We start from the raw sequence: 72089 nt of genomic DNA on the forward strand, positions 1-72089 counted from the left end.
AATGTTATTTCTGCTAATGCATAATTATTAGTGCTTGCTAAAAGGATTAACAACACTTAGCTGACCACGATTGTTGAGGAGTAATCCAGTGAAGAGATGAGATGAGTATTGGGAAGGAATGTGTTAGGATGAATTCGGTAGCACTGTGTTGTTTCTGATTTTGCTTCTTGTCTGTTCACTTTTGGGTCATGAGCATGTAGAGTAACATTACATTTCAGAAGCAATGTATATCAAATCTATGTAATAGTTTTTCATCTATATTATTAATAAAACATAAAGAAAATACCTCACTAGATAAGTATACATTCTTGCTGCTAAGATTTCTTTATTCATTTTTATCTATGAGAGCTTTTATGTGTAAAGTAAAATATGTTTTAAATCTATGGTTACTACAAAGTAGCTATTGATAATATTTTAAGCTACTTTGTCTAAGTTGTGTTCATATTAACGTCCACATTATGTCTTAGGCCCTGTCCCTCATGGCACATTTGATCTCATACCATTGGTAGAAATGAGGCACAATGAAAACAAAAACAGTTTTGCCCAATGCTTTCATTTCAGCAGATGAAGTCCACTCTTGACTTGATTCTAGCATTCCATGATTTGGATTAAAACAGAATAAATTGGATGTTTTAAAATCAAGTAGCTTTCGTATTGGCTGCCCTCTGCCCAACTTTGATTTAGCTTCATTTTATATTCTTTAATTAGTTACCTGATAGTGTTATTACAAAAATTTAAAGTTATGTACTTTATGCTATAGTGAGATTAGGATATCACATAGCTTGAGGCAAACCCCGAGCCTTCTGTGCTTCCTGGACTATTTACCTCATGTTAAGTGGCCCAAACATTCGGTGTGGACTTTCTTACCACAGAAGTCTGGGTTGATTGCACCCAAAGCCCCTCTTATAAAAGAGCTGAAGTGGTAGATAAGGCTCTGGATTAGGGCTTACAAACCCAAGTATACCTGGGTGCCAGTTACATGTCAGTGGCAGTGACTGATATTTATTCTCTCTCCTTAAGCTAAGTATTCCATGTAGGAAGGTCTCTGTGGTAAGAGACTGCCTGAAGCCCTGTGTTTCAGAAACATGCATGCAGATTTGAGACAATTTGGTCTTTAAGTCTTCGATCAAGTTTTTCACTCAGGAGAATGTTAGTGTTCTGAGTCACTCCAGCACTAGTGCAATAGCTTAAACTTTCAGTAGCTTTTGACGTGAGTGAGTCTGCCATTTCTAAGGAGTGGAGATTTTTATCTTGAGTGGTAATTGCTTGGGTTGCCACACTGGCCAAAGGAGCTGCTCCCTTACAGACACTGCTGCTTCAGTGTACATTGACCTTAAGTAGATTTGGACACTAGCAGTATCCTTGATCCTTGCTCTCAAATGCCCTCCCACAAAATGTTCATCTTGTGCTTTAAATGTTTAGGGGAGGGGCACCAGGAAATTCCTTTATACAACACATTCATTTACTATATGTTTTTAATTACAAATTCAAACATAGCCATATGCATAGGCATAGGGGGGATTCTGAATGAATACTGCAGCCAGTTAGTTTTTTACTAGTTGACAAGGAAATTAGTACATTTATAGGGATTTGTGAATTTAAACATTGATGATTACTTCAAACATTAGGGTTTTGCAAATGGGAAGCCTTGTTGCTCAATTTACTAATTTATTTTGTGATCTGTGACTAAACTGAGTGAAAATGCAAATAGTACAAGGCCCTTTCCATTTTATCACGGGATCAGTTTACTGATGGGAGGATCAGTAAACACACAACACTCCTCATTCCTAAGTAGTTGGACATTATAAGCAGCTAAAGTGAATACTCTAGGACCATTGCAGTGATTCACATAGGGAGATTTAAGTGAAATCTAGTTATTTATTTTAGGTTTAAAATGAAGAGACTCCAGCTTAGATTTTATTGGCCATTGTGACAGTACAAACAGGTCTGTTACCCATCATATGTGATAATAAACTGCATTACTAGGAGGTGGCACATTTATGCAAGAAAGGAACGCATTTGGGAAAGGTTGAGTGAATAATGCTGCAAGCTTTTAAAGACTCTGTTAAATGTTTTTGTCAACTTCTGGCTCTTAAAAATTGAAAATCAGATTTTGATGCTTTTACTTCTTTTGCATTTTGTAAGGATCAAATTGTTTCCTTCAATATTCATGATATTAAAAAATAATTCACTAAAACGCATTTCTTTCACATGTATATATTAGTATTTTCAATGAAGTCAGGTCATCAAGGGAATACAGAAGCTTACTGTGGTACAGTATATTGCAATGTCTGTGCAGAAACAGTGAGGGTCAAATAAAATTCTAATATTCTTTAACCCGCCTTTAACATGAGATTTTCTCTGAAATCTGGTACAGGGGTATGAAATTTCCAGTAGCCTCACACAGATTGAAATACCTTTAAAGATAAAGGATAGGAAATATGTTCCCAAAGGGATTAAAAGCCCAGAACCATCATGTCAACACTTCATAATATGAAATGAACTGATGTAGCATCATGGTTGGTGGGTAGAGCATAATGCCTTCCAAATGTATCTTCTTTAGTTATTAGAATTAGACCAAGTGGTATAGCTCATTTGTGAAATAGATCACAGTCTAAGTCATAGGAAGTTGACTCAGGCAGGTTTAAAATCTCTTAACCAAAACCTCTGGGAAAGGTATATTTCTGTATTGAGAAATTGTGTTTTAGAAAGGTAATAGGTGCACATACTCCAGGTTGTACCATATCTCTAGCTGGATCTGGGCAGAATGCTACAATCAAACAGTCATGCATTTGCACTGCAGAGTATGAATATTCACAGAATTGGATACCTAAAACTTCAAAGAATCTTCCTGAAATTAGTTCAGGTCTGGTTTTACTGCCACAAGTTATGAAAAGCTGCTTAAAGCTTTTTGTGTTTAAAGCTGCAGATTGGAGATTGCCGGACAGCATCTCTCTACTTGATCACCCATTACCTTTGCTGACATAGTTTCTAAGTTTTATTTCTTTGGGATCAAAATGTGTTATTATAATCAACAAACAAGGAAGGATAAATATGGCACAAGACATGCCAATAAACTCAATTTTATTTAATAGTGCTGAGAATGAAACCAAAGGCTTTAGGCATTCTCTACAAGGACTTTACCAATGAACTGTAATCCTGGCCCCAGATCCATTTTTTTTCAAATATTTTATATATTTTTATTTATTTGAGAGAGAAAAAGGAACATAGAGAGATAGAATGGGCACACCAGGGCCTCCAGCTGATGAAAATGAACTCCAGATGCATGCACCACCTTATGCATCTGGCTTATGTGGGTACTGGGGAATTGAACTTGGTTCCTTTGGCTTTGCAGGCAAGTACCTTAACCACTAAGCCCTAGCCCCCATTTTTTTAAAAAGTAAAACATCATGAAGTACATGCTGATCCCAAAGTCAAATATAGTGCTAGGTTTGGAGGGGATGTTGTAGGAAAGAATTCTAGTATCTTTCCTGGTGGAATATATACACATGAGACTGTCAATCTTTTCCAGCCTCTTCTTCCCAACACACACACACACACACACACACTTGCAAAATAATATTATCAACTATGTAAATAGTTGCTCTGTTGAATTTCCAAAGAATACCCACTCTTAGTCAGCAGTGCACATAGGTTTCAAATCACCTGCCACATCCTATTGATTGGCAGAGGCTGATTCTGGTTCTGTATTGAGACTTTTGAGATAAGTCTGAGAGTAACTGCAAGTATCTCCTCATTGATTGCCAACACATACCATGTGGTGGAGACAACAGACATACCATATATTTGCTATTGTTACAAATTTAGCAATTCAGTGTCCAAGGGTTTATCTGAAGAGGGATATTACCTTCTTGAAGCTTTCATATAGTTATTGTGATTATAAATCTTATTACTTAATTAAGTCCATGTCATTGTAAAACATAATCCTGTGAAAGTTAGTTATTTTGGGAATTACAACCCATGGTTATAATTTAAAGACTCACCCCACAGTACTGTTTTGAAAAATTCCAATGCTCCAATTTTATGGGAGTAGGCAAGAAAGAAATTTAGAGTAATAAACTAGACTATAATTGTATTGATTTGTATTTGAGACTCTCTTCAGCATAACTTTTTATTTTCCCATTTTCTTGTGTTTTATTATGAATTATATAATTGTAATGATGCTATTTAAATGTGAAAATAACTCACTTGTCTGTAGTTTCTCTAAATGAAACTTTCTTTGGTTCTTTTATTTATTTATTTGTTTGTTTTGGGACTCCTGTTTGCTCTTGGTATAGTATAACAAGAAGGCAGTTTATAATCATCTTGTTTGGTTTCTTAGTCCAATTTATAAAATGTATAATTTTGATGAACACAAGGTGTGGGAAAACATCACATACTCATACAATTGTTAGGAGATTCACACATGAGGAAGATACTCATTAATAGCAAAATGAGGCTTTCCTCTGTCTTGTTCTCCTCAAGTCTTCTGAACATACACACACACACACACACACACACACACACACACACACACACACACACAGTATTCTTTGGAGTTTGACCTTTCCACAAGAATTGGGCTTTGAAACAAGCTTTCTCTAGTTCTGCATGTCTAGAGATCTTATTTAAGAGATTATTGTCTTTAAAATCTATTATCTACTTTTAGAGCAAAAAAAAATCTTCTGGTTTTGTAAATCATATCAGATTTATTGTGCCTTTCGTAAATTCAGTGGTGGAGCAAGTTTATATCATTAATAAATACTGAGCTGAATATTTTTAAATGAATTCTGAAGAGTTCAAAGTTCCCTGCTGTATATATGAGAGGTTAGGCCATCACATTTAAAATAAGACAAAATGGGATGATAGACGAGCTGCAGGCATCTTTTATTTCCATGTCTTGGGGAAGCAGCAGCAGGGATCAAACAGTTTAACTATGACAGTGCCCTTCTAACCTTCCTTGTACCTCCTTGGGCATCAGAATGGACAATCCATGAGACCTGAAAATGTGTTCATCCAACTTCTTTGAACATCAAACTGGGCGATCATGTCTGTACTCAGGGGAAGCTGATTCATAGTTGGTCACAAAATGGCATTGCATGCAACCAAATGAAATGGATTATAAAATTTGATTGGTATAGAAAATTGAAGTTAAAATGTCCCCTCATGCATTTAATACTGACCTGCAAAATAGTGATCAAATAGTGTAGAATTATCATTTACTTTTTCCAAAAACATGAAATATTGACTTATACACAGAGGAGTTTTGTGATATGAAAATAAAAATACCAATTTTTACATAGCTATGTCTTAACAAATGGATTTCATAATAAATTAAGACATATTTATTTTTGACATATTAAGTATATACTATTTTTAACTTATCCCAAGTAATTTTATAAGACTCAGAAATGCATATAAAAAATACTAAATAAGTGATGAAGAAATAAAAGTAAAATACATATAAGGATGAGGGATGTGGTCCAATGATGGAGCACCTCTTTAACATGCACAACTGACTCAATTAAGTCCTAAAATAATATGCTTTAAGATGTTTCCAACTTTGAATCTATTGGGAATTCATTCAAAAAATAACATTGGATTATATTAAACATATGTGTTTGTGTGTAATGTATGTATTTGTGTGTAAAAGTGTAGGTGTACACATGCTGTGCCATGTGTGTGGACTTTAGAAGACAACCTGCAGTGCTGGTCTTCACCTTCCACTTTGACACATTAAACATTAGAGATGTATGCTACAAGTGCAACTTTAAGTGAGTATGGGCTTCTAAACTTGGGTTCTCATGCAGCACAACAAGTGCTTTAGCCCCTGAGCCATCTCTCTGGCCTTATAAATGACTTTTAGGAATAAATTAAACAACTCAAAGTTTTAGATTCAAGCATTCATTTGCATTTTTAGCCCGAGAGTATCTAAAAGCAAGTTCATAAGTTTCTATAATTTGAGTGAATAATGTAATCTGTTGGGCATAGTATCTAGCTATACTTTCTTTTTTTAAATGATTTTTTTTGTTGTTGTTGTTTATTTATTTGAAAGCAATCGACAGAGAGGGAGAGAGCAAGAATGGGCGTGCCAGGGCCTCCAGCCGCTGCAAACGAACTCCAGACACATGCGCCCCCTTGTGCATCTGGCTAACGTGGGTCCTGGAGAATCGAGCCTCAAACCGAGGTCCTTAGGCTTCACAGGCAAGCGCTTAACCGCTAAGCCATCTCTCCAACCCTAGCTATACTTTCTTGCATTGAGGTTTGTATGTTTTCATTAAGGATATTGACTGTTTCTGATGGGTTTGATGACAATGATAACTGCACTTTCACCATTTTTATGCAGCTCTCAAATTAGAATACACTTTGTATCTACTAACACATTTCAGTGTGTCAAAAGTCTGTAGTAGTCTGTTGCAGTCAGGTTCACATTGCTGGCAGAAATTACCTAACCAAAAGCAGCTTATGGGGAAAAGGTGTTTATTTTGGCTTACAGACTTGAAAGGATGCTCCATGATGGCAGGGAGAATGATGGCATTAGCAGAGAATGGACATCACCCCCTGGCCAACATAAGGTGGACAATAGCAACAGGCAAGTATGCCAAACATTGGCATGGGGAAACAAGCTATAGAACCCATAAGCCTGCCCCAACAATACACCACCTCCAGGAGGCTTAAATCCCCAAATCTTCATTAGCTAGGAACCTAACATTCAGAACACATTTATGGGGGGGGGTCACCTGAGTCAAACCACCACATTTGGCCCCTGGCCCCCATAAACTGATAACCATCCATGATGTAAAATGCAGTGCATTCAGTCTAACTTTAAAAGTCCCCATATGTATGTATGTATGTGTGTGTATATGTGTGTGTGTGTGTGTGTGTGTGTGTATCATCAATCCTAATGATGTTCAAACATCCCCATAGTACAAGGTCTTTTAAGTGAGCCATAACACCAAAAAAATCCTCCCAAAACCCATAATGGCACAACATAAACACCCACACTAACAAAGATTGCATTGGCACAGCAAAGAAATATTTAGCCAATACAAGATTTAAAACAACCAGAGAAAACATCAAATTCTGCAGCTTCAATTCCAACAACTCTAGTCAGTGACAAATCTCGACATCCAATAATTCTAACCAGCAACAAATCTCTGGTATTCCGATTCTGTCCCTCCAGCTAGGATACTCACAGTCCTAGGAAACTTCATCTGGGGCCAGCAGCTCTTCTTGGCAGCCATATCATGGTCCTGGCATCTCCACTGGGTCTCCACTGTAAACCATGGTTCATCCTCATGGCTCCATTGGCTCTCCATGCAGGCATCCAGCAAACCTGTTTCCACTGCCCATGGCCATTTCCAAAACACAAGACAGTGTTGCAAACTCAATGACCCTTTATTTCCTGCATTTCTTATAACCCTCAATACCACGTAGGGTGCCAATTTGTTAATACAGGGAGAAAATAAATCCGACTTTTAAGAACAGTACATTCCTTGAGCACTCAGGCCCCTTCAAAAGAGTCTACATGCTTCCTGTTGCCCCAGTGCAGGTCTGCTGGCCTAATCTCAAAGGTTGTAACCTCTCAAACAATTGCGGGTGAACAGGCAGCAGCTTAGGCCCAAAGATTTTATTTTTCTGTGCCATATCCCTTTGCATATACCAGTCCATTTCTATACAATGCAACATTGCACAAGTTCTCAGGACATCAGCATAACAGCTAACATCTCACACAAGCTGCTTCTAGCCCAGTCCAGGCAAAGCTCTTTTTCCCCATCATAGTCCATAGTTCTTACTGCATTCAGGTCTTTCACCTCTGACCAGAATAGTCCATCAAGCTGTACTTACAGCACTACAAGGTGTCTCTTAGGCCAAGATTTCAAACTCATCCACATTCCTCTTGAAAATCAGCTCCAAAAGGCCAAAGCTACATAGTCAGGTGCCTATTAGCAAATGACACCACTCCTCTGTTCCAACTATATGGTTGCAGTCTGTTTCACATTGCTGCAGTAATCACCTGTCCAAGATCAGCTTTTAGGAAAAAAAAGGTTTATTTTGGCTTACAGTCCCAAGGGGATGCTCCAGGATGTCAGGGAAAATGATGACATGAGCAGAGGGTGGACATCAATCCCTGGCCAACATAAGGTGGACAATAGCAACAGGTGAGTGTGCCAAACACTGGCAAGGAGAAAGCAGGCTATAACACCCATAAGCCAGCCCCCAACAATATTCCACCTCCAGGAGGCTTTAATTCACAAATCTCCATCAGCTGGGAACGTAGCATTGAGACCACCTATGTTTATGGGGGACACCTGAATCAAACCACCACATAGTCTCAAAGTATATCAAAAACTAGTCTAGAGGGCTGGAGGGATGGTTTAGCGGTTAAGCGCTTGCCTGTGAAGCCTAAGGACCCCGGTTCAAGGCTCGGTTCCCCAGGTCCCACGTTAGCCAGATGCACAAGGTGGTGCACGCATTTGGAGTTCGTTTGCAGTGGCTGGAAGCCCTGGCGCGCCCATTCTCTCTCTCTCCCTTTATCTGTCTTTCTCTCTGTGTCTGTCGCTCTCAAATAAATAAACAAAAATTAAAAAAAAAAAAAAACTAGTCTAGAAAGTGCCCATGCCAGCCTTAATATTGTAGCTACACATTCTAACCACAGGGAATACAATTGGCCAAGGAACCCAGTTGCTGTGATCTGAATTCCACTTCTGAATTTATACCAACGCCATGCCTTCTACATGCTTTAACCAGTCATTATACTTGGTCACAGTAAGACAGGACTGTTATTAAAACTTTTAGATCTCCTCTTACATGAGAACTTCTCTAGGCTTGCAGAGCCTTCTCTAGCCCAGCAGGCTAGGAATCTTCTACACTGTTCTCCTTCCCTCACATTCAGACTATGCTGTGGTATGAGGGCTATTCCAGGTACCCCCTTGATATTGCTTCTTAGCGGACACAAAAGGGCATAGTATTTTCAATTTATTCTTTTTCTCTTTAGGACTTCTATTTGTTGACCTCATTTTTGTTAACTCCGACAGATAGTTATGTTCTCAAGAAATGGTTAATCAATTCACAGATGAATGGAAGGCTTTTGAAACTAAGTAAGTTTGATAAGTATTGAAACCCAGCCATTATGTACAGTACCTATGTACACTGCTGACTGAAAAAAGTAGACCAAAGGGATGTAAGCACAATACTTTCTTTCAAGAACCTTACTCTCTCAGTTGACCAGGAAAAAACAAACAAACAAACACAAAACTAAGTAGCAAATAATTAATTCCAATGTGCAAACTGATTTGAGACAAGGAACCAAGAGCACTAACAGCTAACCGGAACACTTGCATGAGGTTAATATAGCAAGATTTCACAGTGTTCTCAGCAAAATGAAACCCTCCTCTTACCTTACTCACTTGCTTCACCATGGTTGTTGACTTCCAGTGAGCAGTGTTGATCACCAGCTCCCTGATTATAATGCAACCTCTTTTATTACTGTCTGCCATTGTTTGTTTACTGATTGACAGGTTTAGTATCTCTCAGGAAGAAGGTTGTTGCCAATGCATATTCTCAAACCTAACCCTAGACTTAGAATTGTTTTCTTTAAGGAATGACTCATATGTAAATTAGAGTTGGAGAAGGAATGGCAAGAACTCCAATGCTTAGAGTATTGACTGCTGTATCTCAAGGACACAAGTGGAACTTAGAGGCCCGTAGTCATCAGGAATCTCAACTGACTAGGTAGACTGTCAAACAAGCACTGCCTTCTAAAGGTGACAGATTAACACTTCATTATTAACTCTTAAATGTTATATTTATTTGTTTCCTCTGCCTTCTGTAATTTCTTTTTTAATTTTTTATGTTTCATGCTTTTTAATTATTTGAGAATGAGAGAGATAAGGGAGGGAAGGAGGGAGAGAGAGAGAGAGCGACACAGAGAGAGAATGGGTGCACCAGGGCCTTTAGCCATTAAGAAAAACCTCCAGACACATGCACCACCTTGTGCATCTGGCTTTACATGGGTCCTGGGGAATCAAATCTGGGTCCTTTGCTTTGTTGGCAAGTACCTTAACTACTAAGCCATCTCTCTAGTCCCTCCTCTGTAATTTCTGAAAGATTAAAAGTGGCTTATGAGGTTTATATACTACTTTAAAGAAAATAACAAAATGACAGAAAGATAGCAAAATGATATTGTGGCAATAAAACATGAGCAGGAGTCACTAGAAGGAAAGTACATAAAAATCAGTGAAGAGCGGGGTAGTGATTTCACAGGGAGATAGCTGAGGACAGTGTCCATTATTCTAGTCAGTGCCACCTCTGTGATATCTATGCCAAGAAACCTTCCTAAATTCACTACCAGAAAACCCTTGTCTCAATTGAATAGCTGCTATGCTTTCTTTTTTATGGAAATAAAGCTTACATAAATCACCATGCTTTACCCTGTTCCTCATGTCACAAAGAACAAAGCCAAATTTTAAGGCTAATTATGGAAACTTCTTTAACTTCCACTACTGAAATATTTTCTTCTTCTTTCTTTGAATATTTTAAATTACTTAATATTATTTTATGTCTGATTTGTATTATAAGAAAGTTAAGTTCCTTTTGGACTTCTTTTATTAAATAATAATTATTATATCAATATATAATCAATGCATTTTGTCTCCCTTTTGAGTAATGTTGAAAAGAATGGACAGTACTTTTATGTACCACTAAGAAAAATATGTTACTCATTCACCCACACTCTGATCCATCTGGTTGGGGACATGAGGCATTCCCAGGCAAAACTGAATTTTGATGGTAGACATAAAATTAAATGATAATATTATTGAATGTTGTACCCAAAGAAAATACAGAGCAACTGTGAAGTTGAACAGGCCCAGAGGAAATCACAACATTGTATATTGTTCACCTCTAGACTAGCTCTCTGTTTGCAGTGTCCAAAGTCTGTGGCTGTCAGACCCACACAGAGAAGTGATGAGCCTCCATTTTCACTGTAGAAATGGGCACATCCAGAAAGGACTGGCTCTTGAAAACGTATTTCTCTTATAGGAAGGTGCACTCTTGCGTACAGCCACAGCCATGAAAGAATGAAAGTAGTCTACCTAGAGGTGCATTCTCATTGTTCTCAAATGCCACACAATACCACTAACATTCTACCCATGTAAGCCTCTAGTCTTGACTAAATACAGAAAGTATTAGCAAAAGCATATCTTAACTGGTCTTGCATATTTTCTCTTTGCATGAATAAAGTGTTTGTGGTAAAATTTGATGTGTGGGAAGGGAATAAGTGATGAATAAGTGTGAAGGTTTTGGAGGAAAAAGAGGGAAAGAAATGAAGGAGTGGGGATGTGAAAGCAAAACTATGAGAAATCACAGTTCTGAGTGTTTGCTGACCCTCTAGCTGGGATGATGAGTAATTTTGTTAATTAATTAGTTAACTTAAGTAAGTTTATTTTAAAAGTAGAATTCTACTAACATGAAGATATACGCACTTGCCATATAATCATGCACCTTCTTCATTCTGTGATACAAGGTCTGGAAGTCAGCCTTAAGTTTAGATTTTCTTTCATTTAGCTAGTTGTATTGGCATTAATGTAATTGAAACTATCATTTAAAATATGTAAAAAAATTAGTTTTGTTGTCCAAAGCATTTTTAAACAAATTTAATTTAAAAAGAAGGTACAGTAAAACTTTATGGTCACATGAGTGATCTGCATGGTTTTGTCTGAATACGTTTAATATGTTTGTAGAAAGTTTTGAACATTTTGGCTTTATTTGGTTATTTATTTAGTTATTTATTTGTTTATTTATTTTTGAGGCAGGGTTTCACTATAGTTCAGGCTGACCTGGAATTCACTGTGTACTTTCAGGGTGGCCTCAAACTCATGGCAATCCTCCTACCTCTGCATCCCAAGTGCTGGAATTAAAGGCATATGCCACTATGCCCGGCTTCAATTTGACTTTATTCTTGCAAGTATTATATTGTGATAATTTTTCTTAAGTGTGAAACTTTAATTAAATTTGGAAATATTTTACTAAAGTTCCAGCTTAGACATTGTTCTTACATATCCTATAAGCCGAGTCTTTGTAGAAGTTTTACCACTATTATTACTTTTGTTGTTCAATAGAATTCATTCTGTAATTGATGGCCATCATCCTGTAATTTCTTACCTTGAATATTTACAGTTTTTGTTATTTTCTGTGGTATTTACAGCCCACTCTGTCATTGAATTTTTCAAAATAATGGGGTGAAATGGGATAATCTTTGATGAAATTCTGTTTGACTAGTGGTCATCAGTTTAGACCATATGACAGAGATGGCTGTAGCATTTAAAACTCCACCTGTCTATCTATGCTTCATTCAGATAACTTCAGAATCGCTTAGGTTCAGGCCCAGGTATTATATGTTTTAAACCATTCCAGTTGAATCCAAAATGCAGACAGGAGCAAGAACCTCAAAACAGGGCAGGAAATCACATCTGTATGGAGCCAATAAATTTAGCCCAAATAGATTTTATAGCTCCTCACCTCAGACTTCATGCACATTTGTTATATTCCTATAGTTCCCCCTAAGTCAATTTCAGTCCAATGATATTTTGATGTAGTAGAGAAGATGGGGAAATATTTGTGGCACATTCATTAGCTTATTAGAATATGCTGAATTCCAACTTTTAATCTTTTCACAGATTTAGTTGATTCTGTCTGAAGTTAATCACAAGTGTTTTTAACAAACAGCAGAGTATTTCTCATATTTACATATGTGAATCTATAGGGCAGACATATATTCCTAAAATGTGCATATGGATAGGTATATTCTCCTTGAGCCTAGAAAAAAATAGCTAGTCTAGGTTCGTGTTAGAATCCCCCAAATTGGAGGCAGAAACCTAAACTTTATTTATTCTATGCCTCTTTCTGCTTGAAAATTCTCTCATTTTTATTGTGTAGACAGTTAAAATATAAAATCAGGTAAGATTGATTTTTTTCTTTTCAGAACCACATTTTTTTTTTTTAGGTGCAGAATCTTGGGATAAATATCCTTAAAGAAGAAAGTTTAAGTGCCTACTCTGATAGTTGCAAATAATTTTCTACAGCAGTCAGACAAATTGAGCTGATTGTGTTTCCTTTTCTTTTCTGTTCTTTTTTTTTTTTTTTTTTTAAGAAGAGAGAGCAAGAGAGAAAGTCTGGCTTGGAGACTAGAGTAAATCACAAAAGTGATCTCAAGTGAACAGAGATAGATTTCTGGAATATGGTGTGCAATGAAACCACTGACCTCTTATACATGGGTTCATGTCTTTTTCTACAGAAACAGATGGGTAATAGCATAATGCTGAAATCATGCTCTACATAATATAGACCTAGTGATTGCAGACCTGATTGCTTGCCATATGGTTGCTGAAGGGTTGAAGAGAAAATGGGATGATATGCAAACCCTTAAAAGCAACATTTTTATTGAATAGCCATTACATTAAAACCCAAACTCTGCAAATGAAGGCAAGAACTGTGGTGAATAATGATGAAATAACAAAGCAATAAAAGCAGCCATGGCATTGTATGTATTTTGTTTGTAATATGCAAATTAAGGGCAGACTTATTTTTGCCACTTTGTCTGGTATTATTATGAGCACGAGGGAATAAAGTGTTAGGACATAGGACTTCAGGGTAGAAATACTAAATGTGTAAGGCACTGCTGCATTCACTAGTTCAGAGAGAGAAAAAAAATAATCCCTGGGCCTAGCAGAGCTGAATTTGACTCAGAAGCTACCGGTATGTGAGTCATCTCTGTGAAGTTGAAGATATCAGTTAGTAGGAAAACTTATTTGAGAGTATAGTGTGATAAAATGAAACAAAGGAAGGGATTTACTTTATACCTTTGCATCTCCTCATACAGGCTCTGCTGCCTCCTCTCTGCTGTCAAGCAGGTGTGTTGGTAAGGTGGATGCTGTTTTCCAGAGTGGATTGTAGTAGTTGAGCAGCTGGGATATGTTGTGCTTGAAGTTTTGTTTTCAGAATGTTATGGGGAACACATAAAGTTGTTTTTTTAAATCTTTTAAATATTTTTATTAGCTTGCTTCAAATTTCCATACACTTCATTTCCTGTTTCTTTAATGAATAACTTTCAATCATGCAAAATCATAAGAGTCTGTGCTCTCAGAAATGGAACTCAAATACATTAAGCTAAACCTACTCTGCATGTAGAGGGTAATGAGGTGAGAGGTGAAAACAGCCTTTCATCAAGGAACCTGAAACATCTAATTGTATTTTAGCATGTAAAGCTGCTGATGAAGACCAAACATTGAAACTTATGCTAACAAATCTGTGGGGACTTGGGGATTTATATTCCCCAGTGCCTATCTGTGAAGATTCATTCTTTAATATAAGTTTTTTTTAAAGAAACCTACAAATTACTACAAATGTTCTGCTTTATTAGATGCTGTATACTTTTTTTTTTTTAATTCCTGAGGGTTAGACCAGATAATGAGCTGGTGGTCTGCACTGTTTGCTTTGATTTTTTGTCAAATCTCTGGCTATAATTCATATGTCCAGAAGCAGAGAAAGCAAACCCCCTGAGAGTTTTTAATAGTGATCAAGTTCAAGTTTACAAGGGTTTGGAGGCCTCTTATTAACATTGTCCTTGCCCATTGTTTAGAAAAAACTAAAGGAAGAGCTTGAGTTTGGTTAATATGAGAGTTTAGAACTTTCTTTCATTTGTCTTCTTGTCTGTTCCCAATTTTAAAGATAATTCAGTTTTTTTTTTTAAGTTGGGATTGTGTCTGATATCAAGCTATGTTGTTGATAGATTGAGAGGTTTTCAAACTGGAGGACCAGTGAAAGCAGGAATGGCTGGATCCCTCCTAATTTTCAAGTACTCATTCAATGTATCTTACAGTATTATAATTTGCAGTCTTACAATTATCTGGTCAATGTTGCTGCTACTATGGGATGACACTTTGAGAAACATTGGTGATATTTGAAACCTATTGGTCAAGCAGAAACCTTAGCACTATTAAATATTATTGTTCAGACATGGAAAAGATGTTTCGGAAATCTTCATTTTATTTGGTGTTGCATGAAGTGTGGCTTGCATCCCTTAGCAGATGAGCCCACAGCAAGCAAGAACCAGTTTGTCAGGAGTAGGGGTGGAGGTGGAGCTAAATGAGCACACCCACCTGATGAGGTGCAGCTCTCCACATCTTATCCCCAAGAAAAGCAATCAGTGAGATCTGCATCCCATGAAGGTAGGCCTCGGTTTAGTAGTGAGAACCACACACTTTCGAAATCCCATTTGCTTTTGCTGAAAGAAAAGGAATTTCTATAGCAGTGTTCAAAGAAATCCTGTCTCCTAAATGAATCATAGAATTGTTAGACATTTCATCAGCCCATTGCTTTCATTACTTTCTATGGCCTAAAGACATATGACAAGTGTAGTATAGTATTTAAGACATGTTATGTATAGCCATAGTTCTTTTTTCCCCAGTGATGAGAAAAATTCTCTTCTTGCCTAAAAACTGATTTTTATACAGCCTGACTCGTGACATATCTCCTTTGTGTCAGAAATAAGTTTTGCATAACTTTTAAGCACCAAGCCTGACCTATTTAACAGACACCCAGCTCTACATAATGTATTTAGGTCAAGTATTGTGTCTGAGCTTCTCATCACTCTTGTACTAGCCTTGCTCTCTGTGAAGACCTCAGGTAGATCATAGATACAAATATAGGCTGAGCAATATTGCCTGATATCAAAATGTAATAAATCTTTATATAATATAATTATCATGTCAGCCAATTGTACCACCAAGTTTAAAAGGCATCTAAGATTTTAATGAAATATCTGCCCTAGTGGTTTTACTTTAAGTAGTCACAGTGCTACTGTGAATCACTATGAGAACCTGAAAAAAAAAATCAGTGGAGTTAAAATGTCTTTGCTATTTAGAGTACTTTTTAAAGAAAATGGTGGCAGTCTGCTTTCATTTTGGGAGGGGTGACTTTTCACTTGAAAATGAGTAAGTTTTGACACATCTCTCAGTACTGGTCTTGTTTTTTCTCTTTTCCTAGCAGAAATTTCTTAGAAACTGAAGCTTGAGTATAGGCAGTATCATTATCCTAACGTTTGAAGATGAACCATCAAGCAAGCTTACAAATGAAAACTCATTGCCTCTTAGATTCTTAAGTTGTTTAAAGCAAATGTGACTTTGAAATGAATGAGAAAAATTATTTGAAATGGTTATTTAGTAATTATCCAGTTCATTTTTCTCCTAAAGTGCATTTTTTAAATTAAGAATCTGTGCTAATAATATTCCTCCCCCTTTTGTTGTACTTATGGCTCACCTTTCTGTCTCCAAGATCCTTACACAAGTCCTTAAGCTTTTTTAGCTCAACTTATCTTTGGGAAAGAGGGGTAAAATGCATCTGGAGTTAATTCTTTAGCTTTGCTATGTGATGTGCTATTTGTTCCCATTTTGTTGCTTACAAAACTAGGATCTACTTATGAATAGCATAAATCCCCAGTGGACTATAGGTGAGAAATCAGCTTCCCTGCCCTGCAGTAGTCATGCCTGGGCTACTGTGCCTTGCTGTAAAATCAGCAGGTCTCAACCCTGGCTGCACATTAGTATCACCTGGGGAGCTCTAGAAAAAATACCAGTGGCAAGGCCTCACCCCAGCCCATTAAGTCAGGAACTCAGGGGATAAGGCCTGTGCAAGGATGGAATCTGAAAGCTCCCCAGATGATTCTAATTGTGCAGACTTGCTTGAGACTACTGCTTTAAACAACATTCAGATTCATCCTGATTCCATAACAATCAGTTTTCCAGCACTGACATCTCTAGTCACAAATTGCCAAATGAAAATTTGGAGCATGCATGTAACAAAGCTCCTGTGTGAAACTGTCCTGCACAGAGAATAACCCTATGACTTAAAGCTCAAGAACACAAGCTGTGGCTCAGGGTGCTGAGCATGGGGATGATTACCGGTGATGTCTCCTCGCCACCCCTGAGTCTAGTAAGAACTGTTGACAGTGGAAATATGCAAAGCCAGGCAGGTTGCTTGCCCACTCTGTTTCCCTATCACCATCTCTAAGGTGGGGCCAGTAAGGGCATGGGTGTGAGCATTACATTAAAAATGTAACATGTTTGACATAATGGAAGCTCTGGCTTTTGGTCAGGTAGCAAAGCTGTCATTTTTGTCACAGTTTTTGTTTATATTCACAGAATGAACATATTAAGTAAATAACAGTAGTGTATTATACAATTTAAAATCAAATATAAATGACCTTTATATTATCTGTTATTTTGATCAAGTCTTCTCTGCTAGCCCAGAAATTCCTCCTCCTTCCTTCCTGTCACTGTTTTCTTCCAGAAGACTATCCTGTTACCACAGCATGTTAGCATGTTGTGGTGATTAAGGTATTTGTAGACCCTGATGGTAGGTCTCAGTCAAGAGCTTTCTTCTGAGAACAATGGCTGCAGCCAGTGAATGGGCAGGTCCATGTAAGGAGTGGCTTGCGCATGCACATGCACGTGCGTGTGTACATGCGTGCGTGCGTGAGTGTTTGTGTGACTAGAATGTGTGTGGTATGGTATTTGCATGAGCATGTGCATACAGTGGCCAGCAGAGAACTTTGGTACCCTTCTCTGTCACTCAACCATGCACTTCCTTGAGACAGATTTTCTCCATCAACCCAGAGCTACCACTTTCAGTCAGTGGGTCTCCAGATTCTCTGGTCTCTACCTCCCTTCTCCCCACTCTGCAGACTATTGGGGTTACATACCTGAGTGAACCCTCACAGCTTTTTATGTGGATTCTGGGGGAATCCGACTGAGGTGGTCTTAGACTCTCCCAGTTCCTCCTGCTGTAGCAGCAAGCACTCAACCACTCAATCATCTCTCCAGACTTCATCTTTGGTTTTATAAACCAAATGTCAGCATTTGCTTTTGTCCAGAAGTCAGGCTGCAAATATGTATTTACCCTATTTTTTCTTTATGATTTTTGTTATTTTTATTATTGAAAATATCATGTATCAACTGTAACTTCTAATAATTTATCACTTGCATATTTTGCTTAATGTAATTTATCATTTTGTTTTTAAATTACTAGTAAAGTTACTATTTTTATAATAAAAGAAACCTAGCAAATTTTATTGACTTTTTCAGTTATTATTTGTGTGAGTGTGTGTACATGCACATGAGCACATACATGCACACACACATTCTATTGCAGTACTTTCTTAATGTCTTAGCTTAAAGTCTACAGCTAAGTTGGTAGATTTATTTTTTTAAAGAGCCTTAAAATGTATGTACATTTTAAGTTAAGGAACAATGTTTACTTTTCTTTTATAGCACAAGATTTTTACAAATAAAGATACCTTTGACCATTTAGGTAAGCTACAGTAATGTTCTCCTTTATAATCTGTGTGTGTGAGTGTGTGTGGTGTGTGTGGTATGTTGCTGGGTTTCAACTCAGGGCTTCATGCTTAATAAGCAAACACTTTACCAATGAATATACATATATAGTCTTTAGCCAATCTGTGCTCTGCTTTAAATGAAATAGGTAGAATACATTTAAATAAAATTATAATGTACTTCTATTTAGAAATTTCCAGAAGCATTTTCCAAGTATGAGTTGCTTTTAATTTTCTGAAAGAGCAATAGTGACATGAGTCTGAGAGTGTGTATATCATCATGACACTAGTGTTTTTAACCTTTTACCCCCAAAATTAATCCCCCTTATGAGCTGACTTGTTCTACAGTGTATCCATCATCCTCATCCCTGTTGCATGCTTCCAGAGCTGTACCTAGAAGTCTACATTTTAATTGGCAGTCTTCCTCAGGAAGTGGGAGGCAGAGACTAAAAAGTTTAACTCTCTTTGAAGCATGTGCTAAATGATTCACAACAGTGCAAATGAATCAGTTTCTGCAAGCATTTCCAACCTTTTAAATACGTTGCCTGCCAAATCTTTGTTGGATTATATTCAATTAAAACAACAAAAAAGCACCTTTCTCCATGGTTTCTCAGCCCATAAGTATATAAGCCATTTGTACTTCAACTTTATTATGCACAACCAGAGAAAGTGTTCTCGGGAAGCACTGATTATTAGTTTATCTTTCCACTTAAGTATGTTGTGGCCTGCCTCTTTCATTGCCATCTTTTTCATGATCGTCACAGTTTATTTAGGGGTCCCAGTCATTTAAAAGACTGACAAAGCATGTGAAATTGAGTTTTGCCTCACTCCATTTGAGGCAAAGTTATGTATCTGATATGATCTGAAGAGGGATGGAACTAGATATACCTTTTTCATTTTATTTTTATTTATTTATTTAAGAGCAAGAGTGAGAGACAGAGAGAGAGAGCACCAGGGCCTATAGCCACTGAAAATGAACTCCAGATGCATGAGCCACCTTGTGAATATGGCTTACTTGGGTCCTAAGAAATTGAGCCTTGAACTGGGGTCCTTAGGCTTCACAGACAAAGCACTTAACTACTAAGCCATCTCTCCAGCCCTATATTTTATGCTTTATTTCTGTAAGGGAAATATGGTAGTAATGGAATTCTTAATACTTAGCTAATTATGAATATATATAAAAGTTAAATAACTCTTAAATATATCCTAGTAAATGATGATCTGGGAACCAAGTCTGATATGAACCAATATAAAGGCCAGCATCTTCAAGGGATGATAGTGGATTCAAGGACAGTGATGCCAACACTTAGAGGCTGGGCTTTGTTCTGCTGTGCTGGCGTGAGAGTTTTAGAAGGGATTTGATAATTTTTGTACCAAATTTTAGAACACTTATGGCTACATCACTTAAAACTAAATTTCCGGGCTGGAGAGATGGCTTAGCCATTAAGTACTTGCCTGTGAAACCTAAGGACCTCAGTTCGAGGGTTGATTCCCCAGGACCCATGTTAACCAGATACACAAGGGGGCGCATGCATCTGGAGTTGGTTTGCAGTGGTTGGAGGCCCTAGAGCATCCATTCTCTCTCTCTCCCCCTCTCCCTCTTCCTCTCTCTGACTGTTGCTCTCAAATAAATAAAAATAAACAACAACAAAAAAACACCTAAATTTCCAAGCTCAGCTTTTTAATGTAAACATGCCTTCTCCTACCAAAGAATCTGATTTCCTATTTAAGATTTTTATCTTTCCTTTAATGATATCACTGAAGTCCATTTGTAGACCATACAAGAGAAGGGAGATTATAGCACCCACAAATGTATTTCAAAGCTGGTGTGAGTTTGTCAGTGCTCTTTCTAGTTCTGTTTTACTTACTTCACAATCATAGTACTCACTGTGAGATTCCTCCCCTGTCTTCAAATCTGAATCCAAGATGCTAGTGGTGGGCCTAGGAATCTATCACCAAAATTGACAGGTTAAAATTGCTCAACATTGATAATATTGCTGTGAAAATTAAAGGTTCTTTCTGTCATTTCTTCTCAATCCTAAGAAGAAACTGGGCAATCATTTTAAGCAGGAATTGTTTACTAAACTACATTGTAGAAAGGTAAGTTCCACGGCTGGCTAAACAGGTGTTAATATAGGGAAGGAGGGAGTTTGAGTAGATGCTAATGCCAATTAATTTTTTGAAATTTATCATGAAAACAATTTTCACTAAGACATAGGCTGAGTATTGGAGCATCAAATTCTGTCCTAGGTTTGCCTTATTTCCTCTCTCCTTTTTGTTTCTCCAGCATTTTTCATCTGTCCTTTCTCGTTAGATAACATTGAAGAGATACCATAATTTATATCCTGAAAGTTTATCCAATCTTGTTTTTCTTTGTGTGACAATCACAAGATTGTTTTCTTTCTTTTTAGGAGAAATATCAGGAAGTTTGGTAACATATAGTGTCTCTTAGCAGCATAATGCCAAATATTAATGGAGTACATAAAACCAAGATTCTGTGGTATTGTGTTGGCATGCCAGAGAAATGTGAATATAATATTTTCAAAAAGAAAGTTATAATTTCTGATATTAAAAATTCTTTTTTCTTTGCCTTTTGTAGTTTACATAGATAATATACAAATCTAAGATTTTTGCTTATTTGGCTATATTAGGAATGTTTCCCTTTGGGGGAAAAATGGAGGTCAATGATCTTCTGTGAAAACTCAATTGGTTGAAATATAAGCCACCCCTCTTCCCACACCCCATCAGAAGTGCCATGCAAATTTTATTCTTTGGACAATTAACACTAAGTTGACGACAAAAAGAAGTACACCAAATGCCCACAGTCATGTGTAGAGTGTCTGAGCCTTTGGCTTCCTTTTCCTGGGCACCCATTTTATGTGGAGATGGGAAAAATACTCTGGGCACTGTTTTCTGATAAGGTGGCTAAAACTTCTGTTATCTGTTCACATTGTGGGGGATTATTCCCCCAATGGGGAGAAAGACAGTGTGGGTACTGCCTGCCTCATGACAGTTGGGCTTCCTTGAGGCAAGGATGAACCGAAGAGAGACAATAGTATAAGGAAGTAGGTCAGGGGCAGGAGAGATAGGAAGGGAACAAGGCACATGGTCCCACTCGGTGTAACTGCTGCTTACCGCAGAAAGCTAATGGCCCTCAAATCAAAGGAGTTGGCTTTAGTTGTCCCATGACAGGTTATCTTTGTGTGGTTTTCTAGAGAAAGGAGTTTAAACCTCTAGGATGAAGTGGATCTTACTAGACTGAGCAAAATCCTGTATAAAAGCAGGCATCTGAGACCAAGCCTTCAACAGCTTGCTATCCCAGCAGTGGGGAGAGTTGAGCTCAGGTAAAAGGGTCAGAATGGAATCAGCTAAATCTGCCTTCAGCCTTTTCCTCTTATTTCTTAATCTTGGCTTCATTCTGCATGTGTAGGCCACCATTCTATTCAGAATGTGCCTCCTCTAACTAGAGCAAACACTCACAGTTACCTATTGCATCCACCTTTCTTATTTCTTATCTTTTCCATACTGCTTTTGCTGCTCTTCCTAGTTTAGCCAACCCCCAAACGTGTATGAATTCCTCCTCTTTGGGTATCTGACTGTGGTCGTTTGAATCACAGGGCCCCCATAAGCTCATGTGTTCTGAAGCTGGGTCCCCAGCTGATAGCAATTTGGGAGATGGAATCTTGCTGGATGAGGTGTGTAGTTGGGGGCATGCTTGAAGTTATTATATCCTAGCTCTCCTTTGCCAAAATTTAGCTACTCTTATGTTGTTGTTTTCTCCCTATTGTGATGTCCAATGTCTGCTCATGCCATGCTTTCCCCTGCCATCATGAAGCTTCCTGTGGAGACTGTAAGGCAAAATTAAAAACTTTTCCTCTATCAGGTACTTTTGGCCAGGTGCTTTTTCTCAGCAACAAGAAGGCAACTATAATATTTACTGAATTCTGGACTATTTCTTTACCCCCAGTATTTTTTCATGACTTAAAGCTAATCAACTAACATCTGACTGATTACCATTCTGATAAGCTTGTATCCAAATAAATTATTTAACCTTTTAGTGCCTCGGTTTCTTCACATATAGAAAGGGCTTCTAGGTGATAAAATCAAAAAACAAGTTACATTTAAAGTTTTAGAGAGTTCTCTTGGCACCATTTTTTAAAAAGTATTTATTTGATATTATATATATATATATATATATACACATACATACATACATACATACACACACACACATATATATATACATACATACATACACACACACATACACACACACACACATATATATATATATATATATATATATATAGAGAGAGAGAGAGAGAGAGAGAGAGAGAGTGTGTGTGTGTGTGAGAGAGAGAGAGAGAGAGAGAGAGAGGGAGAGAGGGAATGAGAATGAATGGACACACCACGGCCTCCTGGCACTGCAAACAAACTCTAGATGCATGTGCTACTTTGTGCATCTAGCTTTATGTGGGTACTGGGGAATTGAACCCGGCCTATAAGGTTTACAAGCAAGTGCTTTTAACTGTTGAACTATCTCTCAAGCCTTGGACAACCTCTCCTTGGGCACCCCTGCATTTCTTGTCAGATATTTGTCCTTTATCATAGCTACACTTGAATTTGAGGCATCATTGCTTGTGGGCACACCCTCTTCTTATTTATGCTAGTCTTTGCACAGGTTTAATCAGCTTCCATCATGTTTAATACAGGAAGTTTTCCATGGGACTTTATAAATCAATAAAACATTTTAAGAATAACAAACACATGTCAACTCCTTGTATCTGGAATATGAAAGGATGTAAATCAGATAATTTTTTTTTTACATTTATTGATATCTACAAGGAGAAAGAGAGAGGGAAAGAGACAGACAGAAAAAAACAGAGAGAAAGGGCCTGCCAGGGCCTCTTGCTACTGCAAACCAACTCCAGATGCATGCACTACTTTGTGCATTTAGCATTACATGGGTACTGGGGAATCCAACTGGGGTATCAGGCTTTCTAAGCAAGTTCCTTTAAGTGCTGAGCTATCTCATTAGCCCAAATCAGGTGAATTTAAAGCATAAATTATTATAAGTTAAAAAATCCAAGTAAGTTTACATTTGAAGTTAAAATAGAAATTTTGAAGTCAGAAGTTTATGGTGATGTATAATGAAGACTGATCTTTGTTAGAGAAAACTCTTTTTATTCCCCCCCCTTTTTTTTTTTTTGAGGTAGGGTCTCACTCTATCCCAGACTGACCTGAAATTCATTATGTAGTCTCAGGGTGGCCTCAAACTCATGGCAATCCTCCTACCTCTGCCTCCCAAGTGCTTGGATTAAAGGGGTGCACCAACATACCTGGTGATAACACTTTTTAAAAATATATTTAATATATTTATTTGAAAGGGGGAGAGAGAGAGAGAGAGGAAGACAGAGAGAAAGAGAGAAAGAAAGAATGGACATGCCAGGACCTTCAGCACTGCAAATGAACTCCAGATACCTGCATTCCATTGTGCACTGGGCTTATGTGGGTCCTGGGGAATTGAACCTGGATCCTTTTGTTCTGCAGGCAAACACCTTTAACTGCTAAGCCATCTCTCCAGCCAGGAACTTTTTATTAAAGGGAGGAGCCTCTAATCCAAGTACACACATAAAACAAAGATTCTTGCTAATAATGTTCTAGCCATGTGGTTCCAAAATATCATCTTCCAAGTACTTACCTTTTTAAAATATTTATCAAATTACAGCAAATATATTGTCAGTTCCCTTAGAAATTTGGATTTTCATTAATCATATCTTTGTTATGATTGAAATACTTAATTAGAACATCTGAGTGGAACTCCATGTCACAATGGTTAGAATCTGTGGGTTCATGATAAAAAGCAATGTTATTGGAAGGCTTATTATGTTCTTCATTGCTGGAGTTTATTTTTTAAATATATCCCATTATACCCCAAGGGTATTTATAGAGCAGTCTTCTTAGTTTTCATGATTTCACTTTACGTACTGGGCTTGTACAAGTGGCTATTGAACACCAGCCAAGATGATTCACTTTTTATTACAAGATGGAAACCTTCTTTTAATGTGTTTTTCTCTTGAGGTATCAGTTTTCTGGTCCTTGTTTAAAGCCAGTGACACATAAGGCGACAACAGTGCACTGAACACTTTGACATAATAGCTCAAGACTTTTTAAAAATCTAAAACAGGGATTATGATGAGAAAAAAATCCAAAGTGAATGCTTTCATAATAAACTGACCTTTTTTTTTTTTTTCTTATTTACCTTTTACCCATAATCCTAAATTCAGAGATGGGCAGGAAAAGAAATTTTGCAAGAAGTAGAAGATGCCTAATTTATCACTGTTTCATCTACTGTTAGTATTTATCTACTGTGAAAACAATTGTTGGTTTGTGTATGTTTCTCAGATGAAAGTGAGAAGATAAGGACAGATAGGATATTTGGAATGTTACATACAGGGACACATTTCTGTCAGGTATATTATTGAAGCTGGAAAAAAATGAAATTGAAACAAAGAACACCTGCTACTTTAACTCATAAAAAAACATAATGTTCTTTACTTGCTGACTGGAAATATTGTGTTTCTAGAGAAGAGAAAGTACTAATTTAGATGGGATAAAATATAATGATTCAGTGATATGAAATAAAAATACTTTAAATTGGATACTCCAGTTTGTAGAGAGAGAGGCACTTCTAAGAAAAATGGTTTTACTCATCAGGTAGTGAGTATTGCTCTCAAATTGCAGGAAAGAGTAAAATCAGCATGTCACAAAAAAAAATTATTGACATCTTCAGCTTGTCTTCATGTAGTAATTAAATTGCTAATTATGTGTTTCTGTTACTGTGGTCAGGCTTTTATTATATAATTGCTTCAAGTTTAGCTCAAATCACTAACAATATTTATTTAACCTTTCTGTGCACTAGATAAATTTTAATATCTAAAAGCTTTGGAACAAGTTCATTGACTCTGTTTTGATTAGCAAAATCAAAGGAATTCTGACCTCTCCTATGGTTACATGGATTTTATGTTATGTTTTCAATGAAATTGCTGATGATTATTAATTTGAGCAATAGTAATCACTGAAAGACTTATTGAAATAGAAGAAGAAATATAAAGATTTAAAACCCAATGTCCATTCCAGAAAAATAAAATGCTGCTGCTTGAGGTAGTTAGAAATATGAAATCAATAATTTGATCCTTAATATATGTCCATATTTTTACAAAAGTAATTGATTAAATTGTGGCTAATTCAATTACAAAGCTTCTCCTCCCTTTGAACATTGGCATAATTTTTGTTTCAATATATTCATGATTTTTTCTCATTTGTTTATTTTATGCAAACCATAAGAGACATTTTTCTCAGTGAATATTGCATCTTTATTTTATTTTGAAATATTTGTATATTTATTTCATTAAATGAGATAATGCTTTTTCTTATTAACATAATTTCCAGTACATTAAACATATTTCTCCATAGACAGAAGAGAGGAATCAAATTAAATGACAACTAAATCACTTGCAGCAATTTCAACTGTTAAAAGAAATAAGTGTTTCTGTTTTCTTTGTGATCACAAGATGTGCTATAAAGGGAAATGAAATACCAAAGAAAGAAGGGAAAACATAAAGAAATAATGACTGACTTATTGCAGTAATACCATTGAGAGAAGAAAAATTCACTACAAATAACAGGAAAATAATAGAGTGGATTTGAAACTTACCAAAATTCATTTCTTATTGATGAGTTCAGTGCAAGCCTAACACTGAGTAAACTGATGAAAAAAAGTCAATGCAATAAACTATGAATGATGAAAGTTGAAATAAATACTTTGTGTATGGAGGGCCATTATTCTAAATGTCTCATTTTTTAATAATTCATGTATTCATGTTTATAAAAAGAGGAAATATTGCTTGGTGGACTTAAAATGCATGTGAAAAGCTTCTTCAAGAATCCCACTTTAGTAGTAAGTCCAAATGATACTAGTGGCCTCTGGCTTTAAGTATCATGTATGGACTTGAACATAGTGCATCAACGAGAAGGTGAGTCTCATTATATGCTGACCAGGGATGCTGATATATTGTATAGAACATTTTATTCTCAAGGATAAACTGCTGTCTAAAAAGACAATTTTGTACTATGGAAAGATGAAAACTCAGAAAATTTGTTATATACAGATATATTATGCATATAGCATGTTTTCAATATTTTGAGGGGCCATAGTTACATATTTTGGGGAAAAAGTCCACACCAATGCACACATGCACACAGCAATGTGTGTATGTATGCATGTATGTATTGTTTTTGTGCTTTTCAGATTGTTAATGTTTTTAGATCAGAGCATACATGCTACCTGGTTTGAGCATTTACAGGTGGGCTCATCCACTTACTTTCTCTCTTCATACATCATTAAAAAATAACTAGGTAATTTAATCAATTCTGTCAGAAGTAGTCAATTCAGTAGGGGAAAGTTATTCCAGTCAGTTTTACTGAATTGCTTCTGACTGGGTCAACTCTCTACGATAGCTGATCTAATAAGCGTCTCTTTTCAAGCTCCTATCTTTATTTTCCCTTCCTCTTCCCCAAGTTGGTGCACCCTCAGTATCTACCTGCTTTCTTCCTCTATGGACTTTCTACATGCACTTATCTCCAACATTCCAAAAGCCAAAACACTGGTCTCTCCCTTCCTCCTCATTTCTTGTATCCCTTTCCACCACCCATACTTGACCCTACCCCACTGAGTAACAATTTCAAACTGAGTTTTTTGTTTTTGAAATGGCAGACACTTGAGACTACTGCTGTCCTGAAAACATCTAACTTCCATTCCAGACTTGGATATGTGAAGTAGTAATTGTGATCTTTCTTTTTCTTCCCACTTCTATAGACTTCTTTATCCCAAAGGTTCACAGTTCCCTACTTGAAATAAATTTTGGAACAGTTCCCCAGGGTCTTCTCCATTCTGAGTTTTGAGCCTCTGAGGGTATGTAAGAACAGCTAGGGGGTTTTCTGGGTAGTGGGAATGGCTAGAGTTGGGGGATCAGTGTCAATGTTCAGGAGTTCAGACATCCTTTCATATGCCCACTTTGGAAATGATTCCTTTTGTTGTTCACTCAGGGTGTAGGGAATAAGTAAAAGTACAGCCAACGTGCAAGAGATTTTGAATTGTGAATTAAGTTGAAAATGTCTTAACCTTATGTCAATAAATAATAAGGTTCATGGGAGGAAGCCGTCCACCTTCCAAGAGTGGGAGTACCATGTAGAGATGGAGGTAGATGAAGAATAAAGGAGGGTGGAATGGAGATTTATGGTTTGCTCTGATGAAAAGCAATGAGTAAGTTAATATTGAAACTATTTTCTAATGTCCATTTGCTTTTGAAGTAAAGTAGCCACTATCTTCAGTGTGGACCCTTTCTGTGCAAGTTTGTACTTATGATAAAGTTAGTCCATAGTTTAAAAAGTTGTATTTTGTCAAAGAAAGAGATTATTTTGGGTCCTTTGATAGGACTCAAAAAGGGTATATTTAAGAAGTCAAGGTTTTCCCTGATGAAAGTTTGCAACATTAATAATAGGGAACTCAAGTGTTGACTCATTTTTTTTTTTGTTAATATGTAGTAAGAAATAAGGTAAGTAAGTAGAAGAAACAGAAGGATTAAAAGCATGCTTTAACTTTTCTCCCCATTACAGAAGGTTGCTGATGAAGATTAATTATTTTTAATTTTTGTTTTATTTTTTGAGGTAGGTTCTCACTCTAGCTCAGGCTGACCTGGAATTCACTATTTTCAGGGTGGCCTCGAACTCACAGCAATCCTCCTACCTCTGCCTCCAGAGTGCTGGGATTAAAGGTGTGTGCCACTGTGTCCTTCTGAGAACTGATTCTTTATTGTTGTTGTTATTGTTTAGTTTTGAGGTAGGGTCTCATTTACTGTGTAGTCTCAGGTTGGCTTCCAACTCATGTTGATCCTCCTATCTGGACCTCCCAAGTGCTGGGATTAAAGGCATGTGCCACTGTGCCCTGCTGAGGACTGATTATTCAATTTTTGCATTGCCTCTCTTGGTTTAGTGAAATGCATCAGTGAATATGACAGTCTTTTATTACTGTGAGAACTGAAAATTGATGTGTGTACCTGCTTACACAGCATGTATACTGACTTGCATGCATGCATGCGTGCACACATACACACAACCTTACTCTTGAAATGTTTAGCTGTCCTCCAATTCCAGAGAAATTGCCAAGTGTTGAGGATGGGACACTAAAAGAACAACTGAAACTTTGCCCACCTTTTCTCCATCCCCTATTCCATGTGTCTTTCATTATTTTCTGACATCTAGACATGATTAGCAGTCTCTGGTTCTGTAGTTTGAAACTAGTGCATACTCTCTATAGTAGGGGATGTGAGGTTGGTTCCATATGTGTACACATATGTATACCCACCAGCACATTAAAGATGGATCTGGGAAAACACCCTTCTCCTCAGAGTCATATGAAGAAGTATTCAAATGAAATAATTTGCAGAATGTGGGAAATAAAGCAATGTGTGTGGTTATGTTTCCCTGGGAAATTCCTGACATTTAGTAAAATCTGACACATGCCAATGATATATATCATTATATATATGTAAATAAAATTCATCTATGTATGCATATATATATATATATATATATATATATATATACACATACGTAGCATGCATGTATACATACATATACATATATACATATACATATACATACATATATATATACACATATATATATATATATATATATATATATATATATACATATATATATATATCTTTTTTGTTTGTTTTAGTTTTTTGAGGTAGGGACATTCTAGCCCAGGCTGACCTGGAATTCACTATGTAGTCTCCGGGTGGCCTTGAATTCACAGTGATCTTCCTAGGTCTGCCTCCCAAGTGCTGGGATTTATATTTATTTATATTTATATTATATTTATATTTATATTTCTTACTTTGAGGCATCTACCAATTTGTGTTTGTGTAGCAGGGAAAAGAAGTGGCAAACTTCTTGTGACAGGTTGAAGTCTTTAAGAAAAAATACTAGCAAGAGGCTAGACAGATGGCACAGTGGTTAAAGGCATTTTCTTGAAAAACCTGCTGACCTGGGAATAAAGCCAGATATACAAAGTAGTGCATACATCTGGAGTTCATTTTAAGCAGCAAGAGGCTCTCTGGCATGCCCATTCTCATTCATTCATTCTCTCTCCTTTCTCACTCACTTTGCTTAAATAAATTAACAAACTTAAAAAAAACCACTAGCACGGGGAAGTTGTGTTTGGGAGGGTAATTCAGGTACCCACAGTTCCTCCAGGGAGCATAGCTGTGAGTATAGGGTATTCAAGCTCAGGACAGTGTTTGATTTTGCTCCTCTCCCATTGACTGGTAGTGAGAGAGGAAACATAGCTATGATGAGGTAATGTGAATGAGCAAGACACAAATAGAAGCCATGGCTGTGATGAGGTAATGCTGAGTGGATAAGACACAAGTAGCTGAAATTGATTTTTTTTTCTACTTGTTCTGCACAACCACTAACTAATATGAGCAGCTATTTGGAGACACTTTCTAGGGAGAATCTCATGCCATGATCCCAACTAACTCATTCCTCCATCTCCTCATGAGTTCTTAGCCTCAACAGTGGAGAAAACAGCTGATCTCAGTAAGGATAGTGAATGGGAGGCTAACGGGAGAGAAGTTGGGGGTGGAGAGGGAGAGATAAAAAATGTTTGGTATTTTATAATTGACAAAAGACTCAAGTTATAGTTATTTTTCTTAAGTTTCAGGTTTGTTTTATACCCCCATAGGCCTCACTTAAAAAAAAAAAAACAACAATATTTTTGTGTTTTTATTTGCAAGCACAGAGAGATAGAAGAAGGGCACAGAGATAATGGGCACACCAGGGCCTGCAGCCCTACAAACAAACTCCAGTACATTGTACATCTTGCTTTAGCTGGGTACTAGTAAATCAATCCCCGGTTGTTAGGCATTGTAGGCAAGCACCATAAACACTGATAAATCTCTCCAACCCTTTAATTTTTTTTCTCAACTTTTATTAACATTTTCCATGATTATAAAAAAATCTCAGGGTAATACCCTCCCTCCCCCTGCCACCTTCCCCTTTGAAATTCCATTCTCCACCATATCCCCTCCCCATCTCAATCATTCTCATTACATATATATAATACCAGCCTATTAAGTCCCCTCCTCCCTTCATTTCTCTTCCCTTTATATCTCCTTTTTGATTTACTGGCCTCTGCTACTGAATTTTTTCCTTCTCACTCAGAAGCCCAATCATCTGTAGCTAGGATCCACATATGAGGGAGAACATGTGGCACTTGGCTTTCTGGGCCTGGGTTACCTCACTTAGTATAATCCTTTCCAGATCCATCTATTTTTCTGCAAATTTCATAACTTCATTTTTCTTTACCACTGAGTAGAACTCCATTGTATAAATGTGCCACATCTTCATTATCCACTCATCAGTTGAGGGACATCTAGTCTGGTTCCATTTCCCAGCTATTATAAATTGAGCAGCAATAAACATGGTTGAGCACGTACTTCTAAGGAAATGAGATGAGTCCTTACGATATATGCCTAGGAGTGCTATAGGTGGGTCATATGGTAGATCAATCTTTAGCTGTTTTAGGAACCTCCACACTGATTTCCACAATGGCTGGACCAGATTGCATTCCCACCAACAGTGTAGAAGGGTTACTCTTTCTCCAGATCACCACCAACATTTATGATCATTTGTTTTCATGATGGTAGCCAATCTGACAGGAGTGAGATGGAATCTCAATGTAGTTTTAATCTGCATTTCCCTGATGACTACTGATGTAGAACATTTTTTTAAATGCTTACATGCCATTCATATTTCTTCCTTTGAGACTGCTCTAGCTCCATAGCCCATTTTTTGATTGGCTTGTTTGATTCCTTATTATTTAACTTTTTGAGTTCTTTGTATATCCTAGATATTAATCCTCTATCAGATATATAGCTGGCGAAGATTCCCATTGTGTAGGTTTCCTCTTTGCTTTATTCACAGTGTCCTTTGCAGTGCAAAATCTTTGTAATTTCATGAGGTCCCAGTAATAAATCTGTGGTTTTATTGCCTGAGCAATTGGGGTTGTATTCAGAAAGTCTTTGCCAAGACTAATATGTTGAAGGGTTTCCCTTGCATTTTCCTCTAGCAGTTTCAGAGTTTCAGGTCTGATGTTAAGGTCTTTAATCCACTTGGCCTTAATTCTTGTGCATGTAGAGAGAGAAGGATCTATTTTCATCCTTCTACAGATACATTTCCAATTTTCCCAACACCATTTGCTGAAGAGGCTGTCCTTTCTCCAATGAGTATTTTTGGCATTTTTATCAAATATCAGGTGGCTATAGCTGCCTGTACTTACATCTGGGTCATCTATTCTGTTCCATTGATCTACATATCTGCTTTTGTGCCAGTACCACACTGTTTTTGCTACTATGGCTCTGTAGTATAAGTTAAAATCAGGTATGGTGATACCACCAGCCTTATTTTTGTTGCTCAGTATTATTTTAGATATTTGAGGTTTTTTTGTGATTCCAAATGAACTTTTGGATTGTTTTTTCTATTTCCTTGAAGAATGCCTTTGGAATTTTGATGAGGATTTCATTAAATGTGTAGATTGTTTTTGGTAATATTGCCATTTTCAAAATATTGATTATTCCAATCTAGGAACAAGGGATGTTTTTCCATTTCCTAGTGTCTTCTGCAATTTCTCACTTGAGTGTTTAAAAGTTCTCATTGTAGAGATTCTTTACTTCCTTGGTTAGGTTCATTATAAGGTACTTTATTTTATTTTATTTTTTAATATTTTTGTTCATTTTTTATTTATTTATTTGAGAGTGACAGACACAGGGAGAAAGACAGATAGAGGGAGAGAGAGAGGATGGGCGCACCAGGGCTTCCAACCACTGCAAACGAACTCCAGACATATGCGCCCATTGTGCATCTGGCTAATGTGGGGCCTGGGGAACCGAGCCTCGAACCGGGGTCCTAAGGCTTCACAGGCAAGCGCTAAACCGCTAAGCCATCTCTCCAGCCCAAGGTACTTTATTTATTTATTTTTTTGATGCAATTGTGAATGGGAGTGATTCTCTGATTTCATCTTCTGTGTGTTTGTTGTTAGCATATATGAAGGCTACTGATTTCTGTGTATTTATTTTGTATCCTGCTACATGGCTGTAGGTTTTTATCAGTTCTAACAGTTTGCTAGTAGAGTCTTTAGGGTCCTTTATATATAGAATCATGTCTTCTGCAAATAATGATAACTTGATTTCTTCTTTTCCAATTTGCATCCCTTTTATGTGTGTCTCTTGACTTATTGCTATGGCTAAGATTTCTAGTATTAAATAAAAGTGGGGACAGTGGACACCCTTGTCTTGTTCCTGATTTTAGTGGAAAAGCTTCCAGTTTTTCACCATTTAGTAATATGTTGGCTGTAGGCTTGTCATAAATACCCTTTAGTATATTGAGATATATTCCTTCTGTTCCCAGTCTCTGTAGGACTTTTATCATGAAGGGATGTTGGATTTTGTCAAACCCTTTCTCTGCATCTAATGAGATGATCATGTGATTTTTGTCCTTCAATCCATTGATATAATGAATTACATTTGTAGATTTGCATATATTGAACCATCCCTGCATCTCTAGGATAACGCCTACTTGGTCAGGCTGAATGATCTTTCTGATATATTCTTCTATCCTGTTTGCCAATATTTTGTTGAAAATTTTTGCATTGATGTTCATGAGGGAGATTGCTGTGTAATTTTCTTTTTTTGTTCTATTCTATCTTTGCCTGGTTTTGTTATCAGGGTGGTTTTGGCTTCATAGAAGGAGTTTGGTAGAATTCCTTCTTTTTCTATTTCCTGGAAAAGCTTAAGAAGCAATGGTGTTAGCTGTTCCTTGATGGTCCAGTAAAATTCCGCAGTGAATCTATCAGGACCTGGGCTCTTTTTAGTTGGGAGTTTTTTGATAACTGTGAGGATCTCTATGCTTATTATAGGTCTTTTTACGAGATTAATCTCATCTTGATTTAATTTAGGTGGGTCAGGGTCATATAAATCAAGGAACTCATGCATTTCTTTCAGATTTTCAAACTTTGTGGAGTATATTCTTTTGTAGTATGTCCCTATGATTTTTTGAATTTCTCTGGCATCTATTGTGATGTTACCTTTTTCATCTTTAATTTTACTAATTTGTGTCTCTTCTCTCTTTCTTTTGGTCAGATTTGCTAAGGGTTTATCTATCTTGTTTATCCTTTCAAAGAACCAACTCTTTGTTTCATTAATTCTTTGGACTATTTTTTTTGTTTCGATTTCATTAATTTCTGCCCTAATCTTTATTATTTCTTCCCATCTACTGATTTTTGGTTTGCCTCGTTCTTTTTCCAAACCTTTAAGATGAAGCATTAACGTTTTTACTTGTGAACTTTCTAATTTCTTAATATAGGCCCTCAAATCTATAAATTCACCTCTTACAACTGCCTTCATTGTGTCCCAGAGATTTTGGTATGTTGTGTTCTCATTATCATTTGACTCTATAAATTTTTTGATTTCCTTCTTGATTTCTTCATTGACCCATTCATCATTTAGTATTGTATTGTTTAGCTTCCATGATTTTGTGTATGCTCTATAGCTTTTCTTGCTATTGATTTGTAGTTTGATTCCATTGTGGTCAGATAGAATGTAAGGAATTATTTCAATTTTCCTGAAATTGTTAAGAGTTGCATGGTGTCCTAATATATGGTCTATTTTAGAGAATGTTCCATGTGTTGCTGAAAAGAATGTATATTCTGCAGCATTTGGATGAAATGTCCTGTATATATCTGTTAGGTCCATTCCTTCTATGTCCTCATTTAGTCCAGATACCTCTATGTTTATTTTTTCCTGGGATGACCTGTCAATTGATAAGAGTGGGGTGTTGAAGTCACCCAGTACCACTGTGTTTGGTGTTATCTGTGACCTTAGTTCTAATAGTGTTTGTTTGATGAATTTGGGAGCCCCCATGTTAGGTGCATATATGCTTAGAATTATAATGTCCTCTGGTTGGAGTGTGCCCTTAATCTCTATAAAGTGACCTTCTTTATCTTTCTTGACTAATGTTGGACTGAAGTCTACCTTATGAGATATTAGGATAGGAACCCCTGCTTGTTTTCTAGGCTCATTTTCTTGAAACACTGTTTTCCAACCTTTCTCCCTAAGATAATGTCTATCCTTTGTAGAAAGGTGAATTTCTTGCAGACAGCAAATTGTAGGATCCTGCTTTTTAACCCATTCTTCAAACCTATGTCTTTTGGTTGGGGCATTGAGGCCATTGATATTAAGTGATATTATTGAAAGGTGTGTGTTTATGTTTGCTTTTTTTTTTTTTTTTTTGTGGTTCCGGTTCTACATAGTATTTGAGTATTGCTTGTTTTATCCAGGCTCCTTATTTATATGTGTGCTTTTCCTTCTCTTTGGCATGGAGGATTCTTTCAAGTATTTTCTGTACAACTGGTTTTGTCTTCAAATACTCCTTTAGCCTGCTTTTATCATGGAATGCCCTTATTTCTCCATCTATTTGAATGGATAGATTTGTAGGATAAAGTAACCTTGGTTGACAGTTGTTATGTTTCAGAATTTGGCATACATCACTCCAAGACCTCCTGGCTTTTAAAGTTTGTGTTGAGTAATCTGCTGTAATCCTGATGGGCTTGCCTTTGTAGTTAACTTTATTTTTCTCTCTAACTGCTTTCAATATTTTTTCTTTGGATTGTGTATTTGGTAGTTTGATTATAATATGGCGCGGAGAGGTTCTTTTCTGGTTTTGTCTGGCTGGTGTTCTAAAGGTTTCCTGTATCTACGTTGGCACCTCTTTCCCAATTTGGGGGAAGTTTTCTGCTGTGATTTTGTCGAGGATGCCTACTATGCCTTTGGAGTGAAATTCTTTTCCTTCTAATATGCCCTGAATTCTTATGTTTGATCTTTCTGTAGTGTCCTGAATATCTTGAAATTCCCATTCATACTTTTCTATTAGTTTGTCTTTCTCTTTCTTGGACTGTATTAGATCTGCCACCTGGTCTTCTAGTTTAGATATTCTGTCCTCTACTGGTTATTCTATCCATTCTACTGGTGAGATTTTCTACAGAGTTTTTTATTTCATTAAATATATTCTTCATTGCTAATAATTCTGACTGGTTTTTCTTTATTATTTCTATTTCCTTATTTATGTCTTGTATTGACTTCTTTATTTTGTTAAATTGGTGCCCTTTGTCTCCTTTGATTCATTTGATTTCCTCTTTGATTCCTTTGATTTCTTCTTTGACTTCTTTGTACATATTTATAATCATTCTTTTGAAATCTTTTTCAGGCATTTCCTCTAACTCATTCTCACTGTAGGTCATTTCTGATGCATTAATACTTTTTGAGTATTAATACTATTTGAGTATTGGTGGATTTATATTGTCTTGATTTTTGGTGTTGTTTTGTGTTATAATGTATATATTTTTGCATCTTGGGTTAAGTTAATGTTTGGATTTTCTAGTTAGCTGGGTATTCTTAGCTTTATTAATTGATCTGATGTTATATATCTTCAGTGTAGGGGAATAAGATGTTATTTTGGCTCTTATCTCCCTTGAGTATCTAGAAGTGTTACTAGGGGTTGAGTTTGCCTGCTATGGGAGTATTCAAGTAGGCTGAGTGGAACAAAATATAGGTAGATTCTTAAATTTAACTAAACACTGTACACATTTAGTCAAAAACAGCACCGAGTATTTATGCAAGAGTAGGTATTATAACAACCAGATCCACTATCAACAAAGAGGTTAAGATTTCTGTTCTGTTGAGGGATCCATGTCAGCTTGTGACCAAGTGAGACCCTTCCCTGTTGCTATCCCAGTTACCTTTTTGGATGATTTTGGTCTCAGTCAAGTAGGCTGGCTGGGTCACTGGACCACTGTTCTGTTTTCTGGAGCTGGGCACTGGCTTTTCCTGTGGGGCAAACCGAACCTGGAAACTGTGGTCCTGTTGGTCGGCACCCTGGCTGCTGGGTCTGCTTCTGCTGCTGCTTCTGCTGCCGCTGCTGGGTCCACTGCTGCTGCTGCTGCTGAAGCTGCTGCTGCTGGAGCCACTGTTGCCAGTGCTGGAGCTGCTGCTGTTGCTGCTGGACCTGGACCCAAGGCTTCCACTGCCACCTCCACTGCCAGAGCCAGGGCACCACTGCCAGAGCAGCTTTGGCCTGCCTGTGTGAGCTCTGGATGCTCTGGATCTCTCCTACTTCTCTGCTCCCGTTTTAATTTCTTATACACATCACTTTTAAGTAGAAGTGTGTATTTTGCTGGATTTTCTTTGACTCTTTTTTCCCCTGCTTTGGCATGGTTCCTATGCTGCCATCTTAACACGAAATTCTCCTTTAAATTTTAAAGAAATATTTTTTATTGATTTCTTTGCCCTACTTTTATCACTTAAATTTAAAGACTTCTTACAGATCACTACTAACACGCATACCAACAGATTCAGAGTAAAGCTCCCAGCAGTCCTCATGTTCTGCTTCCCATTTCCTTGACAAACATGCTGATACATTACTTTGCCAGTGATGTCTTAACAAGGTGCAGATACCTTATGCATAAACAACTGAAATTGATTCCTCCTTCTTTGGAAGGTGGTAGTGTGATGTCCCTCATTGGTAGCATTGGTTTCTTGAGGCATCAGCCCTTACTTTTCAGATGCTTGCCTTCTTGCTCTGTCCTCAAATGCTTATTTCTTCATGTCCAAATGCTTCCTTGCATAAGCACAGCACCCATACTGCAGGAAGGTCCGTCATGATGATCTCACATTCACAGTCAGTTTTTCATGACCTCATTTCTAATGACAGTTGCATTCTGAGGCTGTAGAGCTTAGGATTTCAATATATGACATTTAGGAAATACATAGTTCACAAACTCCCACAAAATTGGGTAGAATAATTGTTTTCTCCAATATTTTTATTAACTGAAGGAAATTTATTATAGTTATTACAGATGTTGCATTTTTAAGAAGCAGATTTTGGGAAGAGAGAAAATCTTACTAATAAAACAAACAAATCTTACCTGATTTTTTTTTAAAGAATGTACTTTTTTTGCTGTTTTGTTGTTCTCTCTTAGAACAGGAAGGTTGCCTAGCACACAGCCTTACTGTAGTGGTTAGAAGAGAAGTTTCATTTAATATTATATTTTTATTTATTTATTTATTTATTTAATTTTTATTCATTTATTTAAGAGCGACAGACACAGAAAGACAGATAGAGGGAGAGAGAGAGAATGGGCGCACCAGGGCTTCCAGCCACTGCAAACGAACTCCAGACGCGTGCGCCCCCTTGTGCATCTGGCTAACATGGGACCTGGAGAACCGAGCCTCGAACCAGGGTCCTTAGGCTTCACAGGCAAGCGCTTAACCGCTGAGCCATCTCTCCAGCCCATATTTTTATTTATTTGTTAGAGAGAGAGCTTGGGTGCACCAGGGCCTCTTGCTACTGCAAAGGAACTTCAAACATGCGCCACCATGTGCATCTGGCTTACATGGGTTCTAGGGAATTGAACCTAGGTCCTTAAAGCTTCACAGCTAAGGTCATCTCTCCAGTCCAGAAAGCAGTTTTGAGTCATTTCTGCCATATGCTAATTGTCCTTTGGCTATATACTCTGCCACATTGTACCTCAGACTCCTGCTTTTTATTCCATGGGAAGTACAACTTCTCCTTAGGGTTGCTGGGAAGGTTGAAACGTGATGTGTTATTCACAGTAAATATTGATGTAACATTCATAACATCCACAGATACTTGTAGAATGTTTCATTGTGACATGGTGCTGGACAAAATATAATACCCTTCCTGAATTTTCTTTGATGTCAGACCTTTGTTTCCTGAGTTAGAAGCAGGTTCTTTATTATTATAAGTGAACCTTGGTAGAGACTTAAATGCATGAAGCATGAATATATCATAAGTAGTCTTTAATGTCATCTGTGAACTATAACACAAAGATCCATACTATAACACAGTGTAAATAGGTAGAGGAAAGGGGGAAATGTAGATGGGCCTCTGACCATCTGCGTCCTCCCAGGAGTCCTTGTTTTTCTTCTAGGGTGTATCTCAGGCTGTACAACACAAATGCACAGATCTGGTCAGCAGATCCTCTCAAACCTGCTATAAACAGTATTTTAACATACCAGGACAGTCTGTTCCTGGAAATTCAGGGCTGGGCGTACAGAGAGAGGCAGCCCATAAATCCTATCAAGATGTAGTGAGGTCCATATACCTTCTCTTGCTAGAGAAAGTGTTGCCCAGCAACTTACCATGCTGTGCTGTACTTACCTTACATCAGGTAACAGTTTACCCTGAAGTTTGTCAGAGCTTGCACCTGCTCTAGAAATCATCTGGTGACCAAGGAAATAAAAGTACCCACCACATAAAAAGTGGAATTTTGTGAAAAAAGCTTTTGATTCCTATTTTAATCCTATTAAAATCTAAACCAAACATTGCTCTTGAGTTCTGAGAGAAGTTGAGGAGCCAGAACTACACTTTGAATTGAATACAAAAACAAGGTACATGACCTATGTTGCAATAATAATGCTACAAGAAAAAAAAAAAAAAAGAAAAGCTAATGTTCAATGAGGAGCCTGTATGTGGGCCATACCATGGTAGGATCTATATATCTTGTCTTCTTCAACCCTCCTCACAAACCCATGAGTTAGGCTTATTTATTTTCTCAAGGTTAGAGATGAACAATGAACATGGACTACGACTCCATCACAATTTTTCATGGCACATTACTAACTATATACTTGGATGATAATGAGGATCATGTAGAGGAGCTTTTAACCCCACTCAAAAAGAATGCCATGTGTTTTCCTACTGAAACTGTGTTATGAATCTATTCAAACTCTAATCTTTGAAAACAATAAAAATAGGAAAATATGACTGAAGAAGACTACTTATGTTATATTTTAAGAACAGGCAAAAGGAATTCTCTAGTACCATATTTACCAAACTAAAAGAGGAGCAAAGAGCTTACAAAAAGCAACAAGAATATATCACACAACAGAAAAATGAGTGTAGAGGATGAGTAATTAATGTAGGAAATGAGAATTGCTAATAAACATATAAATGAAAATGAAAATTTTAAATGAGATACATGAAATTGATAAAACTTTAAATTATGAAAATGTTACAGGAAGCCTATATCTCACAGATTAGATACCGAAGGCAAAGTGGGGAATCCAAGATATTTAATCACAACAGCTTGGAGTATCTCTTTAAAAGCTTAGACACTGAGCTCCAGTTGCTTGAGACTTATGTAGGCTTTTTTAATATCATTATCCTTGATTCTTTATATTACCAGTAGGTTTATAACACTGGCCTACACAACCAGAGTTATGTTGGGGGGGGGGGGTTCTTTGCATTAAGGAAGATCTTATAGAAGCAGAAAGCCCTTATGCTTGGGAAAGCCTCATGTTTTCAAAACAGGGTGAACAAACTGGGTGAAGACTGTGAAAAAAGATGTATCCTTGAGGCTGGACCAGAGGTGGCCTTAGAGAAAGGGGTTTCAGATTTTCTTCCATACACACACAAAATATTTGTCATACATGAATTATGGAGAAATGGCCCTTATATTTTGTAGGTGAGAGTAGAAGATGCCATAGCCTATGGGAAGGGCAATTTTAAAGAATATCTTAAAATTTTATTGGCATGAATCTTTGATACAGATATTCCATTTCTAAACTTCTATTTTGCAAAGTCATTTATATGTAAATGAAGATATAGTGTAAAGATGTCCATGGAAATGTGTGTGTGTGTGTGTGTGTGTGTGTGTGTGTGTGTGTGTGTGAGAGAGAGAGAGAGAGAGAGAGAGAGAGAGAGAAAGAGAGAGAGAGAGAGAGGGAAGAGAGAGCAAGTAAACCTAACTGGTAATTTATGAAATATAAGATGAGAACAAAATAATTGCAGTTTACTTACATGAAATACAAAATAGCTATTCAAATAAGAAAAATAGCTTTACATAGGAGTAGATATAATAAATATGATATAAAGTGAAAAAGTAGAGCAAAGAGCCATGAATAACTATGCATAGTCTACTTAGGATTGTATAAAACATTCACAGATCAATTAAAATAACAAAACTGTAGAATATATCTTCAATGAAAAAGTAGCACTGCAAGACAGACACCTATTGAAGGAAGGGCGAGAGCCTTCTTTCATATTTTCATTTGTAGTAGTAGTGATAGAAGAAATTTGGGGTGCTTTCTGCCAATGCACCAACATATACCCACACAAAAATGATTTTGTGGTGTCCCTAAATTCTTGTTTTAGGAATGAAATCCAAGGATCAAAGGATAAGGTCAAGAAAGATTTCATTATTGCCTAGAGCTTTAAGGAGGCAGAGCCTTTAAGGGAAGTGGGTCTTAAGGGAAGGATTATAGCTCTTGCCCAAAGAGGCATGATGGGGGTCTGAGAAGTCCATCTTAAGACTCAGGTTGTGGGTTTTTATGAGCCCCATGTCTGGGTGTTTGGTATAGCCAGTCTAGTCCTAACATCAGGTGTCTAGGGTCAGGATTTCTGAAAAAGGGCAATTTTCATAGAAATCTTTATTCTCTAGGAAGGTCCTTCTAGGAAGGGAGTGGAAGGATGCCCTAAGGGGGCAGAGATAAGGAAAGGCCAGACCTTTCTGATGTTGCTTACCTGCAGTAAAGTGTAATGACCAAGATTTCCCCCTACAGGCCAAGGAAAATTCCCATATTTAGTCAAGGAGAATGCTATTCACTTTGAGGTTTTGTTACCCCTAAACTGTCTAGTGTCTAAATTGTCTAAATAGCTGATGTTTAACCATAAGCATATAATTTCATTTAAAATTTTAAAGCGACCTTCCAAATTACTAAAAATGATGAGAAATTTTGCATTAAAAATAGATTATAGATGGTATCTTTATGGTGGTAAATTTTCTTTTACTTTTTCATATTGAACTTGCCAAATATTCTGTAATGATTACTCATTACACAACTCAAATTCATTGAATCAAATTCCCAGATGTTGGAACCCAGGGCTCTGCATTGAAAGATGCTCCCAAGGTTGTTTGGCAATTAGCTGAGTTTAAGAAAAACTGCTGTGGACATGTGTGGTGTTATAGGCCTTCAATCCCAGCACTGGGGAGAGAGGGAGAGGAGGATATGGGCAGAGTGTTATGAGCATGTAAGGACCAGCATATGGTCCAGGGCCAGTTTAGGATAAACAAGTTTGTTGTGAGAGTAAAAAATGCAAAGTCAAAGCTTGTAAGCAAAACTCTGTGTGCAGTGACGTAGTAGAGATTAGCAGATGTGTGTGTGAAACTATTAGATAAGCATTGGAAGGTATAAAAACCCGAGCTGCTCAGCAACCACTGTCTCAGTCTCCCCGACACTATGACTGACTGAAAGGTTACTCAGCAGTCCTGACTGAGACCCCCGCGAGAAACATCACCGATCCAAATTCATCAGCCCAACACTCTGTCTGAACGCTGTCCGAACGATCATCCGTAAGCCAGTAGCACTAGCTTACGCCAGCGGACCAAGACTCAGCTTAGAGCACCATGAACCGAAAGTAAACAACATCGCAGCTCGAACCTCGCATTGGTCAGGTCGTAAAATGTCGTAAAACGTCGCAACTCAAATCTCGCGTTGTCAGGTCGTATACATGTTAGACTCGTTAGAAATATTCTTGTGTTAGTAATGTAGCAATGAATATACATGGGTTATATATTATATTAGCTATAATATTATTTGTGATAGTTTGGACTTGCTTGTGCGTGATTTTCATCCCAGTAAACTCCTTTGCAAGTATACCAGTGTCTATCATTGGCCTTCGCCGGCGGAATCCTCTCAACTAATCATCTTTGAGAGTGCTCGCGACAGTTGGCGTAGTTGGCAGGGTTCTGCCATAATTAGAAGGTCAATCTCAAATTATAGCTTCTAGAAATCCTAGCTTTGCAATTGAAACTAAGCGTATGACTGAGTGACCGACGGGTTAGTACCAACCACCACGAAGCCAACTCTGTAACAGGAGGAAGAGCGGGTATTGGTGCTGGGAAAACCCGACCGGGAAAACACCACCCTCCCTAAGGGTGCAGAAGTACCGTTAACTTGACGCCACAAAGCCAACCCAGGCAACTGGGGAAGAGCCGGTTGATGCGCATTGGAACTGAGTCACTAGTCAGAACTTATGTGGAGATTTCTAAGCAAAAGGATTGAAAGAAGAGCTGATTTAAAATTTGAACAGTTACTAAGGCTAGAAAATCCATCGAATTTGACCTGGTATATTTGCAAACGAGAAGTTAAGTTTCTTTATTGGTTATCAGACCTATTGTGGAGATGAAGTCCCTAATCAAAAAGCTGAAGGGAATAAAGTTTTCTCCGGTCACAGGAGAACCTCCCTCCTCAGAAGAGGAAGACAAATGGAGAACTACTGCTGAAGCAGTACAGTCTAGGATAGGAATGGAGCCAATTAATATTGATTTGGATTTAATTAACCCAGAAAGGGTAAAACCCTTTGTGGAATAGTTTCTAAAAAACAGGTGCTGGCAGTATTAATGAAAACTGTGCAAGATTTAGACAAGGACAGAATAATGATCAAAAGGCTAGCCATGAATATTGTAAAGAAGCAGAAGGACCTGATCAACCCTTCCGGTGCTTCTTACTCCTTCCCGGTTACTACTACTACGAAAAGGACTCCCATGGGTAGAGCTATAAAAAGATTAGCTCCTAATTGGTCTAAAGCCCCCGCCGAACCGGGAACTTGCATAGAGGAGTCCAGAACCTTTAGTCCCCAAGAATTGTCTGATTGAAGGAGGGATTATGCACAGAATGGACTAAAGGATGCCCAGTATTTAGTAAAATTATGGGAAAAGGGTCAGACACAGTGATGCTTCATGAAACAGAAATGAGATGCACAGAATGGACTAAAGGATGCCCAGTATTTAGTAAAATTATGGGAAAAGAGGGCAGACACAGTGATGCTTCATGAAACAGAAATGAGAAAAATTAGAGGTACTATTGAAAACCCCTCCATTCATGAAGCTTTAGAATATGTTTTGGAAACTTCAAAGGGTGACACCCATTCTCTGATAGACTGGCTAACTGCAGCTTGGAGATTAGCTTTCCCCTCTTTGGATTTAACTCAATTTGAAACTGCAGGAAGGTGGAATTCATATTCAAATGCAATACAAATTTGTAGAAAACTGGGAGTATTATATTATGTGTATAATCAGGCAGAGACACCACAAGCCGCACCTTTATTACCTGCTTTTAGAAGGCTCATCATTAAGGGCGCCCCACAACATTTAAAAATGAGTCTTGTAGGTAACATACAAGGTGCAGAAACTATAGCTGATGCTATTCAGTTCTTTAAGGGATTTAGAGAACTTGAAGCAGAAAATGTAGTGTCCTTTCAAGTTAAGGCATGGACACTTCCCAGGAAGAGGTTTAATGGGAACAAGGACAGACCCAAACCTTATTTTAATATTAAAATAAGACCCTTTGGAAATAGAAATACAATGCCTATCAGGCCTAAGGGACCCACGGGCCCCTTTCGCCGTGTTTTTGGCCAAAGAAACTATCCCTTTGGTAGACCAAATTATTCTAGACCTTTTTTAGGACGACGGGGCCCATTAGGGCCCCCTGCCGGGCGGAATCCGCGCAGACAAATAACAAACTGCACGAATTTCCAACCCCGCCAACCAAGGTTTTCCAGATAAATCTAGGAAACTATGACAGCAGACCGTTTGTACATATTCCCATAAAATTAAAAAATAAACTAGTACCTACCAAGTGGCTACTAGATACTGCTAGCCAGATAAGTATAATTACTACTCACCCTAATCAAGAAAAAGCTAAAAAATATATTTCTATACAAGGAGTAAATTCTCATAGAGATGTGCCACTAATAAATGTGTGTTTGCAAGTTTATGATAAGCTTATAGATATAGAAGCCGCAAGCTTAACAGAACCCTCTAATGTTCTAGGAATTAATGAAATAAGGAAAATATTTCCAGAATTTTTAAATAATAAGGCTATTAAAAAGGTATTTGTTAATTTAGCAGAGGTAAAAATGGACCCGGTAAGATTACCAAAAATTCCCCCGTCTTTTACCCCTCAATACCCTATAAAAGGAAGAATTGAGGATATTACCAATACATTGAAGGATTTGCTTAAGGAAGGCATAGTGGCACCAACTCATAGAGTTTTAATTATAATTCACCCGTCTGGCTGGTAATGAAACCCAATGGTAAATGGAGATTCACAGTAGATTACAGGAAAATTAATAAGAAAAGTCCAAAAATGCCTGGCTCATTACCAGATGTAGAGGACATTTTCCTCAGGATTAGACAAGCATCCCCCAAATGGTTGGCGACTATAGATCTATCAGACATGTTCTTTGGTATCCCCTTACACCCAGATTCCCAAGAAATTACTACTTTCACTTGGCAGAATAAACAGTATAAATTTATGAGACTGCCACAAGGCTATCTAAACAGTCCAATAATAGCCCATACCACCCTAACTAGCACTTTAGAGGACTTTGAGTGCCGGGGGGTGGAAATTTTAACTTACATAGACGACCTATTGATTTTAGGAGAAGATAAAGAAACAGTGGCTACTGCAGCCCAAAAATTAATCCAACACTTAAGGGATCATGGTTGGACAATTAATCCATCCAAGATCCAGGGGCCAGCAGAACAAGTTAAGTTCCTAGGAGTACATTGGACAACTAGTGGACCAAAAATCCCAGAGGAAGAGATAGAAAAATTAAATGCATTAGAGAGACCACAAAATAAAACACAGGTACAGCACTTAATTGGTATGTTCGGCTATTGGTGCCAACACATACCATATCTGCAACTAATACTCCAGCCATTATATAAAATAATAAAAAAAGGCTGAGGATTTTGTATGGGAAACAGCCCAAGAACAAGCAGTGACCACTATATTAGAACTGATCAAACAATACAAGGACCTTGGCTACATACAACCAGGTGATATTATTATTATTGAAATATTATTTACTTCAGGTTACGGCAATTGGAATATTTTTGCAAAAGGAAATAGATTAACACCGATTGGATTTTATTGTAAAAGGTTTCCTTGGTCTGATAATAAGTTCTCATTATTTGAGAAAACAACCTATGAGGCATGCAGAACCACTCATTCTCTAATTAGAGGCCATAAGGTCATTCTGAGAAAAGGTACTACAATGGAACGCTTGGTTCACTGATGGATCTTCAACAACCTCTAATAACAGAGTAAAGTGGAAAGCTGCCGCCTATAGGCCAAGTGATGGTATGATTATTACAGACCAAGGAACAGATATATCTGCACAACATGCTGAAGTAATTGCAGCACTTTTAGCTGCAAGACAAACTCAAAAAGAAAATAAAAAAGAGCTAAATTTATATACAGATTCCTGGTGTGTAGCCAATGGAATTGCAGTTTGGTCAGGTAAATGGCGTAGAGCATACTGGAAAATAAATGGTAAACCACTATGGTCAGATAAGGTATGGAAAGATCTAGATAAAATCTCAGAAACAGTTAAAATTATTGTACATCATGTAGATGCCTATACAGGAAAACAAGATGAAACCCATAAGAATGAGGTTGTGGACAGATTAGCAGCTCTATTAACCAATATTAAAATCAAAAAACAATATAAAGTAGAGGACATTGGTCCTCTGAAAAAGAAAATTGTAACAACTTATAAAATACAAAACCCAGAAAATACAGAACAGGGAATGTTGGGTTCCCCTGAGATTATTAATATTCATAAACAGGAGATATTGAATCTCCACAATACTATGGGACACATTGGTGCCCATGCCTTGAAACAGTGGTTTGATCAAAGGAATTTAAAGGTTACATGGCATACTATAAACCAAGCCTTAAAAATGTGTGTTAATTGTCCTAATAGCAAGTTGAGATTCAATAAGAATTATCATGGGAAAATTGGTTATAAAATGGGATTTAATACTCTGGTACAGATTGATTTTATTGGACCATTGCCAAGATTTAGAAATAAATATGCATGCACTATGGTTGATGTTACCACAGGATTAGCTATGACAAGACCAGGTAACCATCCAGACCAGCAAGCATGCATCATGACCTTGTTAATGTGGTGTGCCCAATATGGACCACCACAAGTCATTCAATCCGACCAGGGATCACACTTTACAGGAACACTTACACAAGGAATAGCAAAGAATTTAGGAATAATGTGGGACTTTCATAAAGCATACAACCCAACAAGTGCTGGAGCCATAGAACGTTTTAATGGATTGCTAAAAACACAATTAACACACAGAATAGGCGAACCATTAGAAAAAGCACTACTATATTCTACATTAGAATTAAATCATAGACCTAGATTAAACAGAGATAGCCCCTTACAAGAAGCCCTAAAATTACAACCATTTTTGGAATATCCAGTGGAGGGAAACAGAGATTTAATAAGACCTCATCACTGCCTCCACAGAAATCAGAAAAATAATCTGATCACAAAGGCCGAGATTGTGGCCCAAGGAACAGGAAATAACGCGTGGATCACTCAAGTGCTCATCTGGATCGCACTACACATATTGGACCTGGTATGGAATTTTTGTTTCCTTATTTGGAACCACACCATGGTAGAAAATCGCACCATGGCACACCCAGGCACAAAGGCCATGAATTACACATTATGTTGGTTTCATTTCTTATGATTATAATAATTACATCGGCCCAAGAAGATACAGAATTTATTAGGGATAAATACGAGGTTAAGTTCCAGAATATTACAATAGATTTCCAGAAGTATGGAGCGATATAAGAATGAAAATGCTGCTTTACCAATAAAATTATACAGACCCTTTGATAACATTACAAGCTCATCAGATAGACGACTGTATGACTCTGTAAACCCCAGTCCTGTGAGACAACTCTGGTATCCTATTCAAAGCGGATAACCAGTATATGACACCTTTCATGTTGATTACATTTCAGGTGTCAGGGGGTGGAATGTTATGAGCATGTAAGGCCCAGCATATGGTCCAGGGCCAGTTTAGGATAAACAAGTTTGTTGTGAGAGTAAAAAATGCAAAGTCAAAGCTTGTAAGCAAAACTCTGTGTGCAGTGACGTAGTAGAGATTAGCAGATGTGTGTGTGAAACTATTAGATAAGCATTGGAAGGTATAAAAACCCCAGCTGCTCAGCAACCATTGTCTCAGTCTCCCCGACACTATGACTGACTGAAAGGTTACTCAGCAGTCCTGACTGAGACCCCGCGAGAAACATCACCGATTCAAATTCGCTGTCCGAACGATCATCCGTAAGCCAGTAGCACTAGCTTACGCCAGTGGACCAAGACTCAGCTTAGAGCACCGTGAACCGAAAGTAAACAACGTCGCAGCTCGAACCTCGCATTGGTCAGGTCGTAAAATGTCGTAAAACGTCGCAACTCAAATCTCGCGTTGTCAGGTCGTATACATGTTAGACTCGTTAGAAATATTCTTGTGTTAGTAATGTAGCAATGAATATACCTTGGTTATATATTATATTAGCTATAATATTATTTGTGATAGTTTGGACTTGCTTGTGCGTGATTTTCATCCCAGTAAACTCCTTTGCAAGTATACCAGTGTCTGAGTATCATTGGCCTTCACCGGCAGAATCCTCTCAACCAATCATCTTTGAGAGTGCTCGCGACACAGAGGTAGAGGAAGACTGTAAGTTCAAAGCCAGTGTGGGACTACAGAGTGAGGTCCTGGGATCAGCCTCGGCTGGAATGAGACCCTGCCTTAAAAAAAAAAAAAAAAAAAAAAAAAAGCTGCCACAGAGTCACAACTCAGAGGAGTTAATGGTTAATGGCCCTGCAAAGTTTAGAATTTGAATGTGCCTAGAAAGTATTTGACTGGTTGGTTGGTTTTACTTGAAGGTACATTTGAGAGAACATAATTGTTTCCTTTTTGTGCTATGATGCATACTGATTTCAGCACTACTCTTTTTGTTTTCAGACTCTCAGTCCATGGTGGTAATGGCCTTCTTTGGTAAGTGTCCACAGTTGTGGAATCTCCTATACTTCAGTTCACTGCATATGGCTGGTGCTCTCATCCCAAACTTTGGGGCTTCTGAGTTTGCATTGAACTGTTTATCAAATAATCCTGGAAGGTATTTGAAAGCCCATGCTCCACCTTTTCTTTTCTTGTAGAGCTTCTTATTTTCTTTTGTTAAGAATCTGCCACAGATCTTCCAGGTTACTGAGCTCTGTGAGAGGATGCATGATTACTTTTATTTAAGAGTGCCTCCTTTATTTTCCTGTATTTCTTTGGAAAGGAAGGCCAGATGTGTGCATTTTAAAAACAGAACCTTGAATTAATCTGCATAACTTTAACAATCATGCCTGCCTACTTTTTGTCTTCCTGACATACAGGTATGCACACCAAATGTTTGTCCAGTTAACAAGGAAAGGCTTATTTTTACATTTCCAGAGTCACTGGAAATTTCTCAGGACAGAAACTCTTGTAAGAGTTACAGAATAGGATCCATTCCCCTTTTCTGCTATAGGATTTGCTCTTTCCTATTTGCCTTCTGCCCTTTGCGTATTTCATGTTTTGAGGTCAGATTATGAGTGAATAGTTCTATTCTCTGATGGTTACCAAAGAACTACTTTTTTTGGAGAAACATAAAAATACATTTGTGGCTTATTTGTATCTGGAAGGTCTTTGTTACTTTTCATATTTTAGGAGCTCAGTGAAGCTGGTATGCCTAACCTCTGGGTCACCAGATACACCCTGGTTAAGTTTCTCTTGCTTCAAAAGATACTGTAGGAATGAGGATTATTATAAAGGATGCAAAAGTTCTTCTAAAATTAGGATTCATCTAAAACTAGAGCATTTTATTAATTACACATTGTAATCACATGGATAGTCACAAAGCCAATCATGCACATCTGTATTTAGAGATTTGTAGACAGAAGACTTAACATAAACATAGAAATGTTACAGCTACTCAGCTGTAACCTGCAAAGAAGATAACAAGAAGGCTTCTGTTCTCTGTGTGATTTGTGAACAATACTAAGTAAATATTCATCATTAATACATAATAACTGTTGCTTTTGGCAGTTCACTTTTCATTTAATTTGATAATGTGTCCAGTAAATGAAGTGGTACAGGCTACAGTGTTTTACCAACACAACTGCATATTTTCAATCATTGTTAAATGAAGGCAGCTCAAGGCAAAGCTTTAACCCCCACTAGTTTTGTGTGTGATAAAAAGAGAAGGCGCTATCAATCTTTATTGTCTGTCTCGCTTACTGTAATTGCATTCAATAGTCCACTGATTCTGTCGTCTGTGCTAATGTCAGGAACAGAGGAGAGCCAGATGCTCAGACTTGATCATATGCATCCAGTGGCCACTTTGATAGGCTGGTAGCAAGTCGCTGGGTTTGATGATAAATTGTTAACGCTATAGATTATGAACAGCTGAACACTGCAAGTGTACATGGAGGAAACTTCTTACCTTGTTTTAAATCTGGCATCATGATGCTAGCTAAAGGGCATGTCATGTATTATTCAAATGCATCTTGCACTGGAAATGTGCCAATGACTCATTGTGTCCCTGTGAATAGTAAAAGCAACAACAACAAAAATCCACAGTGATTTGAACATGACATTAATGCTCCCAGGATTATGAAAAGCATTTTGAAATACTATTTAATAGTTTTGATTATCTAATTCAACCAGAAGAAAGCTGAGCTGGATACCCATTTAATCCATATTAAAAGACACTCTTCCTGGTCATTTCTATTATATTAGCCTATAATGAGAATGTTCTCTAAAAACAAGCCCATTTTTCACTAGTTAAAACTCATAGCCATTTGCTTTTGAAGGGATATGAGTAGGAGGTGGAGGGCAACCAGTATGCTGAAATTTTTGCCAAGATTTTGTTTCATAGGCTTTCTGTTGCCTCTGAGATCTATGTGATATTGGCTATCCATACACACTTTTTATCAGCTCTTCTTTGTGTGGAGCCCATGTGACAGTTATAAAACTTCAATGTTGATTTTTTTAAACTTTTATTTATTTATTTGAAAGTGGCAGAGAAAGGGAGAGAGAGAGAGAGAGAGAGAGAGAGAGAGAGAGAGAGAGAGAGGCCAGGGCCTCCAGCCACTGCAAACAAATTCCAGATGTGTGCGCCCCCTTGTGCATCTGGCTAACATGGATCCTGGGGAATGGAGCCTCGAACCAGGGTCCTTAGGCTTCACAGGGAAGCACTTAACCACTAAGCCATCTCTCCAGCCCTCAGCGTTGATTTTTAAGTGATTGGGTATGTATTAAGGTGGTTGTACAAAACCGAGATGACCCATAGTATATAACAGTCTGGTTATGGAGACGATTGAGTAGTTGAGCATATTTTAAATGGAAAATTTCAAATGCATTTGATGAATAAAATTCTTTGTCTTTGGATAGATTGCTCTTGAAACCTTTGATGATTGTAGTTACATTTTCCTGAAATGAATACATGTAAGAAACACAGTTGTATTTGTGGATTGAGACCAAAACAAAACAACAACAACAACAAAAACCTTTTGCCTAACTGGCATTTTTTTTTTTTTTTTTTTTTTTTTAGGGAGCAAGTTTTTCCATAAGCAGTGTATGTTACTTTTTGCCTATGCTGCTAGGAAACTCAGAGCTCAGTCAGGGTCTTTTTTCTGGCTGAATTTTTAGACATGCTTTTCATTTTTCATTTCTCCTTTTCCATTTGCCATTTCTCCGTTATTGTTACTTTGTTTTTCTTGACAATCTATTATTGACAGAATGGGCATAAGGGAATAGGTATCTGGAAAAGGAATTAAGGGAATAGGTTTTAAGGCCAGAGCCATAAAGTAACTAGATCACAAAATAAAGACCCTGTGGGATTCCTGATGATTGGAAAAATCATGTGTGCCTTACTTAGAATGTGGGTATAATAAATTGATTTAGCTTATAAGATTTCAGTACAGGTAAGGTCTTATCTATAAAGATACATTTAATAAACACTAGCAGTTAGGATCGAGAAAACTTTTTGTAAGAGTTCTGGGTTTAAAGAGCATAGAAATATGACTCTCTAATTGTTGTGATTCACTTTTGAAGACATCTGGAATTAAAGTTAGTCACTAAATGATCTTGCCTGATTCTGTGCATACAACTAGATCTACTGTAGGCAAGCCAATGCATATGGATTCTGCTTTACTCATTTAATTATTTTATATGTACTCTTCACACTATAGGATTTTCTGTCCCAATGAGATTAAAAGTAAAATTTATGTAAGCTTTATGGATCTATATTGCTAGCTTCATGATAGATGTGGCTCCTCTTCATTCTGCTATTGAAGGGTTCAGTCCACAGGGACATCTTTTCCTATGGAATTCTTATGTTATTTTTAATTGTTTGCTTTGGCTCCATTTCTGGATTCCTTGGACTCAGGCTTCTTTGCAGTCTTCCTCCCACTGTGAGTTACTATGTGTCACAGCTCTGAGGCTTCTGGACCTGCTGTCCGTGTCTGTGAGTTTCTATGTGAGTGTCACAGCGCTTAGTCTTCCCTACCTGCTGTCCGTGTCTGTGAGTTTCTGTGTGAGTGTCATAGTGTTCAGTTCTGGACTGCTACCTCTTAGTCTGCTCTGTGCACATACTCTCCCTGAGTAATACCATCTAATGTGAAACTTTCCAATGCATGTATTGCCTGATGACTGCCCCTCTTTTATCTTTAGTGTGGGGACTCCTGCAACTTCACATTCATATAGTCCACTGCTGATTTGATATCTCACCAAAGATGTGTAAGAAGTATCTCAAAGTTACATTATTTTTTCCTACTTTAATTGTATCTTATTCCTTTTTACCCATATTGCAGAGCACACTGCTTCTTTATAAAGTTGCTCAAGCCAAAATCTTAGGTACCATCCCATCCACAGAGTACTGCTGAGTCTCTGTTTTGAATCATCCTGCATCTATTTGTTTCATTCAGACATTTTTCTAACACTTTGGCTATCCATTTGCACTACTACAGTAGCTCCTGGTGTCTTCACTACAGCATGCTTAGTTACCATCCATGCCTCATTCAGTAAACAAGGAATTATTTTAAGTACCCAATCCTCAAGTATCTTCAATCACATGTATGTCAAGTGTGAAAGTTTTAGTAATTATTTCTGAAGTCGAGTATTACAAAATCATCTTTTAAATGCCATAATTTATTGAATATCAGACATATTCACAGCTCAGGGCCTTGGCACAGATACTAAGACTCTTGGAAAGAAGTTTCTTTAAATTATTTACAGGACTTAATGGTTTTCAGATCTCAGTTTTACATATATCTCACAGACACTTTCGACTATATTTCCCATTGTTTCTCTATGCATCACATAGACTCTCCAGCATGTCCTTTTGTTTCTCCACGCCTCTCACTTTCCAGTGCATGTCCTGTTGTTTCTCCACGCCTCTCACTCTCCAGTGCATGTCCTGTTGTTTCTCCACACCTCTCACTCTCCAGTGCATGTCCTGTTGTTTCTCCACACCTCTCACTCTCCAGTGCATGTCCTGTTGTTTCTCCATGCCTCTCACTCTCCAGTGCATGTCCTGTTGTTTCTCCACGCCTCTCACACTCCAGTGCATGTCTTGTTGTTTCTCCACGCCTCTCACACTCCAGTGCATGTCTTGTTGTTTCTCCATGCCTCTCACTCTCCAGTGCATGTCTTGTTGTTTCTCCACGCCTCTCACTCCCCAGTGCATGTCTTGTTGTTTCTACACGCCTCTCACTCTCTAGTTCATTTCCTGTTGTTCCTCCATGCCTCTCACTCTGCGGTGCACGTCTTGTTGTTTCTCCATGCATCTCACTCTCCAGTGCATGTCCTATTGTTTCTATATGCCTCTCACTCTCCAGTGAATGTCCTGTTGTTTCTCCACACCTCTCACTCTCCAGTGCATGTCCTGTTGTTTCTCCATGCCTCTCACTCTCCAGTGCATGTCCTGTTGTTTCTCCATGCCTCTCACTCTCCAGTGCATGTCCTGTTGTTTCTCCATGCCTCTCACTCTCCAGTGCATGTCCTGTTGTTTCTCCATGCCGTTCCCTCTCCAGTGCATGTCCTGTTGTTTCTAAATGCCTCTCACTCTGCAGTGCATGTCTTGTTGATTCTCCATGCATCTCACTCTCCAGTGCATGTCCTGTTGTTTCTCCATGACTCTCACTCTCCAGTGCATGTCCTGTTGTTTCTCCACGCCACTCACTCTCCAGTTCATTTCCTGTTGTTTCTCCACGCCTCTCACAGTCCAGTGCATATCCTGTTGTTTCTCCACCCTCTCACTCTCCAGTGCATGTCCTGTTGTTTCTCCATGCCTCTCACTCTCCAGTGCATGTCTTGTTGATTCTCCATGCCTCTCACTCTCCAGTGCATGTCTTGTTGATTCTCCATGCCTCTCACTCTACAGTGCATGTCCTGTTGTTTCTCCACGCCTCTCACTCTACAGTGCATGTCCTGTTGTTTCTACATGCCTCTCACTCTCCAGTGCATTTCCTGTTGTTTCTCTACACCTCTCACTTTCCAGTGCATGTCCTGTTGTTTCTCCACGCCCCTCCCTCTACAGTGCATGTCCTGTTGTTTCTCCACACCTCTCACTCTCCAGTGCATGTCCTGTTGTTTCTCCACGCCTCTCACTCTCCTGTGCATGTCCTGTTGTTTCTCCACGCCTCTCACTCTCCAGTGCATGTCCTGTTGTTTCTCCACGCCTCTCACTCTCCAGTGCATGTCCTGTTGTTTCTCCATGCCGCTCCCTCTCCAGTGCATGTCTTGTTGTTTCTTCATGCCTTTCACTCTCCAGTGCATGTCCTGTTGTTTCTCCATACCTCTCACTCTCAATACCTATCACATTGTTTCTCAATTCACCTCACAGAGACTCTCCCATCTTGTATGACCTGTTTTTTCTTCCACCATGCTTTTGGTTTCCTCAAAGCCTATTATTGTCTAGATTCTTTACTTTGTATATCACTGTTAATGTATCAACTTCAGGAGAAAAAAAATCTCATAATGTATGTCCCATACATTCTGCTCTGCACCTTGTCTAAAGCTGTGGACTGGGATCCCTTTCCTTATGTTTGATGCTGTCACAGATACCAACTCTGTTCCACTTCCACAAGTTGCTTTGCTCTTGTTGTTCAGTTTTCCCATGTGAACACAGAGAGCATAGTAGAAAATGTTCATACTCTTGTTATGGAGAATAAAGGACATGCAAAATGAAAAATGTTATGATAAGTCTGATACTCAAGAGGCTTTAAGTATTTTCTCCTAACTTAAAACTGTCCTTCTGTGTTGTAATTTTATGAAAAGATACCCTATGAAATTTTCATATCCTGCTGATGTTTCTGAATTTTTATCTAATACTGATTTATAAAAAGATATTGTAACACTTCTTTATTCTTAGAACGGTAATTATAGTGTTTATAATGTTCAATCCAATGACCTGTTAACAATTATACTGTCATTTAGAAGTTTAAAGTTGATATATTAAATCCTATGACATTATTCAGCTCACACAATGTACATGACAAAATCACTTGGCTCTTTTTCTTGATGCTTTGAAGGTTGATAATTATTTTCCTCTTCTGAGAAGACTAGAAGATAGAATGAAACAAAAAGAAAGTCATAATCTCTAATTTCTTATATTTTAAAAGGATTTGTTTATTTATTTGGGAGAGAGAAAGAGAAATAGAGAGAGACAGACAGAGGTAGACAGAGAGAATGAGTATAGGCATGGTAGGGCCTCCTGCCACTGCACACAAACTCCAAATGCATTTGCCACTTAGTGGATCTGGCTTTATGCTTGTACTGAAGAACTGAAATTAGGCAGTGAGGTTTTGCAAGCAAGTACCTTTAATTGCTGAGATATTTTTCTGGTTCCATCTTTTTATTTTTATATGTACTTCTAGACATGTCTGAACTTTGTAACATGTATTTTGTTCAGTGACATTTTTCTATAATAATCAGAAAAGAAGGCTTATGGAAATGATTGATTTGGGAAATAATCTCAGAGTGACCATCAGTATTTTTATTGTGATCTGTGTTGCTATTTTGAAATTGATGTTTTTCAGTGTTTCTTGAGTATATTTACAACTATAACTGATTTTTTAAAAATTTATTTTTTTGTTTATTTTATTTATTTAGTTGAGAGCTACAGACAGAGAAAGAGAGAAAGAGAGAGAGAGAGAGAGAGGGAGAGAATAGGCACGCCAGGGCCTTCAGCCACTGCAAACAAACTCCAAAAGTGTGAGCCCCCTTGTGCCTCTGGCTAACGTGGGTCCTGGGGAATGGAGCCTTGAAGCAGGGTCCTTAGGCTTCACAGGCAAGCACTTAACAGCTAAGCCATCTCTCCAGCCCTGCAGTTATTTTTAGCATTGATTCTTGATGTCTTGGTAAACTTATTTATTTTATTTCATGGAGAATTTTATAATTCTTTGATAATGAATATATGATAAAAATAATTTTACATATTTCTTTCTAAATTAAGGGCTTTTTTATTTATTTATTTTTTGTTATGTTGAATTGTAGAGGATTGTCAGTAAAAATGAGGTGGTAAGCAAACCTCTCTTAAATTTTTATGCATGGAGAGGAAAAGTTCAATACAAATTACTAAATATTGTGAAGTTTTAGCTGATAAACTCTCAGATAGAGATTGTTCCCTTCTCTTTAGTTTTCTAAGGGTCTTACTTTCTTAAAATAATGAATCCATGTTGCATTTTACCATGTTTTGCCTTGTGACTCTATTGGAAAAGTCATCTGCCATATTTTCTTTATTTTGATATACTTCAAATATAAAACCTGCACATATATTGCTTATAATTCTCATGACTACTCCTTAATACATTTTTGTATCTAATTTTCTAATAATTTGTCACAGATTTTCAATAATTTGTTACTTTGCTTGTGTTTTTAATTTATTAGTTTTTTCCTCAGAAGTACCTTACCTGATTTTGGCACCAAACTTTTGTTGTAAAAAAAAAAAAGTTGTTCTTTTTGTTATTTTTTTTAAATAGGTTGGAAAATGAGCCCTTTTCCTTCATTTTTAGAAAGATTTTCTATGACCCCTTAAAAAATTATTGAGAACCTTATTATATGAACCTATTGCAAATTAGTCCTATTCCCATTGGTTTACACTCATAATGTTCTTTTCCCAGCACCCATTCCACTGCAGGCCCTCCTCTGTGGGCTCCTCATTAGTCACTGTGAGGTCTTGAATGCCCCAGTCAGTCACTGTGTGGGGGCAATGCCTCAGAGTAGGCATTCCCATTCTCTTGCTCTTATATTCTTTCCAATTACTCTTAAGTTCCCTGAGGTTTGAAGAGTGTGTTAGAAAGGAGTTTAGTGGTGAGCTCAAGGAAACCTCTGATTTTCTGATGTGTTTTAAGTATCCTAGTTGTCTTTCCCCATTTCCTTAGGGAAGGTTCTCAGCAAGTGGTGAGAACAGCACTCATAATTAAACCTCCACTTGCTCTGAAATATTTTGGGGGGCCCTAACAAATGTAATAATGACGAGTCATCTCAACATTTGGCTTTATTGCCACTTTTATAAGTCTTGGGTCTCCCAGGTATTCACTGCCATCTGTATGAAGCAGATTCTTTACCAAGAGTGAGAGCAATATGGAGCCAAGGGGATAAACATAGACATTTAGAAGGCCTGTTGATGTATAACCTCTCCTTGTGAATAAAGAACAGTGGAAGCTTCTTTTTAGCATCTATGACAAAGTAATAGGCTTCTGGCTTGCTTCTCAGTATCAGGCATGAATTGCCTCCAGCTGAGCAAACCCCATAACCAATTAGATAGCAGTTGATTCATAACCTATGTGCCAATATTGCACCAGTGGGTGTATCTTAACTGGCTGCTTAAATTTGTAGTTTTCAGAATCCATTGATTGCTCACGGTTTTGGTGACTTTTATCCTCTAACAATTCACATACTAGTATCCAACACTGTCAGGAATATTCAGCAGGGAGCTGTCTTCCATATCAGTTCCAGCATAATTTCTCAGTTCTTACAACATAGACTGTGGTGTCTTCAGCAATAGGGTTTTCTATTTAATTTGGGAGGATAACCAAGTACTTTGGCAATGGCCTATATTTGGGGGCATCATTGTGGGCCTTTCTGACCATTGTAGGATGAAACCCAATTCTGGCACTGGGATTTACCATCAACAGCCTGTGGATTTAGGATAAAACTGAATATCATTTTAGATGTCATTTGTATTTATTCACTTGTGTTGTCTTTATTGGCCATTTGTATTCTTTGAAAACCCTGAGTTTTCTGTCCTATTTTCTAAATGAGTTGATTTGTTTATTATTTATTTCTTTCTTAAATCTTTGTATGTTCTAGATATTAGACCTCTGTCAGATACATAGCTAGAAATTTTTTCTCCCATTGTCTATGCTGTCTATTGACTCTGTTGATGGTTTTCTTAATTGTACAGTAGCTTTTTAATTTCATGAGATCCCAGTTGAGTATTTGTCTTATTCCCTGCACTACTGGGTCTTTTCCTATGCTAATATCTTGGAGTATTCTTTCTCCTTTTTCCTGTATTTGTTTCAGAGCTTCAAATGTTATATTGAGGTCCTTAATCCATGTAGGGTTAATTTTTGTGCAAAGTGAAAGAAGATACTCTACATTTATTCTTCTATCAGTGCTTATCCCATTTCTCCAGCACTATTTATTAAAAATGTTGTCTTTTCTCCAATGTACATTTTTGGCTTTATTGTCAAATATAAAATGGCTGTAGTTTCTAGAACTATATTTAGGTCTTATATTCTATTCCATTGATCTATGTGTCCATTTTTGTGGAATTGCCATGCTATTTTTGTTTATTTGTTTTTACTATGGCTTTGTAGTATATATTGAAATCAGGTACAGTGATACCACCACTGTTATTTGTTTTGCTTGGGACATTTTTGACTTTGAGGCTTTTGTATGTACATAAGAATCATACTATTTTTTTCTACTTCTGGAAAGAATGATGCAGGAATTTTGCTTGGAATTGCATTGAAACTGTATGGTGCTTTTGGTAGGATGATCATTTTCATGTTATTAATTCTTCAATCCAAGAGTATAAGAGATCTTTCTATCTCATGACATATTCAATTTCTTTTTTTATAATTTTTTTTTTCTTTTTGAGAGGAAAGAGGAAGGAAGAGAGAGAGGTTGGGGGAGAGGGAGAGGGATATTGGGTGCACTATGGCCACCAGCTGCTGGAATAAACTCCAGATGCATGCCCCACTTTGCACATCTGGCCCTGGGGAATCAAACCTGAGACCTTTAGCTTTGCAGGCAAGCACCTTAACCTGCCTAGCCATCTCTCCAGCCTTCATCTTCAGTTTCTTTCTTCACTGTTTTAATGTTTTCACTGTAGAAGTCTTTCACTTCATTGGTTAGGGATAGTTCAAAACTTTTAATTTTTGTGGCTATTGTAAATGGAACTGAGTCCCTGATTTCTTTCAGTGTTTTTTCCTGGGTATATATGATGACCACTGATTTTCGTGTGTTGATTTGATATTCTGCCACTTCACCGAAAGAGGTTATCAGCTCTAGGCATGTTTCAGAAGAGTATTTTGGGTCTCTTATATATAGAATCTTATCATTTGCAAATAAGGGTCGTTTAATTTCTTCCTTTCCAATTTATACCCCTTTTATTTCCTTCTTTATAATTTGAGCTAGACTTGAAATACTAGCTTCAAGTGGATACCCCTGTATTTTCCAAGACTTTAGTGGAAGTGTTTCAAGTTTTCACCAGTTTTGTATTATACTGGCTTTAGGTTTGTCATATATAGTCTTTATTATTTTGAGATATGATTCCTTCAACCATAGTCTCTCCAACATTTTTTATCATGACAGGATGTTGTAAAATTTTCTCATAGGTCTTTTCTCCATTTGTTGTGATGATCATGTGATATATACCCTTAAGAATATTTATATGATGTATTACATTTATCAATTTCCATTGTCAAACCAATCTTGAATCCTTGGGATAAAACTTTAACTGAGGTGTATGATAATTTTGATGTATTCTTATAATCAATTGGCAAGAATTTTATTGAGAATTTTTACATTTAAGTTCATCAGGAATATTAGTCTATAATTTTATTTTCTTGTTGCTCTGTCTGGTTTTGTTATTAGTGTAATTCTGGATTCATAGAAGTTAGGGCACAATCCCACCTTTTCATTTGTGTGAAATAATTTGAAATGGTGATTTAAATTCTTAGATAAGGATTTGATAAAATTGGGAAGTGAATCCTTCTGGGCTTGGTCTTTTTGGGGTGGGAGGCTCTAATTACTCTTTCAATCTTGGTAGATTTTATTGCTCTACACTGATAGTTTTCTGTTCTGGTTTTTGGTATGATATGTTAAGAAATTCATCCATTTCTTTCAGATTTTCCAATTTTGTGGGATATAGGTTATTTAAATATATCCATATGATTGTCCAAATTACATTGGTATATTGTAACATCTTTTTCATCTCTTACCTTGTTGACTTGTGTCTTCTCTCTTTCTTTTGATCAATTTGACCAGCAGTTTATCAATATTGTTTATTTATTGATTTAAGAACCGGGCATGAAAAGGTATTGAATAAGTATTCTTTTAATAAATAAAGAGTACTGAGTAAAACATATTTAATAAGTACTTTTAAATTATATATATATTATTTTTAATCTTTTTATAAATATATACTTGAAAAATATATAATCTTTTTATAAAAAGTTTTACTCTTTTTCCAATATTTATTTATAAAAGATCTTTAACACTTTTTACATGAAGAAACAAAAAAAAATTAAGTGGCCTTTTAACAAACCTCTTCCAGGTTAGATTTCCAATATTGATATATCCAAACTTGATATATTGAGGCAAATTATTACATCTACTCTAATAGGTGACATTACCATTTTTCTTCATGTAACTTGGAAGGCCTTTAAACTTTTCTCTTACAACATAAGCATTCTTATATCAGGTTTCTACCAATCCATCTACCAATCATCTGTACTTCTTGATAGGGTAATCCTCTTTTCATTGGGTCTACTGATACAATTATACATTTTGTATTTACAAATATTTTTCTTTGCATGACACTGTCTTGTGAATTTTGTGCAGTCTGGCTTTAGAATGCATATCTACAAAGTCCTTTTATTCTTATTTATTATTATTATTAGTAATTTTTGAGGTAGACTCTTGCTCTAGCCCAGGCTGACCGGGAATTCACTATGTAGTCTCAGGGTGGCCTGTTAGCCTCAAACTCACAGTGATCCTCCTACCTCTGCCTTCCAAGTGCTGGGATTAAAGTGTGCACCACCACTTCATGCTACAAAGTACTTTCACGTTTTATTTGTACTAGTGTCTCAACTTGTTTCCTGATGTGGACAGTGGTTTTTGTTGTTGTTGTTGTTATTGTTGTTGTTTGTTTAAACTTTTTTCCTTTTTTCTTTATTTTTTATTTTTTTAAGTTTATTATTATTAGATATGGGCATACTTAGCATATAAACAACACATGCTGGAACCATTGTTTCCCTCAGCCCTACCCCTTTTCAGAAGAGGCCCTCCTTGTTGGGGATGCAGATCAACCCCATGGGGTTGTGGGTCATGCATTGTGGTGACTGCAGTCAGTTTTGAGGGAAAGGCAATGTCTCTGTGCATAATGCCCCAACTTATGGCTCTAACAGTTTTTCTACCCCTATTCCACAAAATTCCCTGAACCATGTTAAGTGCATTTTAAGTCTACTTCAGTGATGGGCTTTTAGGAGCCTCTGGATCTCTGGTTTGGTAGATATTGAGTATCCTCAGTGTCTGTCTCCTTCACTTTTGTCCTGATAGCAGGTTCACCAAGAAACAGCAAACTTGCTCATTTCCCCAATTCCTCTGTGGTTTCAGCTGGCTCATTTATCTCCTCAGTTCCCACTCCCATCTTAAAAGGAAAAGCAGATTCTTCAATGAAGATTGAAATCAGCACCAGTTAAATTGGATAGCCAGCATCCATTTAGAGAGAACTTGAAGGGTGTAGACCCTCTTATAGCCCAAGATTAGTGGGAGCTTGACATTGGAAGGCAAAATCATTATCTGGATATGATTCTGACTTGTTTCCCAGTTCCAGATAAGATTTCCTTTCCACTAAGTATATCTGTTAGCCAATCTAAAAGCAGTTGATTACCCACCATGGCTGTGTGCCACTATTACATTCGTGTGAGCATCACCTCAGGTTGTTTGCTTCTGAGTAGCTTAGACCTTGAGTTGCTAAGAGAGATATTGGCCACTTTTTCCCAGGAGCTCATGTAGTGCCTTCCAGCACTAAATGGGCTAACTATCTGGGAATTGGATATCTTCTGGATTCCAACCAGGTCTTCCCATGGTCTATGCTGACAGTGTATGGTGTCTTCAGCAGTAGGGTCTTACCATTAACCTCTGGTGGATAATCAAGTACTCAGACAGAAGTCTGTCTTGTTTCGTTTGGGAGACCTTATAGGTCTCTCTTGCCAACAGCTCTTTTTGGATGTTGACCGTGTTCTGGAATAAGGAATTGCAGGCCAACACCAAGGGAAAAGAAAAAGACAAAAAAAAAAAAAAAAAAAAGAGAGAGAGAGAGAGAGAGAAACAGGAGAAATTTAAGGTTAGGCTTCATCTAACCCTTTCCAGGGCCCTTCGATTCACATGCCCCCCTACGGTCCTATGGAGGGTTCCACCTTTTAGTCTAACTTCCAGGATATATGTCTGTATGGTATCAGTTCAATTTGGGTTCAGTTTTGTGTCCTTCCTCCACCTTTCCCCCAAGCTCTGCCCTCTCTATTTTCCAAGCCTTGAGATGCTGCTCAGCTATGTCAGCAGCTCAGGCTGATCAGGTTTGTCTGTGTATGGACACACACCTGCTACAGAGTTCATGTGGAGGCCAGAGGACAACCTCAGGTACCTCTATCCCATCTTCTTTGAAACTTGGCCCTTGAGGTTTGGATTCTCCTGGTTTTGCCTCCCATTGTGGCAGGCATATTGGGATTACAGAAGCATGCACCACTTTTTTGTCCAGCTAAGGTTTCTTTCCCCTATCTCAGTGTGTTCAAACTCAAACACCTGCATTATGGAGAAATAACTCCATGTGCAGCCCTCCATTCCCCACACCCCTTCCAATGTCAGTACATGAAGTTTATGCTCTGGTTTTCAAGTTTTTCTTCAGGGCTCTCTCTCTGGGGATTATGCTTACTTGATTATGAATTAACATGTTTGTTATACTTCATCCATCATTTTAGGCAATTGTTTAGCAGAGCAAACTGTCAGGTTATATCATCCATTGTATTGATGGCAATGGAAGATTCAGTATACTTGTCTTTCTGGATTACTTTTGCTTCTTTGTCATGTTTCAGCTTTAGTTTAGTTCTGCTCCTCCCGCTGCTTGGCATAGATATGTGTTTGTTGTGTCCATTAGTGTACTTGTGCATGTGAAGCTTAATTTTTCAATTCTTTAAGCAGACCAAAAATGAACCCAACATGGCTCAGGGAAATTTTGCGGAAGAGGGGGCAGAAAGAATGCCAGAGTCACATGTTGGGTCATGATTTGCAGAGACATTTAGCATACCAATAACTGGGGACTAACCCCACAGTGCACGACCCATTTACATCAACAAGGAGGGTCTAATGGGAGGGGGTAGATCATAGATGTGCCTAAACAATGGTACCAAGTTGCCTGTATTTGATGAAAACTAATAAATAAAATTAAAAAAAATAAAAAATTAAAAAAAAATAAATTCTGGGGATGGAGATGTAGAGTAGTAATGGAATATTTGCTTAATGTACACAAGAGCCTTAGTTTGTTCTCCAGATCTTGATCTGAATTATTTTGTATGAACATACAAATTATACAAATTGCTGTGCATATTTATATGTTATGTTACTTTTCATTTGAAAAAAGATGATATCTGTCTTTGTTAAGAATAACACTGAAAAAAGTCTAGGTGTTAATGACATTTGAGACCAACCTATTTTTTTTTCTATTTTCTTTTTCCAAATTTATATATTTTTTATTTATTTTTTTATTTTTTTATTTGAGAGCGACAGACACAGAGATAAAGACAGATAGAGGGAGAGAGAGGGAATGGGCGCGCCAGGGCTTCCAGCCTCTGCAAATGAACTCCAGATGCGTGTGCCCCCTTGTGCATCTGGCTAACGTGGGACCTGGGGAACCGAGCCTCGAACCGGGGTCCTTAGGCTTCACAGGCAAGCGCTTAACCGCTAAGCCATCTCTCCAGCCCATATTTTTATTTATTTATTGGAGAGAGAGAGAAATAGACACCTTTTGCCACTGCAAATGAACTTCAGATACATGTACCTTGCTTTACATGGATACTGGGGAATTGAACTCAGACTAACAGATTTTATAGCAAGCACCTTTAACCTGTGAGCCTTCTCTCCATCTCTCTAGCCCAACCTTTTCTTTTTTAAACCAATACTGATGAAAGAATTTTAGATACTTGCAATATTTATGAAGGCAAAGATCTAATGAAATTGTCTTTCTCAAGATCTCTCTAACTTTTTCTGTATTTTCTGCTTAATAATTCAGCCTATTAATTTGTAATGTTGTCATTATTGCATGTAATTTGTACTATATCCTGGCTTTCCCTAAAAGTCTGAATTTTATAGAAAAGTAAGCAAATATGGTCCTTCTCGGCAAAAGGAAATGAAAGAAGAAATATGTAAATATTTGGTTCTATTGCATGTAGCTTTCTTAACTTCAAATGTGAGCTAGCTGTCCTTTATTTCTGTAATTTCCTTGGGAATGTGAACCTTTGTTAGATTCTAGAGCCAAATGCAATTACATTTCTGATTATATGATACCACATTTTATAGCTGAAATTCTAAAAATCATTTTCATCTTACATGTTTAAAATAAAATAAATAAATAAATTTGAAAGAGAGTGATAGAGAAAAAGGCAGAAAGAGAGAAAGAGAGAAATTGAGACTGGGCATGCCAGTTCTAGCCACTGCAAATGAACTCCAGATGCATGTGGCAACTTGTGCATCTAGCCACTGGAGATTAGAACCTACATCCTTAGGTTTTGAAGACAAGCACCTTAACCTCTAAGCCATCTCTCCAGCCCTCGTCTTACAAATTTTTGTTTTAGAACCAGAAGGCAAAATAATATAGTACCTCTATGCAAAGTAGGGAATTCTATACAGAATAACTGGGCATCTCTTTACAAAATAGTTTAGGACACTTATACAGAATAATGGAGTACAAAATCATCTGTGATCTGAGCATCTAGATTAATGAAATCTTACTTCACAGGCCTGAACTATCCTTAAACTATTACTGATTTGATAATCATTGCTCTTACCTTCATACATAATCTTAAAATTATAAATTTTACTTTGGAAAGTTTCACATATCTTACCACTTTTTTATACTCTCAGATCCACTAGCTTCTAAGAGTTAATAAGGTTTTGCATATGCATATATGTTTGCCTTCATTGTATAGGCATTGCATGGATGAGTACATGTATTGTGAGAGGAAGAAGGAAAAGGTCATCATGCTACATACAGATATTTATTCATCCTTCCTTCCTACTCATCTCCACCCCTTTTACCTGAGGATGGGGCAACTGTCATTCAAAAAACTTTCATTCACATTCAATTCAGTGCTTGTCTCAAGTTCTGTCCTATTTTTATTAAATGTTAACTTTCAAGCAAATTGTACATACTGTAAAGGAAATTCAGGTGAATCTCTCAAACCACATAAATACTTTCTTAAGGGCACATTAAATATCTACCTATGCATACTGTTTAATTTATATAAGTAGATGTGAATTTAAATTATCTTTAGGATTAGGAAGATGGTTCAGTGACTAAAGACCCTTTTTTCAAAGCCTGCCTTCCCTGATTCAATTCAATTCCTAAACCACCCACATAACCCAGAGTGACTAAAGACCCTTTTTTCAAAGCCTGCCTTCCCAGATTCAATTCAATTCCTAAACCACCCACATAACTCAGATACAAAAAGTGTTAAAATTGTGTGTTTATTTGTAGTGACAGGAGGCCCTAGTGTACCTCTACACACACACCACATGCACACATATTTTAAAATATCTTTAAATCTTCCTTAAAATTAGAATGTGAAGCCAGGCGTGGGGCCTCATGCCTTTAATTCCAGCACTCGGGAGGCAGAGGTAGGAGGATTGCTATGAGTTCGAGGCCACCCTGAGACTCCAGAGTGAATTCCAGGTCAGCCTGGGCTACAGTGAGATCCTACCTCAGAAAACAAAACAAAACAAAACAAAACAAAAATTTAGAATGTGTTTCCATTTAATGGCAGAGATAGCCGAACAGACTCTCATTTTCAGGTGACTCATTGTCTACAAGAATCGTGAATCATTTTATTGTGCTCCTCCAGGTTTTTCATAGTTCTTTTTTATAGTTAATATATTTTTCAGGAACCATATTCTCTCTAGCTACCAGCAAAGATAAGAAAAAGAGAAAAAGAGAGACAGAGAGAGAGAGAGAAATGGCTGAAACAATTAAGTTTTGATAATGAAATTCGTAAGCTATTTAAGTAGATGTTTGTTAATAACAAAGCAATAGATTAATAACAAAATTAATAAAGAAATACTGGGAGGGTATTTGGGGCATTGTCAAAATCACTGAAATACATTTAGCTCGATGTTCCCTGTGTGCCTGGTGGCTTTAGCTGGGGTGGTTGGGCATCAGGAAATTTTTCCAGTATTTGGAATGTTGCCTAGGTGAGCTGCCCTGGCAGTTTTTACACAGAAGCCTGAGCACATGTTATCTGTGCTCACATATGTATCCCTCTATATGTCTTTAATTGAGAATAATCCTATCACAACATACTTGTCTTCTTTTCTAAATGACTTGACAGTGTTCATAGCCCTGGGAATTATTTAATGTTTGATAATTTCTTGTTTTGTTTATACTGAAAAATCATTAACTAAGAAGTAGAGAAAACAAAGTGGTTTGTTAAATTCATATTACCTACTGTTCTTTCTTTTTCCTGTAGTTTCTTCCAATTAATCAATTAAAATGCACAGATGTTCAATTAAAAGTATAAAAAATTTCCGTTGCTACAGCTGTTTTAAAACTGCATTGTTGAAAATTTAACATATCTTGTAATGATTCTCTCAGAAGAAATTAAATTAATGACTCTTTGCTAGATTATTTTCCATTTGATAAATTAAACAGAACTAGAAAAAAAGCCCTGAGACGAACTCTGCTTGCTACATTTATTAATTAGCATGATAGACTAGCAGATATTAATATGAAAAGGCCACAAAATAGAAATTGTTTCTTATATTTCAAGGAAAATACCTTCAGGACTACAGTTTATCTTATCAGAAAATGGTTACATGTTATAAATTATTAAAAACTCACCTGTAAATAGCAGACTAGTGACAAATTTTGTCATCAACCGTAATAGAGACGGCAGGGATGTTATTATGCAGGGCTGGTAGAACATTTTTCTTCACATTGTTGTCCACCTTGTGCATGATAGTCAATGACCCTTAAATAATGAGAGAGACAGGACCTTTTTTCTCAGCCATGCTGCATCATCTCCAAGAGAATTTAGGTTTTTTTGTTTTTCATTCCCAGTTTGTTGCTTATTATTTAAATATTTATCAACATTTTGTTCTTATGCCAAAGCTGTAGGCTGTAGGTACTTGTGTGTGTGTGTGTGTTTGCATGTGTTTGCGTGTGTGTGTGTGTGTGTGTGTGTGTGTGTGTGTGTGTGTGTGTTAATAGAGCTAGAGAGCTGGGGAGTTATAGAGAGAAGGGGAAGGAGTCAGAAAGAGAGATTGGAGAAGTGACTTTCAGGATTGTACCCTGGCAGTCTTAGGGAAGGCTGGCAGATTGGTGTCTAGGCAGAAGTGTTGTGGCACTTTTCAAAATCCTTAGGGAAGACCAGGCTGCTTGGAAGCTCAGGCAGGTTCTCTTTGTTGTATTTTAAAGCAACACACTTCTGCTATAGAAAGCATCCATCTCTGCTCTTAGTTGAAATGAAGTACATGAAGCTCACTCATGACTTGAGGAAGCAGCCTTAGAGGACTGCAAATATTAATGCAACATTTGGAACTATCCTTAGCTATCATGACATATTAAGTTTATCATCACATTCATGATGGAAATTTCAGAAAATAAAAATAAGGTAAAAGTAAATATTAGAAATGTAATAAGTGCCTTAAAGTTGCCCTGCTACTATTTCAAGGTATGTCTCTAGAGTCTTTCTCTTAACATCTTTTTCCAGAATTGAGAATAAAGTGTTTATTGTGTTTCATAATTCTTTATTCATTTGTGTATACACACTTCCCTTCACTAATATTATTTCTTCTACAACTTATATTTAATAGTTGCATTATAATGAATTAAAGGGATCGTTGAATACTTAGTCTTAAATTTCATATCATTTTATCTTTTAGCAGCTATCTTTTGCATATATTACTACACATAAATCCACTAGTTGAGATATGCACATCCATAAAACTTTTGTGCATACCACTAAACCTCCTCACAGAAATGTACCAGATTAAATCAATATTCTAGAGGCCTCTTCCCTTCTCCTTAATTATTATATGTTAAAATCAAACACATTACAATATGAAAGATTAAAAAAAAGCTCATCATTTTAATTTGAACTTTGTGTATGTTGAACCATAGCTGCATCCCTGGGATTAAGCCAACGGGGTCAGGGTTAATAATCCTTTGGATATATTCTTTTATTATTGTTGCCAATATTTTGTTCAGAATTTTTGCATATATGTTCATGAGGGAGATTGGTCTGTAATTTTCTTTTTTTGCTCTTTGTCCAGTTTTGGTATCAGGGTGATGCTGGCTTCATAGAAGAAGTTTAGTAGAATTCTTTCCTTTTCTATTTTATGGAAAAGTTTGAGAAGCAGTGGTGTTAGTTCTTCCATGAAGATCTGGTAAAATTCACTAGTGAATCCATCTGTGCCTGGAGTTTTGTACTTGGGAGGCTTTTTATAACTGCTTGGATCTCCAAACATATTATAGGTCTATTTAAATGGTTTATCTCATCTTGATTCAATATTGGTAGGTCATATGAATCAAGGAAATAATCCATTTCTTTCAGGTTTTCCAAGTTAGAAGTATATATATTCTTAAAGTATGTCCTTATAGTTTTCTGAATTTCTTTGGTATCTGTTATAATGATGACTTTTTCTTCTCTAATTTTATTAATTTTTGTCTCTTCTCTCTTTTTTCTGGTCAAAATTACTAAGGGTTTATCAATCTTTTTTATCCTTTCAAAGAACCAACTCTGTGTTTCATTGATTCTTTGGATTGTATATTTGGTTTCTATTTCATTAATTTCTGCTCTAATCTGTATTATTTCTTCTCATCTACTGATTTTTGGTTTGCCTTGTTCTTCTTTTTCCAAGGCCTTAAGGTGAAATATTAAATTGTTTAATTTTGAACTCTCTTTTTCTTAATATAGGTATATAGGGCTATAAATTCCTCTCTTTAGATTGCCTTCATTGTGTCCCAAAGGTTTTGGTATGCTGTATTATTATCATCATTTGATTCTATGAATTTATTGATTTCCTCTTTTATTTCCTCAATGATACACTCACTGATCATTCAATAGTATACTGTTTAGTCTCTAAGAATTTCTGTATGCTTTGTAGATTTTCTTGTTTCTGATTTGTCATTTAATCCCATTGTGGTAAGATAGAGTAAAAGGGATTATTTCAGTTTTCCCATAGTTGTGGAGATTTGCTTTGTGTTCTAATATATGTTCTATGTTAGAGAATGTTCCATGTGCTGTCGAAAAAAATGTGTATGTATATTCTGTAGTATTTGAATGGAATGTTCTGTAAATATCTGTTAGATACACTTGTTCTATGACATCATTTAATTCAGATGTCTCCCTGTTAATTTTTTCTGGGATGACCTGTCAAATGATGAGAGTGGGGTATTGAAGTCACTTACTATAATTGTGTTTGATGTTATCTGTGAACTTAAGTCTAATAGTGTTTGTTTGAAGAAAGTGGGAGCCCCCATGTTAGGTGCATATATGCTTAGGATTTTAATGTCTTCCTGTTGGAGTGTTCCTTTAATCAGTATAAAATGACCTTCTTTATCTTTCCTCACTAATATTGGTTTGAAGTGTATCCTGTCAGATATTAGGAGAGCAACCCCTGCTTGTTTCATGGGCCCATTTGCTTGAAAGACTGTTTTCCATCCTTCACACTAGCACCGTGTCTATCTTTTATTGAGAGATGAGTTTCCTGGAGGCAACAAATGGCAAGATCCTGCCTTTTAATCCAGTCTGCAAGCCAGTATTTTTTGGTTAGTGCATTGAGGCCATTGATATTAAGTTATTATCGAAAGGGATGCATTTATTCTCACCATTCTTCTTATTTTGCAGTGTTTCCTGTTTTCCCTTTACTCGTTTGTTTTAACTGTTATTTGAGTGTGGTTTATTTTTTTTTCCTGTTTCTTCCTGTGTGTGATTTGCTTCTCTTCAGCATGAAGAATTCTTTCAAGTATTTTCTGTAGAGCTTGTCTAGTTGTCATTAATTCCTTTAGCCTATTTTTGTTGTGGAATATGCTTATTTCTCCATCAATTTAGATAGATAGCTTTGTAGGATACAATCATCTTGGTTGACAGTTGTTACCTTTCAGAACTTGTAATGCATCATTCCAAGCCCTTCTTTTAAACTTTGTGTTGAGTAATCTGCAGTTATTCTGATGGTTTTGCCTTTGTATGTGATTCGCTTTTTCTGTCTAACTGCTTTCAATATATTTGCTTTGGTTTGCGTGTTTAGTAATTATAACATGGAGAGTAGAGGTTTTGTCTGTTTGGTGTTCTAAAAGCTTCTTGTGCCTGAATTGACATTTCTTTCCCAATTTGGGGAAATGATTTTGTTGAAAACCCCTACTAAGGCTCTGGATTGAAATTCTTCTCTTTCTACTATACCATGAATTCTTATGTGTATTCTTTTCATAGTGTCTTTGATATCTTGAAATTCCCATTCATACCTTGCTACAAGCTTGTCTTTCTCTTTGTTGGATTGAATTAGGTCTGCCACCTGGTCTTCTAGTATATATATATATTTGTCTCCTTCATCCATTCTACTGGTGAGACTTCCCCCAGAGTTTTTGATTTCATTGACTCTGTTCTTCAAAGCTAAGATTTGAGCCAGACTTTTCTTCAGGTTTTCTATTTCCTTACTCATGTCTTATAACCCCTTTATTTCATTAAGCTAGTTTTCTGTATTGTCATTCAGAAGTTTATTTTCTTTTACAATTCCTTTGTTTTCTTCTTTGATTCCTTTCATTTCTTCTTTGATTTCTTTGAGTATTGTTAGCATCATTTTAAAAAATCTTTGTCAGGTATTTCATCTAAAATAGTGTTATTAGTGATCATTTCTGATGGATTTATAGTTTTGGTGGGATTGTATTGTCTTGACTCTTTCAGTTTCTTGTATTATAATGTAGTGACTTTTGCATCCTGAATTGATTTAATGTTTAGGTTTTCTACTTGTCTGCAGTGTTCTTAGATGTGGCAGTCCACCTTTATATACTTTCAGGATATGAGTTTAAGGTACTAGGTTTAACTCTTTTACCCCAATCCAGCCACAGAAGTAATCCTAGGTGTGGAGTTTGCTTGTTACCAAGTATTCTAGTGGACTGGGTGGAAAAATTTACTGGCAAATTCTAAACTTCACCTGAGCAATATATGCAATCAAAACCAGCACAAAGTATACAATTGTAGGGCTTAAAACAAACAGATAGTCTTAGAAAGCCACAATCCCTAAGGGTCTGTGTTGTTTAACACTCTTAATCTTATCAGCTGTGAGGTAGAGATTTCTGTTCTGAATTGGGTTCCAGGTCAACCTGGATCTGGATAACACTCTGTCCCCAGAAATGACAGAAACAAAAGACAAAGGCCTTATCAATATGAAAGCATCAAGGCAACAATATTCAACCCCCAAATACAGGTTATTTGAAAATGGTAAAGCCAACCAAGAAATATAACCCATAAACTGCCCTGGCAAGAAAAGAGAGATTATCTCTTCCATTGCAGGCCTATGTACCTTTTTTTTTTTTTTTTTTTTTTTTTTTTTGGTCACTTGGCCTCATTATCATTTGGGGTGGCTTCCAATCTCACCAATGCTGAGTGCTCATCTCCATCCCTTGGTTTTGTGCTGTGGAGCTGGAGCTCTGATTAGCTGTGCTGGCTGTGCTGTCATTGGGGCTGAATGCCAGAGGTTCGTGGTTCTGATGGTGGGGGAAGTGAGAGTTCAGACTTCTGGAGTTGCTCATGTAGTCCATCTGTATCCATCTGTATCTCTCTCAGTAGCTCCTTAGTTGATCTCAGCTGTCTTTCCTTTAGATTTGCTAACTTTGCAAGAAGGCTGATGAAGTTGAAAAAATCCCCTTCTTTAGTCTGTGCTGCTTGCGCCACTTGGCGTGTGTAGCCGGGCAGTGTTGGGCAGGTGGGCAGGTCGTGCTTATCACGGGCTGCAAGCACCTCAGTGGGACTCTGGCCATTTTCCTCCTGACTGGTGGATCTTGGTCTTTCTAGCTTCTCTGTTGTGTCTAAGAATAACCTATACTCATTCACTATTCAGAAGGAGAGTGTACTTTGC

This window comes from Jaculus jaculus, chromosome 4, assembly GCF_020740685.1.
Source record: "Jaculus jaculus isolate mJacJac1 chromosome 4, mJacJac1.mat.Y.cur, whole genome shotgun sequence".
NCBI classification, from domain to species: Eukaryota; Metazoa; Chordata; class Mammalia; order Rodentia; family Dipodidae; genus Jaculus; species Jaculus jaculus.